General features: G+C 45.9%; 1 protein-coding gene and 2 pseudogenes across 3 annotated transcripts; all 3 read left to right on the top strand.

Annotated features, from left to right (window-relative positions):
- Positions 1–5,902: 5,902 nt before the first annotated feature.
- LOC311216485 (ubiquitin carboxyl-terminal hydrolase 42-like) lies at positions 5,903–12,950 on the top strand (annotated as a pseudogene). The gene is made up of 12 exons: positions 5,903–6,131; positions 6,873–7,072; positions 7,657–7,767; positions 7,927–8,029; positions 8,234–8,301; positions 8,458–8,528; positions 9,051–9,133; positions 10,030–10,141; positions 10,519–10,659; positions 10,854–10,954; positions 11,418–11,559; positions 12,240–12,950. The product of its transcript is annotated as a ubiquitin carboxyl-terminal hydrolase 42-like (transcript).
- A 30-nt stretch (positions 12,951–12,980) lies between these two features.
- LOC311216484 (uncharacterized protein) lies at positions 12,981–15,109 on the top strand (the record flags this gene model as incomplete). The annotated part of the gene is given in 4 exon segments (XM_084298016.1): positions 12,981–13,016; positions 13,321–13,409; positions 14,394–14,973; positions 14,975–15,109. Coding segments are annotated over 4 exon segments (780 nt in total). The 3' UTR covers positions 15,050–15,109.
- Positions 15,110–29,430: 14,321 nt separating this feature from the next.
- On the top strand, positions 29,431–51,214 carry LOC311216483 (ATPase family AAA domain-containing protein 2-like; annotated as a pseudogene). The gene is made up of 10 exons: positions 29,431–29,562; positions 30,949–31,032; positions 33,325–33,384; positions 35,911–36,040; positions 36,192–36,388; positions 37,535–37,694; positions 38,050–38,163; positions 38,260–38,349; positions 50,838–50,948; positions 51,108–51,214. The product of its transcript is annotated as an ATPase family AAA domain-containing protein 2-like (transcript).
- Positions 51,215–71,029: the final 19,815 nt, after the last annotated feature.

Raw genomic sequence — 71,029 nt, 5'->3', positions numbered from 1 at the left:
CCCTTTAAAAACGTTAAATGCACGTGAAATTATTTGGGGGTGTTTTCACATGCAAAGCCGAATGCAGTGCATGCAAGCCCTGTCATCTTCTTCCTCTAGTAGTGTCGCGTTAAGGGGTGTAGCCGATTGACCGTCATGGGTCCCGTCGGATTCAGGGTGCTGAACTATCACGGTCACGGATTCACCAACAACGCAGTACGGCCTCGCTCTAGTCGCATTCAAGGAGAACTCTCACAGCTAGGAAGAATGCAATTAAGTGCAATTTCTTACGGCGACAGGTACACAGGTTCTTTGGATTGTCAGTGATAAATTCACCGTCTGCAAAAGCAAGCTAGCATGCATGAAATGCACAGGTACACAGCCTAGGTATTAAGACATTAAAAAGCATCAAAACTCTAGAGATTTCTAAGATTCCACAGAGACGCCTGGTATAAGCAAGCGTTCAGATCTTACCCCACGGCGTCCCAATGGAGTGGGGGTGGGGGAGTGAGAGGCTCAGCCTGTCGAGTGATGTCAGAAGGAATCCTTCCTGATAGTATCTTCCCTAACATCCCCTTTCTCTTAAAGCAAGTGATATTATTTTCTATCTTTAAGGTGGAGCTTGAGTGACTCTAGTCATGCATATCTTGGTTGTGCTTGGTAGAAATGATCTCACTTGCGTTTAAAGGTACAGGCTCTGAGAAATTCCGAGGGCGTGCTCAGTGAGGGGTGGTTGCACCTTGGAGGCGGGTAGCTTTTGGGATGGAGGTGTGCTTATGATGCCTAGTCGCTTAAGGCAATTACTCCACAAGTAGTAACTTAGTGTTGATTTAACTACAGCATATCTAAAACACAAGAAGGATGTTAGTATGGAAGAAGCCGATGAAACCAGTCCTTAAATCTTACTACTTATTGTGCGTGAGCAGACTGGCGTGAGTTTTAGCTATACTGGCAAATATCAAACCACACCTGTGTCGTCCCAAAGCTGGGAAAAAAAACAAAAACAAAAACAAAAACAAAAACAAAAACAAAAACAAAAACAAGGAAATGTTGAAGCAAATAGGGAGGCCTGTAGCTTGTGCAGTCTTTTAGCTGAGAAAATAAAGAAGGAGAGAGACAGGTAGCCTTGAGCTAGCAGAAGCAAGGAAGAGAAGGGCTAAAAGGGAAAAAACAGGAAGGAGAACACCAGCTCCAGACTGACCTATAGTAACCTTTTTCTCATTAAGTGTCATTAGCACATTAAAAATCACACCTGTCAAAATGCTAATCTATGCTAATGTGGGATTCGGTGTGTGTCCCCCCTCTCCTGTTCCCCCTCCCCCCCGGTATTCCTCTGTAATGCACAAGCTCAGTGGAGATAAGTTAGGTGAGCTGTAATAACCAATCCAAAGGAGCCAAAGAGAGAGTTTTCACAAGTTTCCTGTGTATAAATGACGGTGATTCGAGTCAGAGGTGTGCTTGCTTTGCGAAAGATGGCCAAGTACCTGACTCTGCAGAGTTCTATAAGTAATTATACAATTAAAAGACCTTCGTGTGCATTCCGACTCTGGGTGCTTATTGGCGCGGTGCACTCTGCACGAACCTGCGGACAACATCTGTACTCAGTGTCATGCCTACAGACAACCCTCTGCTGTTTATTTGTTCCTGCATATTTTTCTGTGCATTCAACACAACCCCTTTGGCACAACTAGTTAACCACGTAGCTGCCAGTCCACCACTCAGTTGCACTTGTGAAGAGGAAAAGCTATTTCCGTCTACTGTAGGAGCACATCCTCTAAATGCAAGCTTCACTCAGCTGGTCATTTACTGCAGGACAAGATTTGAAAACTGTTGTTGAGTTCTGGGTTTCCTGCTTACAGGAAAAATTAAGTGCTAGATCGCCCTCTACTCCGCTTTGTCTGCTGCATTTAATGGAGATTAAACTGATTTCGTTTGCTCCTCCGTTTATGGACAATGAGCTGAAGGAACAGGTACAGCACATTAGCCTGGAATGCCTTCCCTCCCAACCAAAGTAAACTGGAGCTGTAACTAACACAAGCAAAAGCAAGGCTTCTGTGTTTTCAGCTGAATAAAGTTCCAAAAAAATCATCCTCTGGGATTTGAAGCTTACTTCACATGACATGCCAACGACTCTTTTCCCTCCATTGTAAAGCGGATCCCTGCTGTTAGTTGCTCTAGAAGCAAAGGAATCGTCGGTTTGGTTAACAAATAGCCGCTTCTGCAAACGAGAAGTGTTGTGCTCTCTCTTCCCTTTGAATGACTCCACACTTCTCATCAGCTACTGGATTGCTGACCTAGAATCAGAGAACATCCCAAGGTGGAAAGGACTCCCAATAATCACCAAGTCCAACTCGTGGCTCCACACAGGACCACCCCAAACTGAGACCCGATGTCTGAGAGCATTGTTCAACACTTGTTGACCTCCGTCAGGCTCGGTGCCATGAGCAGTGCCCTGGGCAGCTGTCTCAGTAGCCAGCCACCCCCTCAGCGCAGCACCTGAGGCGCACGGGGCTCGGCGGGGCGGCCCGGGAGGGGAGGACGGCAGGGCGAAGTGGCAGCTCCCTCAGAGCCGTCTCCCCGCCGCCTCGGCCGCATGTCGGGGCTTTTTCGTGTCGGGGCTTTTTCATGTCGTGCCCTCGGTCTCTCGCCGTGGGTGAGATGCTGCTCCCCAGCGCGGACCCCTTGCGCGTGGGGCCTGCCCGCGGCGGCGGCGGGAGGGAAACCCCAACCCCAAAGCCCTCCCGGCAGGCCGATCCGGCACCGACAGTAAACACACGCCGGAGGAAACGCTCTGGTTTTAGCCGTGAGCAGCGCGGCCAGAAAAGGCGTCACGCTGGAGCTCCAAGTTCGGTGGTGTTCCGAGGCCGTTGTGGCGGTTGTGGAGACGGCCCCGGCTGAGGTGGCTGCTGCTGTCGCTGCTGTCCCCTCTGTCCCTGCTGTTGCCGCTGTTGCTGCTGTTCCCGGACCTTGGAGACCCCCGGCGGCTCCCTGTGCCAGGCCCTGTGGCCCCGGGGAGCTGCCCGCCGCCTCGTCGGCCAGCCCGGCAGCAATCCTGCCAGCACAGAATAGCCCACTGCGTTTCAGGGTAAAGTGACGATTAATTTCTATTTCCTGGCCTGGGTGCTGCTTTCTTCTTTAAGGAAGCTTCAAGGTTAAAGGTTCAACTCAGTTATGACAGGGTTCAACTCCGTTTCGTGAAGGGGCTCTTGTACGAAAGCTTAAGCTGGGATTGACTCTCTGCTAAGCGGAGGCCAAACGTGGACCTACTGAGAAGCAGGTCCTAAGTGATAACATTTTCTAAAGAGACTGCTAAACACATCTGAACGGTGCTGCTGCAGAACTCTGAATGGGGGGATAGCAACTGTCTTAACTGATCTGGAATCTTGAATTTACTTTTCAATGGACAAGAGGTGTGTCTCTCAAGGCAAACAAAGAGAGGAGTAACACCCTCTCTTGTCACTCATGTCAACATAAATTTATGCTCAGAGCGTAGGTGTAGGAACAGCATCGGTATGTATATGGAACATCGGGAGAGGAAGCTCTATCGGTATTTACAGTTTTTCTACTATCTTGCCAGAGAGACGTCATCTCCAAATGAGAAATGGATGTATTTTGAAACAGTGGTGGTGGATCGGATTTCTTCTTTCTAGTGTTAATAGTTGCTCTTGAATCGTACTTAATACCTGGTAACACCTCAATCAGTTGTCAAAAATAAACTTAAAAATGTGTAAGGCTTATCTCATTGGTCAGTATAAAGATCAAGGTCTTCCCTTCCCTTCCCTTCCCTTCCCTTCCCTTCCCTTCCCTTCCCTTCCCTTCCCTTCCCTTCCCTTCCCTTCCCTTCCCTTCCCTTCCCTTCCCTTCCCTTCCCTTCCCTTCCCTTCCCTTCCCTTCCCTTCCCTTCCCTTCCCTTCCCTTCCCTTCCCTTCCCTTCCCTTCCCTTTTTTCTTTTTTTCTTCTTTTCTCCTTTCCTTTCCTTTCCTTTCCTTTCCTTTCCTTTCCTTTCCTTTCCTTTCCTTTCCTTTCCTTTCCTTTCCTTTCCTTTCCTTTCCTTTCCTTTCCTTTCCTTTCCTTTCCTTTCCTTTCCTTTCCTTTCCTTTCCTTTCCCCCCAGTATTGTTTTTCTGTTCTCCTTCTCACTGCAGTCTTGATTTTGTTTCTTGTCCCTTAAGTATGTTTCCAATGTGTTGCTGAAACATTTTCCCTTTCAATCCTAAAAAAGGAGCTGTCACTGGTGAAGATCGGAGCTTATCCCTGAGCCCAGGAGCTGTCACCTTAGTCTTCCAATCGGACAAGGACGACTTCATTTCTCATGTAAATGCATTTGTCAGGTTTGCGTATTGTTTTTTCAGGAATGGAAAGTGTGTATAGAATGGATTTAAAATCAATTTTAAATGTAAAACGTCAGGGCAAAAAAGTTCTAATTACAACCTCTGCACACAATTTGCCAGCTGTGGGACTAGGAGTTTTCTTATTTACTGTGTTTTGTTTAACGTGTCTGAAGTTTAATGGACAGCAATCAAGGCGTGCTAGAAATCTGAAAGCACTTTATGCTTTGTTCTCTCCGTCATTTTGGTATAACAAACTAGCTTATGTTTTAAACCCTCCATGAGGTTAGTGGTTTCCCTGAAGGTAACAAGTCCCTGTGTGCTACAGTAAGACAGTAACAAAACATGAAGTATAGAAGTTCATCCTGTCATTATTCAGCTTCTGCCTATGGACACACAACTACGCTTATTTAAAGCGGTATCACCTTGAAACCTAATCAGCATTTTAAAAAGGACTTTGTAGCAGTTATTGGCTTTTGTCCTGGAGGGCTGAGGTTTGTTTTGTTTTGTTTTACATTCAGCATTTCCATTTCTAGCTTTCAATCCCCTGTTGTTTTGCATGAGGAAAACGTGCAACTTTAGAAAGGAGAACGGAAAGAGCTGCTTTTTAGTCTAACTTTTCAGTTTGTCGTAGGAGTTTTAAATGTGGTAGGAGTAAAACACCAGAAGTACTGCTGCCAAAGTTATATTCAAACTCGTCTTTCTTGGAGAAGCAGAAGAAGCCCAGGGAGAAATAAATTTGCAAACATGCTCTTCATGCTCTCCTTTCCCAAGATTTCTCTGAGATATAGCCCATCCTCTGTGGGTTTTGAGGTATATGGTTCCCAGGAGTGAAAAGGAGGGCCAAACATCTCTCCTCTTGGATCTCAACATGCCAGGGCTTTAGTGTACTGCCACTTACGGCTCCGCTTTTTCACCTGGAAAAAGCAACCGCATGATGTAGACTGAGGAGCCCTCACAAATTAACTTGCCATCACCAAGTGACGCCCAGAAAAGGTGTATTTAAAAGCTAGGCTCATTATAGAATCACAACAAACCCCTCATGACTGGTGCAGTAGACAGTGAGGTAGAGGGCGAGCCCTGGAAAGACAGAAGAAAAGTAGCAGTGAGTTCTGGGTACCTTTGTGCAGACGAAACAGAAAAACGCAGGCAGTGAAGTAATAGTGTTCCGTTACTAATGCCAGCAATAGATAATTGCAACAATTATCTATTAGATCATAGGTACTAATTAACAGATAATTGCGCAACTCCGGAAATCAATAAATAACTGATTCCCCTCAGAGAATGTCTTCTACATTTTTACATTAAAAAGACTCCAGAGTTGTAATGGATTAAAATCCTACGGAAGGGAAAGAAATGGCATCAGCCACTAGTTCTGCAGAAGCGAAAAGTAATACTGATAGAGTTTAGATGGAAATTTTCACTTTGTGTGTTTAGTTTGGGGATTCTTTTTAAATCATTCATACCAGCGATTTAGTTCTTAAGGCTGTTTCTTTGAGATTAAGTGACAGGACTTCTGTTACTCTTTTCTTCTTGGAATGCTTCTTGATATTCTTACGTCAACCAGAACTTCTGTCTCTGTTGCAGATGTGAACAATGACCGTAGCTAAGAAGCCCAAATCTTCAAAGCCTAAAAAGCCCTCTTCAAGGCGGTCTGGCAAATCCAAGAAACCAAGTACTAAAATACTGATGTCACGCACCGCCAACTGGGGCCGGATAGTGCCTGCAGAAGATTCAAGCCAAGTCTCTGTGGCCCAAGGACGTGGAGGTGCTATTTACTGTAGATCATCTGAAAAATCTAAGGCTTTTGCCCCAAGAGATCTAAGTAAGTGTGCGTTTTATCCTGCCTCCATTGTCTTCAAAGCAAAAGTAGAAAATGCAGTTCTTACTTGTTGCACTGATAGAGAAGGGGACTACTGTGAACAAAGACTTCAAAAGCGAATCCCCTAAGGCAACTGAAGTGACTGATGTTACAGAAATTAATTTTGATATATTTACAGTCAACAGAGAAATATGGGGAGCTTTTTGTAATGCACAGATTCCTCCATGTCTTTTCTGTTTTGCAAAGAAAAGTGTTTGATTGTTGCTATTCACAGCTTCCATTTTTCACAGGTTTTTTGAAGGATAACATTGCTCAGGAAAAGATCTGGTATCTGTAGGGGTACCGTCATTCCTAGTTCCTAGTTTTTACGTTTTTACCGTATAATTTCAAGTCTAAGTTTGTGGTTTAAGTTATAATAAGGAAAAAAACAGTAGTTGAGTTAATCAGGTTAAAGATTATAGATGGAGAGGAACTTGGCATTAGGTGCTACAAACAGAATGGCAGTTAGCCTTGCCTTAGGAAAATTAAAATGGTTGACTAAAGTTGGTTTTTTTTTTTTTTTTCCCAAAACATTGTGTTGACCAGCCAATTTGAATTTGGTGGTATTAAAGCTGTCTGCAATAAGTTTTTCTGGTTTGGATTGTAGCTAGCCCCTGTAGGTGCTCCTGCAGAATAGTATTTTTTTAAATACCTTTCTTAGAAACAAACAAACAAGATCTCTTTTTAAATTTAACTTTCTTGCAGTCGTTAATGATGGAATTGCTCCGCCACAGAGCCTTCTTTTTCCACCTGAGAAGATTTGTATGGATTGGCGAGAAACACAAAGTGTTGGGTTGGCCTGTACAATCTTGGCAACACATGTTTTCTTAATGCTACTCTACAGTGTTTGACCTACACACCCCCACTTGCCAATTACATGCTTTCTCTTGAGCACAGCCAGTCATGTGAGTACTTTCTAACAGTATTTTGAATCTGTTGGATAGCTCTGAAGGTGAAAGAACAGCAGTGATTCTGTGAGATAAGCTTATTTGCCTGATTTTACCTGTAGAAGCTGGCTTTGAGCACTGTATTAGCAGTGGGCTCCGAATAGCATATGGAGTGCAATTAATGCACCATGGTTTATTTATTTAGTTATTTGTTTGTTTGTTTGTTTATTAAAGGATCATTTATTGCTTCATGGGAATAATGAAGTGCATTGGACAGTAATGCATTTAGTAGTAATTTTAGAGAGTAATACATTTTGCAGGCTGTGGAGTTCACATTCCTGTCAGCCTTTACAACTGCGACTTTGCAGTAGTCTTTTAGATTTCTCATCACAACATGCATTTGAATACAGGCTTAGTGGATATTTTTATTCTGTAAAGTTGTGTGAAATGAAATGTTACAAGACTGTTGGGACATTGGCATCTTGGGAGAATAGAATGTAGCAAGGAGAGTGGATATTGTATCTATAGTTTAAATTGTACTTAGATGTTTGTAGTTATGGATATTTCGCTGGACTGGGATGCTTTGTTCTTTCACTCTTCAGGTCGTGAACAAGATTTTTGCATGATGTGCACGATGGAGACTCACATTAACCAGGCCCTGCGTTGCACTGTTGATGCCATCGAGCCCACGCATGTTATCAGTAATCTCAGTCGTAAGTGGCTTCAGATGTGTTTCTTTTCGATAGCTTGTAATCTTCAAATAATTATTTGATGTGTCTAAGTGGTTTTAACACTCAAATGAAGAGAGATTTTAGAAATACAAGAATGATTTCATTTTTAAATGAGGTCAATACTATCATCTTCTTGTTTAGGAATAGGACAACATTTCCGTTTTGGCAGTCAAGAAGACGCACACGAGTTCTTGCGCTATACTGTTGATGCTATGCAGGAAGCGTGCTTGAACGGAAGCACCGAGTAAGCATAAACAAGTTCACTTTCATACATTCTCTAGCACCTTCTAGTCCTTTATTTACTCTCAGAAATGATCTCTAGCACCTTTTAGTGCCTTATTTACTATCAGCAACGAAAGTCTACATCATCCTTGGTTTTCATCAAACTCTTTGAAGAGTTAACTCTGTGCCTTAAATCTTCTGAGGTCTGATTATAATTTATTTCCAGATTGGACAGATCTTCTCAAGCTACCACCATCATTCATCAAATATTTGGAGGATTTCTAAGATCGAGAGGTACTTGAAAAAATATTCCTGTCCTTAGAACTGATCTGTGTCTTTTGTCGGTAGTAAAGCAGTCTGTAGTTTGTCTAAAGTAGTATCTGTCAACAACTTGAATTTGGACAGTTAGTCTCCTTCACATAATGTTAAGCATTTATATTTTGTTTCCAGTGAAGTGCTTGAATTGCAAAGCAGTTTCGGATACGTATGAGGCATTTCTTGATATCACTTTGGATATAAAGGTAAGATGTTTTCTAAATATAATTCATGATGTTTAAGTACATGCATGACTTTCTAAATTAAACTTGTTTAACTTAAAAAAACAAACCACATATAATGTTAAAACATAAGAGCTTGGTGGTGCTAAGGAAGTGGATTGGACTTTGTCCTTCCGTGGAACCCATGTAAATAGTCTCCACATTTGCATTGGGTTTAAGGGGAAAGAATTCTCTTTCTGCAAAAATTATAATGCTGTCATACTTCTTTGTTGTTCTACCTGAATATACATCTAATTGTTAGACTGATGAATTTGTCCCCAGTATTGATGACAAAGCACATTATAGATGCTGTCTAGGCTACTGGAAAAGTATTTGTTCCAAAGTCAAATGCCTTCCAGGTGAGGTCAATGCTGAGCATGCTCTTTCTGCCTCCTTCTTCACAGTAGATCGCTTGAGTATGTTAGTAAGATTCTCTTATAAACTACTAGTATGTCTGTGGAATTCTGAATTACGGTGACTTTACGCTCTTCTTTCTCACTGCTCTAGGCGGTTTCATCTGTTAGCAGAGCTCTGGAACTCTTTGTGAAACCTGAAGAGCTGGATGGAGAGAATTGCTATAAATGTAGCGAGTAAGATTTTGACGTCAGTTTTCTATGTTGCATGACTCTGTTGGACTACCTCTAAACTTTGGATCTACTTACAAGTTTTGTGGAAGTTTATAAAAGACTTGGATTTTTGTTTCTTTGGAGGGGGGAAGTCTTGTTCATAGGCATTCCCTATGGGTTTGCAATTCTCTGGCTTGTATTTTGCCATCAGAATTCAAAAAGAGCTACTTTTGTTCTTTCTATTTATTAGCTCTCGACAGTACTTTTCTTGATGTAAACTGCCCAGTTTCCGTTGTTCTCTGGGCTAGTGGCTGATTTTTACTGCTTACACCGTAGGTCCTACCTTGGAGCGGGCAATGTGTCAAACTGAACTATTTTGTTTCAAAGGATGGCAGATGGTTTCAGTGTCTTTCCAGACAAGCTCAGTACATGAAGACTTCCTACTGTTAAATGTTTCCCTCCTGTAGAATGACCATGTGCTTCTGTTGTATTTTTGATGTTGATAGTCGACCTATGTTGGAGATTATTTGCAATTTCTAGTCCTGGGGACCAAGGCTCTCTCGTTCCGCTTTCAGTATTTGTATTTCCCTTGAAAGCTGAAAGAATGTATCCAGGACTGGAGTTCAAATAGCCACTTTTGTAGACCAAGAAATGGTACCTTGCCATCCAACCTGGTAATACCCTTTCGTGAGAGATTCCTGTTCCCCCTATGCTCTGAGTTGTTGGGAAAATTTACCTTCTTCTGTGTATTAACAAACCTGACACGCAGTGCGTGGGTTTATGAAAAGAAAAAAGACCAACCTATTATGCAAGTAAATATCATTCAAATAGCATAGGCATGCGTGAGACATTAAAAGGAGTTTGTTTGGGGGGCGAAAAAAGAAGATGCCTTCAAACACTTATCTCTGCTTGTTTTTAAGGTGTAAAAAGATGGTTCCTGCGTCCAAGAGATTTACCATACACCGTTCTTCCAAGGTTCTCACAATATCACTGAAAAGATTTGCAGATTTCACAGGTGGAAAGATCAACAAGGTATATTTACCACTGTAATGCAACTATATCATTGTGTAATGGGACATCCCCCAAAGCTGAAAGTTGTTAATATTTTCAGACAATAATTGTAGACTAACGACTATGGCTTATTCTTTCTCTTAATATCAATAAAGTTCCCGCTTGACAAGAAGCATATGCTTTCCTCTGAGAAGGCTGATTCATCAGGAAACAGTTCTCTGCAACTTCTAGTCTTAACCGTTGTTTATGGGAAGACTTATTTGTAGTGAATCAAGAAATATATTCTAGAAATATATTCTAGAAATAAATTCTAGTCTGTGTTTTTTGGAAGTGTTTTTCTCCGGCTAGTCCACGAAGTACTCTGGGATAATTTTTCTATCTTCTTGGTGTCTCTTTAGGAGGTGAAATATCCGGAGTATTTGGACCTGAGAGCCTACATGTCGCAGTCAATGGGAGAACCACTGCTCTATGCCTTATACGCGGTGCTGGTACATCACGGTGTCAGCTGTCACTCAGGACACTATATATGCTATGTAAAGGTAGAAGTCAACAGCATTTCTAACAGGGTAAAGGTTGTGCTGGCAAACCAATTAAAGCATGACTAGCAGCTACTGTTTCTAGGGAAAAAGATTTCATTATATTTTTATTTGACATGTGTGTATTTTGTTCCTATCCGTGATTTCAATTGGAAAACGTGCAATTCACCTAAAGAAATCGTTGTCTTTATTTGCAGGCTGGTAATGGACTTTGGTATCAGATGAATGATGCTAAAGTAGTGCGTACTGACATTAAAAGAGTTCTTGGTCAGCAAGCTTACGTACTTTTTTATATCAGGTAATAACAAATCTTAAAATGTGTTCAGAAGAGATTTACTTTCCTGTTATTGATATTTTTCTGTTTCGCAAGTGTTTTTCTTGCTATCCCAGGAGAAGATTATTATTTGTCTAATTCAGTTCTGTCTAACCTGAAATTCTCTGTGTCGTTTATTATCTTTTGTTGCTTGGCCTTAAACTGCAGCACTTGTGTAAATTGCTATCTATGTGTTATCTGTAGCTGGCTAATTTAGAGAAGGAGAGAAATGAAGGTCATCTGTGGTGTAAGAATGAATTCTTGCTGTGCAAGTGATAGTCTTAGTAGGAAGACTGTTCTCTACTTTTCAGTCTGTACTCTTGGCGAAACCTTCTGTAGAGAAGGCTTCCATATCGTATGAGCTGTTCCTCTAAAATGATAGGATGGGATTTAATCCAAGAGTAGGCTGAAAGAAAAACTAAACTACGATCACTGCTCTTTTCTGAAGGCGCTATGATTTGACACTTGGAGAACGTGCGTTTTACTTGCCAGCACCATCTTATCCCTGTTCATTCCCTCCGGGTCAGCAGGGGGCTAATAGTAAGCAGGCTGGATTTATGGGACCACGACTTCTTCCTCATATGATTAAGGTAATTCAGGGAAGCGGGAGGGCAGATAACGGCACCAAACTGCTAGTGGGTTTGGGGTTTGGTGTGGGGTTTTTTGTTTGGTTTTCGGCATCTTAGTTTTGTTTTCCTTCCCACGCCGCAGCTTTCTTCACAGCCCTCATGCTACAGCCAGAGTCATTCAAACAGTGGTTACTGCTAAATTGTGCAGCCATGCGACTCCATTACTTTATAGCTCCAAGACAGCTTTCTAAAGCACAGAGAGCTACGCTCTTTGACTATTTAAGCAGAGTGTACTAATCCTCAAATCATTTAAAAGAGGACTTGTTTTTCCTATCATCGTCACTTTAGCTAAGACAGGGAAAACTCATTGTCTTATTCCTGAGCACCAGAACGATTACTTCAGGCTTTTCAGGGTATGTTCAAAGGGGAAAATAAATATATTTGGGAATAGCAGCAGGTAATGTTAAGTTGCTTGGCTGGTTTTCAAAGATGATGTTAATTTGATACCAATCTGCAGTAAACCAAAAGCAGGAATTGAATACGCTTATTGGACTTGCATTTATCCTTAAAGGGCAGTGTGTTTTTCTTTTTAGGTGTTAAGACCATTTGTAGAAACACTCAGTAGGAGAGTTTTGTGTTTCAAAATGTTACATGCAGTGTTTGCGTTAATCCATCTTGCAATTTCTTCTTTTTAAATACAGAATTCAAGCCGTTTAAATGGAAATGGATCCATAAAAGAGGACGCAAAGACCACTGGTATCACCCTAAAAAGGCCATCTTCAGCACCACCAATGGCCTGTGTTCAAAACCAGGCAATTACCAGGCCTTCAATGACTGATACGTCAAGAAAACAGAAGATCACCATCAGTATTCACAATAAATTGCCTGCTCGTCAGACTGTGTCACAGCCTGACTTTCTTAGCAGTGCTGTGGAGGATGAAGATCTCTACCAGGCTGTTCCTTCATCCACAATTACAAATTCGGTAATGCAAATGAAGCAAATGCAAACAAACAAAAAAGTTTCTGATGAAATTTTTGTGGAGCCAACAGTGAATGAAAATCCTAAACTCAGCTCTGATAACACAGTCCCTTATGGTGCAGAATCTTCAGGAAAATCTGAGGAGGAGTCAAAGGGCTTATGTCAAAGGAATTGCAATGCAATGTCCTCTAATGGAATTTTGGTTGGAAAGGTAGTCCGTACATTGCAGCATTCCAATTCTTCCTGTCAGAATGCTGACAAAGGAAGATCCCAGCATGAGCTGCCAAAAACAGATTCACTAAATGGTGCTATTAGGTTAGTTAATGAATCTAAAGAAAACGGACTGAAACTTGATGATTCCACTTGCCGCGTTGAACCTGTTAAACCTTCTGAGATGTTCTTTTCTAAAACAAATGGATTGCTTGAAACATAGATTTGCTCCATCGAGAATTTCTCACCTACGATGTATTCGGGAGTGTTTATTGTGTTCCTAATTCAGGTGAAATACTGAGAAAACACAGCACACATGTGATCGTAAGACTTTGTGGTATTATCCCCTTAGAATTTGCAGACCTGAGCTTATATTAGAACTTGTCAACGTAAGCTCAGCTGAGATACAAATTCCTAAGTTTCATAAAGTAGATTTTGGGGGGTGAGTCGGGGTTATCTTTGAAGTGTAGATAATGCATACAACTCACAGCGGTCTTGCTTACCATTTAATGGAGAAATTCTGACAAGACTAGTCCTCAGTACTACTACAAATAGTATTTTTTTGTCTGCTGACTTGTGCGTTTTAATTGCAGATGCCTGGAGCTATGCCTTCAGTCAATCGAGAAGTCATCACGGAGTCCTTCACAGCCAGCCAGCTGAACAGCTTGTCAGAGGAAATGAGGTAAAATGAGCACAGTCTGATTAAGACAAGACTTTATGGGAGTTCGTTACAGTTTTATCTGTCTACTAATAGTATTTAATGGAAGGATTTAAATTAGTACAATTCCATACTGTGTGTCCAGTGTCACGAACAGAACTAATGATCAGCACTGAGCATATCACTCTGATGCAGGTTGGTGCCTCAAGGAGAACTTGTGTTCCTTTATAGAATGTTTTTCCATTTTTCTCCACTGTCTGGAGAAACACTGGCTGTTCCCCGCTCGCCCCTATGCCTTTTTTCTCAGAGCATCAGGTGGAAGGAGACAGATGCGTTTGCTTTTTTAGTGCAATGGCTTCAGAAGCAAGAGGGGAAAAAGCACTTTCTCTGGGAGCTGAAGAAGGTGTCCTAATCACAGGAGAGGTTTCTAAATGGCATATCTTTGCGAGCGTTCCTGTAGTCCGGAGGTTTTTGTTTGTTTGTTTGCCTTTGGAAGGTTTTACTCTTAATATTCACGTCCTTCAGCAGAAGTGAGAAATGGGTTTTTATTTTATGCAGTGTTGCGGAACCTCCGAAATCTCCTGGGAATGATGAATATCTCGCCCAGTACCAATGTGATGACCGTGGAGACAAGGAGAAACCAAGAAGATCAAAAGAATGTGACCTCATTTCAAAAGAAAATGTTTTGTATGGCAAAGACTCTTCTGAGCCTGGTGAGAAATTGCGGCAAACTTCCTCTCTCAAGTCTGACACTGAATGTAGCTCTAACAATCTTTCTTCCTTAGCTATTGCAGATAGACGCCAAGATACAAAGGACAAGACTAAAACCACTGACAAAGAGCATTACCGAAGAAAGAGGGAACATGCTCCTAGTGAAGAGAAGGAGAGTCAAAAAGCAGGTCCTTCCAGCAAGAGGAGGTGTTCTCAGAGCGTGGAATTTGTTGAGCAAAAGAGTCACAAGCAGGAGTACTGGGAGGGAAGCAGGTACAGATCTTTCCCTCGTGAAAGAAACAGCCCTGAGAATGGCAGAAGAGCAGTCAAATATTCAAAGTACAGATCTGGCAGCGGAGGAAGATCAGAACAAGGTAGCAATAGGTACTACCGATCCAAAGGGGAAAGAAGTTGGAGCAGAGAAAGATACTATCGAGACGAAGCACGGAGATGGGAAAGATGTAGCTATTACAAGGATTACTATTCACCTCATGCGACAGGAGACAGTAGAGAGAGAAAGTTCTCTCATGGCGATGCAGCCTTTGACAGATTGACTGCAACTTACTACAGCAGGTCACATAAGCATTATCATTACAAAAGCGGATGGCCTCACGGTTCCCTCTTGAGAGAGGAAGATGTACGTCGCTTTAGCACACCCCGAGCAGACTTGCATCGTTGCTCGGTACCTCAGCAACATTCCAGAAGACATTCTCGTGAAAGACATGCGCTTCCACCTGTGTCAGCTCATTTGGAGAACTGTCGCCAGAAAAATGAAACAGAAGGAAACAGAAAAAGAAAATATACCCGTGCAGAAGGTAGTGAAAGTGAAATAGAAAGGAAAGACAGAAAGATAGAAAAGGAGCTTTTAGGTGGTGAAAAAAATGCAAAAATATCACAAGTTCTGGAAGAAAAAGAAGTCTAAGGATAAACATGGAGAGAAGGATTCCAAGTAAGCAAGGATTCCAGCATACTCCGCATTTTTTATCCTAAGTCTTTTCTGGGTGCTTCTCATGTCTTCCTTTTTTTTTTTTTTTTTTTTTTTTTTTTTTTCTGGTAGTTTCTAAGTTATTTAGATAGCATCAGCTGGCTGGGGATCATGTTGTTAGGTTGATCAGTGAAGACAGGAAAGCTCTTGCTGAATTGTGTCAGAGCACTAGCTTTGGACCACATAGTTTGAATCACATCCGTACACCATTCCAGATTAGGTTAAAAGATTTTTTCTGCTTGCACATATTCCAGAGCTAGCCGTTGTTAATGATCTGTGTACAAACCAGGACCTATGGTCCTTCAATCTGACGGCTTAAGTTTGCTGCATCTAAAGTAAGTTGCGTGTGCACAAAGCACCACAAAATAGCTGACATGCTGCAAATCATCACCTGTGGTAAAATAAATCAAGTTTCACATAGGCAACAAGTGCCACATCTTTTTTTCCCTTTTTAACTTGCATGTTTCTTTCAGACTTCATGATTTGTGTTTCTGTGCGCTCCACTTTGACAATGCCAATCGCAAGCGTAAGAAAAAGAAGAAAAAGGAGAAGAAAAAGAAGAAAAAGGAGAAACACCAGGAAAACGAAAGGCTCCTTGGAACACTTAGATCCTCGTTTCCAGAAGATAACGCGGGAGAAGAAGGAAGAATCCCATCCTCCAGATGGCTCTTCATGTCAGTAATGCAGAAGTGAGAGCAGTAAACAACCTTACAAGGAAGGGAAGACTTCCAGTGCAGGCGAAAGCAAGAAATACAGCTCCATCACATCCAACGACTATACTAAAGGTAAGCGGCCGCAGCATGTGTGAGGAATTCCTTTTATATTAATCTCGAGATTATTTCAAACAGTCTTGAAGTGCTTGATGACTTAACAGTCTGCAGATTTATTATCAAATCAAAAAAAAACCCCACTTGGTAGACTATTTTTTTCCCAGTTTTGAATGGCCACTAGGAAAGAAGGCCTGAAATAAAGAGGTTAAAGGCAAATGGTTTTCATTTGGTTTGATGATGAAGTGGCAAACAAGAGGAAGAGTTGCAAGCTCCTTTCTTAAATTCAGTCCAGCCAAGTAGGAAAAGTAAATGTGGACAGCTGTATCTTGGCAAAGAAGATAGTAGGGAGCAAGGAGGTTTAGCAGTCAAGATGGAAGGTGATGCCATGAGGCTTAGAGGCTAGTAATGTTCTAATGAACATGGCCAAGTCTTGCGCTGGGCAGCCTGCTTGGGTCCAAAGCCTGCAGTCCTCCCCAAGATGTCGGCGAGGGGCTGGTGAGCCATTGGGACGGAACCCCCGTTGCCCGGGTTCCCCAAGCAACCGCCCCACTCTCCAGCCACCATGGCAGGTCCAGCAGCCGGCTCCCGCTCCTCCCGGGGCTGCGGCCCTGCTGGCGAGCCCAGCGCCCCAGAGCTCAGCCCAGCGGCCTTTTTCCCACAGAGGGTTTCCCCAGACGGCTTCCGCGGCTTGCGCAGACGCAAAACTCCCCCTTCGTCGTCCCAGCCGTGCCGCCAACGGTGGCTGCCTGGCTGCTGCCCTCCCTCCCCGGAGCGACGGCGCTGCCCTTGCAGCCCCCGCAGGTACCCACCCTCCCCTCCGCGCTGCCCCAGGCCACCGTCTGGCACGTGGTGCCAGGGGTCCAGGGGCAGGTGCTGCAGCTCCCCGCCGGGGTGCAGCTGCCACCTGGGGGGCACCTCCCAGCCCAGGGGCACCACCTGCAGCTTGGGCAGCTCCCCGCCGGGGGGCAGCTCCCTGCTGTGGGGCAGCTCCCCGCCGTGGGGCACCAGCTGCAGCTGGTGCAGCTCCCCGCTGTGGGGCAAAATCTGCAGCTGGTGCAGCTCCCCGCTGTGGGGCAAAACCTGCAGCTGGTGCAGCTCCCCGCTGTGGAGCAAAACCTGCAGCTGGTGCAGCTCCCAACCATGGGGCACCAGCTGCAGCTGGTGCAGCTCCCCGCCGGGGGGCAGCTCCCCCACACCGCTCCTCCCTGTGCCCCCGTCCATCAGTGGGGACAGCCCATGGTGACGGGGACACTGGTACCCCACCATGCGCTGGGGCTGGGGCCCAGGGCCGTGCTCCATGGGGAGCTCCTGCACCCTGCAGGCACCTGCCTGTTGCAGGCCCCCGCCCAGCGCAACCCCCCGCCACCCCTCGTCCCGGGGCCTCCGCTGTGGGGACAGGCGCTCCCCACGCCCCACACCCTGAGCAGCAGCCAGGGGCAGCTGCCGGAGCCCTGCTTGCACGCCGTGGGGCTCAGCAAGGACCAGGGGACCCTGCTGCCCGGCCCCACTGCCCCCAAGCCTGCCCAGGCTCCAAGGACCGCCAGCACCCAGACGGCGACGCCTGACGGTGAGTTTGGGGCTGGCACAGCCGGCCACTGGGTGCCCCACACCCAGGGGCCATGGGAAAGCTGACATCGCCCGTCTTGGGGGATTTTCTTGCTTCGTCCTCAGCGGCGACAGCCCCGCAGGTGCCTGAGGAGCCCCCGCAGCTGCCCGAGCTGGGCCCTGATGCCTTTGCCGAGGCCTTTCCAGAGCTGGCAGGGGACAGCCAGCAGCTGCAGCACATGCAGGACGAGCTCCTGGCTGACCTGGACATCCCCATCCCCGGCATGGAGGAGCTGCTCAGCTGGCTCGATGCCGTGGAGCCCCAGGATGCCTTCCCCGATTTGCCCAGCAGTCCTGCCCTTGGCCGCTTCCTCTCGCAGCTGCCCGACCTCTGCGAGGACATCGAGGAGCCGAGCACGCAGGGACTGGAAGCCACAGGAGCCCTCGGTGAGGTCCCCTCAACCCCTGGGCTGCGCCCCGAGAAGCTTGAGGGTGGGCTGTCGCTGCAGTCCCCCGTCATGCCAGCAGTGAGCCCCCCGCTCAGCCCTGCAGCCAGTCCCCTGCCCAGTGCGCTTAGGAGCCCCCTACCCAGTCCACCCCTGAGTCCCCCCAGGAGCCTCCCTGACACCCAGCTCCTCAGTGCCCTTAGTAGACCCCAGCCCCAACCCCCCCAGCGTTCCCTCAAGACCCGCTCCAACCCCAAGGTCCCCAGTGCCCTTAGTAGACCCCAGCCCAAATCCCCCCTGAGTTCCCCCAAGAAACGCCCCAACCCCAAGGGCCGCAGTGCCTTTAGTAGACCCCAGCCCAAATCCCCCCCGAGTTCCCCCAAGAAACGCCCCAACCCCAAGGGCCGCAGTGACCATAGGAGACCCCTGCCCAAACGCCCCCTGGGTCCCCTCAAGAGCCCCCCGCCTGCCCCTGCGTCCACCGGCACCAAGCGGGGGGCCAAGCGCCCTGCGCCCAGCAGCACCCCCGGGACAGCGCAGAGCTGCCAGCACAGGAGGCCGACGACAGAGAACCCCCCCGGCAAGGAGAGGAAGACGCTGCTGGGCCAGGCTGGCCAAGGCCGCAAGAGACCGTGCCAGGGGAAGACGGGTGGCAGCAGCACGGTGGCTGGCAGCAGCAGGGAAGCAGGCAGCAGCGGGCAGCAGCTGGCGATCAACAGCACCACGTCACCCAGCAAGAGAGCGCGAAGCCCGGGGGCTGCAGGGGGGCAAGGAGCAGCGGCACCACCTCCCCGCAGAGCGCGGCTGCTGCCGGAGACTCCGAGTGGGGAGCCCCGTGCCGTGCGGCCCCAGGACAGGCTCTGTCCCCAGGCCAGCGGGGCCAAGACGCTGCAGCGCCAGCAGCCGGGGACAAAGACCCCCAGCGAGACTTTGCAGCCGCTGGGGGCCAGGGCCAAGGCGCTGGGGCCAGCGTGCCAGCTGGCCTGTGTGCAGCCGCAGCCCACCTCCAGCAGCCCCAGCAGCATGCCCAGCGCCCCGCCGACAGTGCCAGGCTCCAGCGCTGTGCCCGCTGCCCCCTGGCCCCCAGCTGGCGGCAAGGAAAAGGAGGTGCCAGCACCACCAGGCAGCACAGCATGAACAGGGGATGCTGCCATAGAGCTGGCGCCCAGAGAGCTGGGCCTGCCAGCCACGGGGGGCCAAGCGCAGCGTCCAGCTCTGCCCATGCAGCCGCGCACGCTGCAGCGTCCGGCGCAGCCCCGCGTGGACTACGTGCCCTGCGTGGGGCCTTGGGCGGGCCGCGACGCAGCGCCCACGCCGCTGGAGGAGCAGGAGGAGTCGGTGCCCATCACGCCGCAGCAGCGTCCCGAGCGGGAGCGCCTGAAGAAGCTGGCCCAGGAGGAGCGGCAGCGGGCAGCCCACCAGACCAAGATCGGCCCCGTGCAATTCTTCGTGCAGCGGCAGAAGGACCACGCCATAGCCTACTATTACGGCTACCCGTGACCGACTGTTATAAATTAGACCACACAATTTACTGGTCTATTGAAATTATTTTATTAATCAAGTAAGCAGACACAAGCAAAACAGCGCTGGGCGGCTGGGGAGTCTCCGCTCCGCAACAGCACGCAACTTCCCCTTTCCAGTGTCGCTGTTTTATAGCATTGAAGTTCCGGCTTGTCGAGACTTGTCGAGACCTGTCGAGACCTGTCGAGACCTGTTGACTTGTCGACTTGTCGAGACCTGTCCTGAGACTGCGCAGTCTGTTGTTGGGGGTCGTTATTCTTCCTCCAGTGATCATGCGTTGTGCTTGTGTTCAGGTGGGGGCAAAACAGGATGTCTTGCTTTGTCCCCTTGTTACAATGCCGTGAGTTGTGAAACCTTATCTCCTCAGTAGATTCTTTAAATTCTCAAGGACAATGAACAAACCCCTACTAATTTATCACACCGACCTCGGGCTTCTCCTCGACGGCCCCTGCAGCACCCAGGCAGGCACAGAGACCTCTGCAGGCACCTGCTCCAGCTTCAGCCACGCTCCTCAGCCCTTGCCCCTCTCGCTTGCCCTCTCCCCTCTCTCGTGCTGGAGCTAGGGGATGGGCTTGCCACTCTCAGGGATGGGCAACAGCGCCAATGGCAAATGCGCGTGCGCCTCACCCAGGAAGGTGGCAATGGCAAGCTGGGGAGATGCTGGCAGCAGCTGGGCTGGGAAAGCTTGGCCATGGCAACTGCTGCTTGGGACACCAAAGGGCTGAGAGACAAGACTTGGTTCTTCTTTCGGGGCATTGCTCTTCTTTCCTGCCTTCTGGATTAAATTCCTCTCCTTAGGTGGTCACTCAGCAAGGCCTCTGCCTGCAGCTCTTCTTGCACTGGCATGCCAAGGGGATAAGAACTGGGAGGTCTTTGGGATAGCAAATGATCAGTGGGATGGGAAGTGATGATGGGGATAGCAATTCACTGGAATGGGAAAAATGGGTTTTATTTGTATTAAATTTAAATTTTTAAATTTTCATTTAATTTATTGGTTTTCTTATTTAATTAAATCCACTTTATTGACTGTGTTGTACAGTATGGCATTGTTTTATTTTTATAAAATTATAAGTATTTAATAGTATTAAATATTTTTATATATTAATATAAATTATAAATATCTTTATTTATTATTTTGTTGGTTTTTATTCCTTTTCTACCCTATTAAACTCTCTTTATCACAACGCACTGGTTTGGACTTTATTTTTCCTTCCGAGTCATTCTGGATTCACTCCGGATGGGGGGACACTAGCGAACGCCTGTGTGCTTCAGATCCAAGGTCACCTTTGCCCTCAACTCAAGATACATATTTGCATCTCTTGTTGTGAAACAAAATTAACAACGGGAACAATAAAGTTACCTACTTGCTAGCAGCAGCTCTACATTTGCTGGGGTCTGCTCTGTGCATTTTGAAGACCATTCCATGCTCTTCAGCCCCTCCAGGAGGAAATGTATGGTTCTAGGAAAATGCGTCTTGACCTAATGCAAAGCTGTGACGCAGCCTGCAGCCCCTGCAAGCCCTGGCATTTTACCTGCAGCCCCTCCAACAACTCTGATGTTCCCTGCATCGACTTCAACCACTGCGGCAGGACCTGAGGCCCCTCAAAGCATTGTCACTCACCCTGCAGCCCCTCGAGCCCCTGGCATGTTCCCTGCAGCCCCTCCAGCCCCTGGCATGTTCCCTGCAGCCACTCCAAGCCTGGCACAGGCCCTGAGAGCTGGCTCCGGGGACGACCCTGTTGCTGTCTCAGGCGCCAATACACACAAGGGGAAGGAATGCATGCAGAAGTCATCTCGTTTCGGCAGGGCAGAAAGTCCTCCCAAGAAGGGGAAGGAGCAAGAGGAAGGCGAGGCAGCCTACCCCAAGGTAGGGCCATCCCAGGGCACAGGAGGCTGTTGGAAAGGAGAGCAGAGAGAAAAGCAGCAGGAAGCAGGTGATCCCCATCCCTGGGCGACCTGCGAGCCATGGGACAAGATTGCAGCTGTCCTCCGGGCGAGCACATTGTCAGCTGGCTGCTGCGCTGCTGGGATAGCAGCTGCAGGAGCCTGGCAGCAGAGGGCAGGGAAGCCAAGCAGCTGGGATCCTTCTCTGGGGAAGGGGGCACTGAGAAAGCGCTTGCAAACGGGGCACAAGCCCTCAGCCTCTGGAGGCGGCGCCTGTCAGGAGTGAAGGAAAGGGATCCCTTCTGGGAAGATGCTGTGGGCTTGCTGAGGCTCGAAGAACAGACGGTGCTGGCTGCTACCAGCGTGCTGCAGCAGCGGCAAGACAGAGCCGTGGTGGTTTTCCTCAGCTGGGCAGCTGAGCTCCAGCACAAGCGCTCTCTCCCTGCCCCTCCTCCAATGCCAAGGGGAGAAAAGAGGCTGGCAAGGGCTCAAGGGCTGCCAGAAGGACAGGGAGATCACTCCACAAGGAGCGTCACGGGCAAAGCAGGCTCAGCACAGCCTGTTCCAGTCCAGCCCGGGGCCTGCTCCTGCGGGGGCTCTCCACAGGCCGCGGCCTCCTCCAGGCCACAGCCACCTGCTCCACCGGGGGCTCCTCCAGCCACAGGGGGGCTGCAGCGTGGAGATCTGCTCCACGGGGGACCCATGGGCTGCAGGGGGACAGCCTGCTCCGCCAGGGGCACAGCCTGCTCCACCAGGGGCCTCTCCCTGCACAGGCCGCAGGGGAACTGCTGCTGTGAGCCTGGAGCACCTCCTGCCTCCTGCTGCACGGACCTTGGGGGCTGCACAGAGCTTTCTCACTCCTCCCTGAGCCAGACGCTGCTGGGCAGCAGCTTTTGTTCCCTTTCTTAGATGGGCTCTCCCCCAGGCGCAAACATCATCCTTTTGCTCTGCGTTCTGGGCAGCAGCGGGTGGGTCCCTCCTGGAAGGAGCCTCCTGGCAGCGGCCCTGAGCTCCCATGGGGCAGCTGCTGCATTCTCCTCACAGAGGACACCCCTGCAGCCCCCCACTCCCACAGCCTGGCCACGCAAACCCAAGCCAAGACACCGAGCGAGCCTCCCTGATTGCCAGCCAGCAGCTGGCTCAGCCTGGGACCCCAGGCCAGTGCCCACAAGACTCTCCTGGGCCTTGAAAAGCAAGCCTTGTGGGGACGGAGCACCCACAAAGAACAGACTCACACAACAGGACTCCTTGCCAACACTGCCTCACAGACACCTGGGCCTTGAGCGGGTAGCTCACCTTGAGCGAGCTCATTTCCTTCCCAGTAGCTGAAATGTGCCCTTTCGGGGGCATTTGGGGGCTACAGCGTGCTGCTGAGAGGGATGTTGGAGCTCCTGCAGGGCAGTGCTTCCACTAAGGCAAGGCCTTTTCTGCATCTTCTACTGCCCTGCAAGCGAGGATGCTTGGGGCACACAAGAAGCTGGCAGGGGACACAGCTGCAGGGATTGCAGGGATTCCTAAAGTCATAGCCAAATACAAGAAAGACAGGAGGACGTGATGCTTTTGATAGAAAGGAGCTGGGTTTTGGGTCAAAATCCATCCCTTTTTCTATCCCGGAGACCCCCAAGGGCGTAGGACAGCAGCACTGCAGGGCAGCAAGAGATGCTGTGCATTTCTCTCATCCCCCTGAGACAGCCACTGGGTGACGATGGTACCAAGTGTCTGGAAAGAGACCTTGCTTTCTCAGGCCCAGGTGTCCAGCTGCACACCAAGGCCGTCCCTGGCTTCCAGGCGCAGTTGCCAGGCCCAAGGCCGAGCTCCCCTGCGAACCCCCAGCCCAGCAGACCTTGCTCCTGGCATTGTGGAGCAGCCATTTCACGGCAGCCTTTTCTCCTGGCAGTCAGCTTAGCGCCGAAAGCTCTGTCACTGGGACAGCCGAGAGCCGTGGTAGCTCAGCAGAGAGTCACTGTCAGCCTTGGAGCTCACAAAGGTGGGTGGCCACAAGTGCCCTGAGCGTCCAGCTCGCAATGAGGACTGCTGTGGCACTCAAATTGTCACCTGTTTGCTGCGATGCTGGGATACCTGCTCCGGTAGCCTGGCATCAGAGGCCAGGGAAGCCAAGCAGCTGGGATCCTTCTCTGAGGCAGGGGACACTGAGAGTGGAAATGGAAATGGGGCACAAGCCCTCCGCCTCTCAAAGGAACCCCTCAGATGTTTAGGTATAGTAAACTTATGTATATCTGTGTGACTCTAGACCACAACATGTTAGTGTTCTGGTTTGTCCACTGCTTTGTTGTGGGGGCTTTGAGTTGGCCTCTACTCTTTAGGTGAATGCTGACTTCATATCTATGGTGCACTTTATTCTTAAAATGGGAAGTTTCTACCAATTTCCTGTCCAAAGTTCCTCATAAGCCAACTGCAATCGTCATTTCAGAGGTATCTCCCAACTTACACATTTCCTAATTCTCCTTGATATTTACTCAAGAAATGCATTTTCACAGAGACATCATATTTTTCTCTCAGCTGGCATCTGGCTGAGCAGAATGATGTCCTTTAATTCCCTTCCACACAATAGGCAACTTGTTCCTTCTGTCTTGTGAACACTTCCTCCTAAGTTCAATGTGAATACAAGTGGCAGAATTTTGCCTCATGTCTTAAATGTGTGGCAGGGCTGCCCTGTCAGGTATATTTATACTGGAGAAAAAAAAAAAAAAAAAAAAGAATAGCCATACATACCATATAACCACTTAACTTCTTCAGTTCTTCCGTTAACAGTGCATGAACATGGGGTTTTGTTGTTTTATTGTTTGTTTTAAACTCCTGACTGCCATATAGCAAACATGACAAAAAAAAACAAACAAAAAAAAAAAAAAAACACCCTTTGTTGAGAATCTCTGAGCCTGGCTCTGCTTTGTATTATCAAATGTCACTTCACCTGAACCATTTCAATCACAAGGGATATCCTTCTGTCAGGCTCAGTAGTACTTCCCAACTTTATGTCACCTGGAAATCTCAAAGCTCATATGTAATTTTTAGTCTTCGGCCACCATGTCCATACTGAACATACCTAAATTTGAAGTCATCTCTGCTCTGAATAGGAGGTTGGGTTTCCAGAGCTCCCTTCCAGCCTACATTTCTCCATGAGTCTTTGCCTCCTTAGCAGCTGCAGTTTCAGAACTGTCTCTGAGAATCACTACAGGTAACCTCTCCTTTGCTGCTAATTCCCTCTTTGAACAGTGTGAACAATTGCAAACTCCCTTGATTCACTTGCAGCCCCAAAGCCCAAATCCATAGCTAAGGTATCAGAAGCTCACAGAAAGTGAAATAGATGTAGTTCATCCCCTGTGTAGGGGAGCACTGGTCCTACAAAGGCAAGCTACTAAATTCTCTGGAAACAAATTAGCTTTAATAAATTATCTTGTAAATTCCACATTACCCGCTACTTCCCTAGTCTTATCTCTTCTTGCTACAAAACTTTGCCCAGCGTTGATGTCAAACTAACAGGCCTGCACTTGTCTGGATCACTCTTTACATTCTCCTGGACAGAAGTATATTTGTTACTCTCCCATTCTGGGGACTAGCCCTGATTTGCACAATTGTGATGTATTTTTCCTACTTGAGTTGTTGTTCTGTGTGCCAATGCTGTTAATAGGCTAGGTAGATATCAGCTTGTCATTTTTCACTTGAATCACTGTAGATTTTTATTTCACCTCAGATGATGTTGTGCCTAGTGCCCTACCCTCATTTGCAATGGGAATCCTGTCACTGCCCTTAATATCACATTGTTGTTGCTGTTAGATGCAGGAAATAAGATTTGCAGCATTTGAGACATCATTAACTTTTGATCTATTTTTGCCTCGAGTATGCAACTGTCCTAATTTGTTCTCTTTGTTCCCCCTGGTTTCTGTGGCTTAAGTATCATTTACTATTATTGTTTAATTTCCTATGTGAAGGAGGTTTTGGGTCATTCGTACTTTATTTCTGCAGTTTTTAACCTCTGAAATGTACCTTTTCTCATTGCTTTTTTCCCATCTGAATTTTGAATTTTAACTCTGCCTTCTCTGCACTCCAGTCCCAGAGATGCTTAGTCAGACTCAATTATTCATTTCCTTAGATTTCAAAGTTTGCATTTGTAAGCCTCAAAAATTTCATTCTAAGCCTGGTTTTGTTTTATGTTTTGTTTTATCAGTTTTATGGTATGATAAGCTTTTGCTTCCACTGAAGGGTAGAAGTCATTATGAATAGTGCCAACAAAACAGAAACATAACAATGAAAATGATATTTGAATTCAGAATAGGTATTTAAAAAGTTCACCTTCTCCAGCACAAATGGGGAAAGTAAAATAAATAAATAAATAGAGCAGTCCTAAATCATCAAAACTGGCCAAAGAATTAGAAGAAGCACTATTTTTCCAAGGCTGCAATGTTTTCCATTCATCTCACTGGGCCAGCAGAGCACTAGAGAGCTGGATGCACTGAACTCCTGGCTGATACCCTAAATGACCTGCAGGAAGATCTTCTTATCTCTGTCCCCCCGTTTCTCCTTTCAATCTCTGTTTTGTCTGTTTGTATCACTAGCTATCAAAGCGCTACTGAGATATGCACGTGCAGCACCCAGCACAACCTTGTTTCAGGCTCCAGTGGGACCTTTAGGCATTACCATCCTATAAACAAGTCACAGTGATAGTGAGTGTAATTACAGTCGTCAAACTATTCCAGCTCCACATCATTAGCCATGCCCTGAGCTAAATAACATTTTAATCAGTTTGATATGTCATCTGTGGCTTTCTTCACTGTCACTTGCAATCCAGCAAACTCCTTCCTTCATGTTGCTAGATTAGACAGAGGGTTCTTAACTGCAGACATCCACTTCCCTGTTCAGGAAGCAGTGAGACCTTTCATCTTCACCCAGAATTAAGATGATATCCAAGCATCATGAGACACAGCGCGTATGTCTCCCAGGCCCATCCCATAAGAGCAGGACATTTACCTCACATGAGAAGAAGACTTAATGCAGAGGCAAAGCAAGATACTCGGTGTCAAAGCCATGTCTGGATGATCATTAAAGACAGACCAAAATTACCCAGTACAGGAGGAAAATCTATCATTCGAAGAAGATTATGGTCTCTGATTATTAGTTTCAAAATTATTTTTTTCTTTGGATTTCCTCTGAACTTAAACTTAGTTTGGAATGCCTTTGGTTTTGAATAGTTCTGAAATTGTATTACTTCTCCTAAGTAAGTTGATAGTCTGTTCTATTTAGGTGAAATTCAAATAATATAGTGAAGGATCTGCCATCAGTTTTACTGTGTGCCAGGCTGAGAGCCTTCCTGTACTTAAAGGCAACCTATAGGAAAGCTGGGGAGGGGGTCTTTATGAGGGCCTGGAGTGACAGGACATGGACTAATAGCTTTACACTGAAAAGTTAGATTTCTGATATATGTTAGGAAGAAATTCTTTACTGATTTCGGCAGGGCAGAAAGTCCTCCCAAGAAGGGGAAGGAGCAAGAGGAAGGCGAGGCAGCCTACCCCAAGGTAGGGCCATCCCAGGGCACAGGAGGCTGTTGGAAAGGAGAGCAGAGAGAAAAGCAGCTGGAAGCAGGTGATCCCCATCCCTGGGCGACCTGCGAGCCATGGGACAAGATTGCAGCTGTCCTCCAGGCGAGCACATTGTCAGCTGGCTGCTGCGCTGCTGGGATAGCAGCTGCGGGAGCCTGGCAGCAGAGGGCAGGGAAGCCAAGCAGCTGGGATCCTTCTCTGGGGAAGGGGGCACTGAGAAAGCGCTTGCAAACGGGGCACAAGCCCTCAGCCTCTAGAGGCGGCGCCTGTCAGGCGTGAAGGAAAGGGATCCCTTCTGGGAAGATGCTGTGGGCTTGCTGAGGCTCGAAGAACAGACGGTGCTGGCTGCTACCAGCGTGCTGCAGCAGCGGCAAGACAGAGCCGTGGTGGTTTTCCTCAGCTGGGCAGCTGAGCTCCAGCACAAGCGCTCTCTCCCTGCCCCTCCTCCAACGCCAAGGGGAGAAAAGAGGCTGGCAAGGGCTCAAGGGCTGCCAGAAGGACAGGGAGATCACTCCACAAGGAGCGTCACGGGCAAAGCAGGCTCAGCACAGCCTGTTCCAGTCCAGCCCGGGGCCTGCTCCTGCGGGGGCTCTCCACAGGCCGCGGCCTCCTCCAGGCCACAGCCACCTGCTCCACCGGGGGCTCCTCCAGCCACAGGGGGGCTGCAGCGTGGAGATCTGCTCCACGGGGGACCCATGGGCTGCAGGGGGACAGCCTGCTCCACCAGGGGCCTCTCCCTGCACAGGCCGCAGGGGAACTGCTGCTGTGAGCCTGGAGCACCTCCTGCCTCCTGCTGCACGGACCTTGGGGGCTGCACAGAGCTTTCTCACTCCTCCCTGAGCCAGACGCTGCTGGGCAGCAGCTTTTGTTCCCTTTCTTAGATGCAAGACACCTTCTTAAATTCAGTCCAGCCAAGTAGGAAAAGTAAATGTGGACAGCTGTATCTTGGCAAAGAAGATAGTAGGGAGCAAGGAGGTTCAGCAGTCAAGATGGAAGGTGATGCCATGAGGCTTACAGGCTAGTAATGTTCTAGTGAAACCCAGCCTGAAGAAGAAGAAACCTGCCTGACTACTTGATGTGAATAACAGACTCTGTTCAGCTCTTTCCTAACATAGAAACGGTGCTGACTGCTTCTTCAGAGTAACAGAAGTTCGTGATACTACTGAAATAGTTGTGGTTCAGATGTAGATCTGATTTCTCCTAAGCACACTGAATTCACAACTGTTGATCCTCCAGAGGAGGCTTTGCAATTGAACACCTGGAGAATAGGTAAATTTCCCGCTGTTGTTCTCCTCTCCTCTTGTTTTGTTTTGTTTTGTTTTGTTTTGTTCCTAGTAGCATAGGCTTAAGACTCTGAAGAAACAGGCTGCTTTTTTTCATTTCCAGCACTGGCTGTTCCTCCTGAGCCCCGCCTTCTATTTTTGCAGTCATAGGATATGTGAATGTAAATTCGTGGAGAGAGGTAGAAAACTCTTTCAACTGGTGTTTTTTCGGCTATGTGGGGAGAACAAATAGAGTGGCTTTGAATATTCTGGCTCTTATTCAGAGCAGCAGGTGGAGGGAGACAGATGCGTTTGCTTTTTTAGTGCAATGGCTTCAGAAGCAAGAGGGGAAAAAGCACTTTCTCTGGGAGCTGAAGAAGGTGTCCTAATCACAGGAGAGGTTTCTAAATGGCATATCTTTGCGAGGGTTCCTGTAGTCCAGAGGTTTTTGTTTGTTTGTTTGACGTTGGAAGGTTTTACTCTTAATATTCACGTCCTTCAGCAGAAGTGAGAAATGTGATTTTATTTTGTGCAGTGTCGTGGACCCTCCGAAATCTCCTGGGAATGATGAATACCTCGCATCGTACCAATGTGATGACGGTGGAGACAAGGAGAAAGCAAGAAGATCAAAAGAACGTGACCTCATTTCAAAAGAAACCGTTTTGTACGGCAAAGAGTCTTGTGAGCCTGGTGAGAAATTGCGGCATACTTCCTCTCTCAAGTCTGACACTGAATGTAGCTCTAAAAACCTTTCCTCCTCAGCTGTTACAGAGAGATGCCAAGATACAAAGGACAAGACTAAAACCACTGAGAAAGAGCATTACCAAAGCAAGAGGGAACATGCTCCTAGTGAAGAGAAGGAGACTCAAAAAGCAGGTCCTTCCAGCAAGAGAAGGATAAAGTTGAATACAAAGAATACAAACGTGAGCTCCTGATTGGCTTCATGCTGAACTCTGTGCTGTTCTTGTCCTAATCTTGGTCTCTCCATAGATAATATGGTTTAAATCCAAATAGAATCGTGCGATGAGGAAGATCTCACTGCAACAAATTCAACATCTAAAATCAAAGTTGACATTTTCCGTGATTTTCTTCCTGAGCAGAAGATTGCAGTACTCCTTTTATATTAACGTAGAGATTATTTCAAACTGTCTTGAAGTGCTTGATGACTTAACAGTCTGCAGATTTATTATCAAATCAAAAAAACCCCGACTTGGTAGACTATTTTTTTCCCAGTTTTGAATGACCACTAGGAAGAAGGTTATTCCGGCATCAAGAAAGTCATGTGGAATGTAACAAAATTTACTGAACCAGTAAGTAAAACTTATATTTTTCTATTAGTTCCATTGTTTCAACTCTTCAGACACTTATGGATGGCATAGATAACAGAGGGGAGATCGTGGTAATCGGAGCTACCAACAGACTGGATTCTATAGATCCTGCTTTACGAAGACCAGGACGCTTTGGCAGACAGTTCCTCTTCAACTTGCCAAATAAAGAGGTGAGAACTTAAATTCAACGTTAGTGCTACCATGGCAAAGTCCAACTTTATAGGAAAAAAAAATAATTGACAACTTGAACAAAAGAGTGATACGTGGAGACACTGCGTTGTTCCATGGAGGGCAAATCTGGTACTGGATATATATGGTCAGGATGATACCACCAAGTAGTTAGTTCTATAATCAAACCTTTCATTCCCAAAGTTGTACCTGTTTGCTTAATTATTTAGTCCACTTGGGTGTTTTCATCATGAAGTTGTATTTTTGGTCTCAATCCTTCACTTATGAATGGATACGGGACGTGTTTGCATTTGATTGTGCCCCTGCTCAGTGGTAGTAGTTTGAGTCATAATTCTTTTCTTCTTTATAGTAATTGTAGCAATTGGAAGCATTGTGCCAGAAGTGCTTTCTGTGAATTTACTGACTGGAAAGCAAATGTGATGAAGTAATGAGACTGTCCCAATGAAAGCTTGCTAAGCTTTAGAGAAGTTTTTTGGACAGCAAAGAAATGTTTCTGGATAAATTTTTCATTGCAGTATTTTCCTCTGGGTCCTTAGGTCTCGTAGTTTGGAAACTTGTTATTGAAGCTATAAATGCCTTTTCTTTCATTGTAGGTTCCTAGAAAAAGTTCAGTATAACAAATAAGAAATATTCAATTTCCTGGTTGACAATGCAGAGTGTATATTAAATAACTGTAAAATACTTGAAAGTTGAGCAAGTAAGAAAAGTGTATTAGTAGATGAGGGGTTTTGAGGGAGGACTGTTTTGTTTTTTTGTTGTTTGTTTGTTTGCCTTTTGGTTTGTTTGTTTCTTGTTGGTATTTTTAAGGAAAACTTGGGACAAGCTAAAATGCAATGATTTTGCCTCCAGGCTAGAAAAGAAATTTTCAAGATTCATACTCGTGACTGGACCCCTCAGCCACCGGACATGTTGCTTGATGAACTAGCTGAGAAATGCATTGGTAAGACTGAAACAGAAACGGATTCTTGCTTGTGACCAAGTTGTAAAGAACCTTAGCTTGTACCAGGCAGTACCCATGCTCTTGTGCCTTGTTGCACAACTAGTCAACGAGGCAGCTGGCACGCCTTCATAGCAATCTGAATGAGATGCTTTCATCTATTTACTCTTTGTTGTCGTTCCTCTTGTTGTCTGAGAACATTAAATGGTTCTGGGGCATCTTCCTCAAGAGTATAGTTTTTGATGAGGAGTCTGCTTCAGCTGCATAAGCGCAGGATATCAGGCAGTGAGCAACATGAAACATCCTTGCAGAGCGGTAGCACTTTGAATTCCCTGTTAAGCTGTTTGGTTTTGGCATTACAAATTCCTTAAATGTTGCATGTTGTAAACCTGGGCCTTGACTGATGTAACGTTTGATTTTTGTTTGTTAGGATACTGTGGTGCAGATATCAAATCCCTCTGTACTGAAGCTGCGCTGTGCTCTCTACGCCGATGCTATCCTCAGATTTATGCAAGTAGGGAGAAGTTGCTACTAGACGTTAATTCTATTAAAATAAAAGCAAAGGACTTTTTCATGGCTATGAAGAAGGTTGTTCCATCTTCAAACCGGATCAAGGCTTCACCCGTACAAGCACTATCACCCATTTTCAAGCCACATTTTCAAAGATCAGTAGAGAATACTTTACAAGTTGTGCAGAAGATCTTCCCGCATGCACAGCTTGCACTAAAGGAGGACCGACAGCAAGGTATAACCACAGCATCCACTTCTTTATAATTCTGCTAAAGCAAAAACTTGTGGTTTGTGCAATCAACTTAAACCTTTCAGACATAATGGTGGTAGAATTTTATTATTTGCATGTGCATGTCTTTCTTTTGGGCAAGTCTGGAATACAACACATAGGTTTTATTGTGGATTCGAAACTGAAATGCCAAATGGAAGCTCTGAATGACACAATACACAGTAAAGGACGATGCGTTGTCTACTGAAGCATCCTGCTTCTGACGGCAGCTAAGATAATTAGCATTTGTAGAGGTTGACTTGAGGTTTGAAGTACAAGGCACCTATTTTTCTTTAAAAAATCAAAACTGAGATCTTTGGAGGGGAAGCATTTCTAGGTCAATGTTTCTAATTCCTTTCTGAAGAATGTCAGGACCAGGATACAAGTATACCTGGTCTAAGCTAAATATTGTTTTAGCTATCGTCATTTTTAACCAGTCTCCTAATTTAAATGTTTGTGGATCGTACTATACACGTGAGATCAATTAGCATTGATACTTACTAGATGAATGGAATTCTGTGGCCATCACATCCTTTATCCCCGTGCTTTCATTGTGGGAACCTCCTCCAGAAAGAAATGGTCTTGTTTGTTTGTTTGTTTTGTTTTGTTTTTTTATCTATTTAGCAACTGCAGAAATTGTTCGTAATCTCCTTTATTCTAAGGGGGAGAAAAAAATCACCAAGAGTAGCGTACCTTATACGTACACATCAGTGGGACTTAGTACAGCTTTGTAGGGCCTTGTGCCATCTCCTTAGATCTGTGGTGGGCTGAACTCTAGGAAATAGCTTTCAGTGTGTGCTCTCAAATGAAGAAAGGGTTTTGGCACTGATTTAGAAGCTGTATTAATGGAAGAGAAAGAGACAAAGGCTATTCAGGAAAGTTAACAAACCTCTTTTGCCTTTCAGAGCATTTCAATCCTATTTTACAAGGTGATATGTTCAACGGTGATGACGATGTATCCTTGGTTTCTGGAGATGAATTAAAAGATGGAATGCCTAACGGACCAGAGAAAAAATGCCTCTGTTTCAGCAGGTAAAGAAAGATAGATCCCTGTTACGTTTAAATTCTCAGGTCTGCTGAGTCTTTGTAAACAGTTCCAGCTGTTGAAAGTGCGAGGGGTGGTAGACGAAGGGGCAACATCAAGTTTGTGTGTTGAAGGGGTGCTTGGTATTCACAAGAAGAAAGGGTGGAGGGACTAAAGTTGTAATGAAGTTGCTCTGAATGACCAAATTGAAAAGCCCAGGCTTCTCTTCGTAAGCCAAAGTGATCCGTAGACTACCAGAACACGTTGACTTAATCCATGGCATTCTTTGAAAGACTCAAGACCACATAAATGTGCTGTCTGTCCTTTTAGCTAAAAATACCCCAACTTTATGGGTTTGTGTTGCCACCTTTTGCCCTTCTGTTTTCCAGGATTGTTAAACCAGTAGTGAATTATGTAGCAGAAAGAAAACTGAGAAAGGGCTTGTTAAAACACCTTGAGAAAAAATTGAATGGTGTCTTTATTTGTTAAGCCACCAAGTTGTGTTAATCTTGTGATATTTTAGTATGGAAGTCATGCAAGCCCACAGTTGGAAAGTTAGATCATGTTGTCACAGCTGGATCAGTTATTTTTCTCCGTTTCTATTGCTGTGCTGTCCAGAAGATTTTCTGTCCTCTAGAGCAAGGCTAAGTCTCTAGCATCTTTGATTTAAGCCAGCAGAGGTACAGCCTGATTGTAGTGGGGAAACAAATGCTCCTCACCAATTTATTTCCTAGTAGTAAAGCAAGATTGCAGGGATATTAATTTGCAGTCTTGGTTTAGTAAGGAATAGGAAACACAAGGGAAGAAGATGAAACAAAGGGAAGACGGTGAAACAGTTGGAATGACTGAATAACTTAACTGGAAATCTTACATGTATTTAATGTACCGCTGCCATTTGGAGTATTTGGGGAGGGAAATGAAAGTCTATAGGAAAATTACTTGGAACATCTGTGTGTCTATTCAGCACCTCATTTATAAGCTTGTTTTCTTAACTCTTGTTCTAGGAGTGCTTTCTGCGAACCAACATCATGCCAGCCCCGTCTGCTAATAGTAGGAAAAGAAGGGTACGGCCAGGTTTCTTACGTGGCACCCGTGGTGTTGCATGCTTTGGAGAAGTTTCCTGTTCACACCCTGGACCTTTCTGTTCTGCTTACAAACGTTGCACCGCCAGAAGAAATCTGTGGACAGGTACCTTTTTTCTTTTTCTTCTCATCGGATTCACTGACTGTATGTAAAGGATCAATTGAGTTGCAAGTAAGGTGAGCAAAATTAATTGGTAATGGAGGTGGCCTTGTTTTAATGTGCCCGGATGTTTGCTTCTGTCTGAAAATCCCCTTTCCTTTTAGACAGCACCACAAACAATCTGGATGTTGTACATGTCGACATTTTCCATACCCAGTTTTACAGTGAGGCTGTTGCTAGCAGCTCAGGAAGCTGGGCGGTGTTGCTAATAAACATCTCTTTGTGGAAAGAAATGCTGCTCATGTCACTGGGATCCAGAAAGTAGTTCTCATTGCCTCCTAAGACTGTGTGCTCCCAGTAGATGGCTCTGTATCAGACTGCATGTCGGCTACTTTTTGTAGCCTTCTTCTAAATTATATTAGTAAGGCAACCAAGGTTTGGGGCTTCTGTTTGTTTTGTTTTCACATGGACATACACAACTTGTGCTGTTGCAGTATGTGCAATAAAAGCATTAACATTCAGAAAACACTTCATTTGCACGGTGATGTGGTTTTAACTAGAAAAAATGAACAGATTTGGTGTTTTTACTTTTAGGCAGGAAATCCATTTTCTTGTTTGGCATCACTACCTTAAAATATTTTTACCTTTAGTGGAAACGTTTGAGAGCCATACAAGTAAGGACAGACATGTTACACGACTGAATACTGATGTGTCCCTTAAGAGGGACTTTTCCTTTCTTTGTTATGCGATGATTGTGGCTGTGGCCATATAGCTACGGTGTCTAGCCACTGCCTGAATATATCCTTCCCATCTTCTGACTAGAGTTCTCCGAATACTGATAATCTGAAAGGGTGCACAGAGAAATTCCTTATGTGAAAGGATGCTTGCCACTCTGTTCACGCAGTTTCATTTCATGGGGCAGTCAGATGGCTATGTAGCTATGTATTAAGAGGTTATTGTACGTGTTTTAGTTTTCTTACCCAAGCTTTCCTTTTCACTAGCTGATCCGAAATGCTCAGAAGACAGCACCAAGCACAATTTATGTCCCAGATATCCATTTATGGTGGGACAACGCTGGACCTGCCTTGAAACTTACTTTTCTAACTCTACTACGTAACATTCCAGCATTTTCGCCAGTTTTGCTGCTTGCTCCATCTGATGTACGTCACTCAGATCTCCCAGAAGAGGTATTTGTCAATACTTTCCTTACTATTTCTTCAGTGTCTTGTAATTTATGAATGCTTTCAGCATCAAAATGCTGGGCTTTCTTAAATGCATGCTGTTATTACTCAGGCACCCTAACAAATCACTTAAAATTTGCTTAGAGAAAAAGATACTGTGAAAGCATCTGCTTAAGGTTTTTTCTGAGTCAAGCAAGTGACTTTCACCCCCCTTCTCACACATGCAAATAATAAATTAATACAATAATTCTGGTGGCTACAAAGTGGTTCAGTCAAGAATATGCAGTGCTTGAAATGACAAGAGGATGTTTTTACTGAAGAGATTTCTTCTGACAGTCTGCCATTCCATGCTATGTTGGGTAAACTGCTAATAATGCAATTTAGTAGAGAATTGAAACACTTTGATTAAAAAAAAATAAGTAAATCAGTTTCTTTCTTCATATAGGCCAAAGCTTTCCAAGCTGGAAAGCTGAGTTCCAATTTCTGCTAAAGTAACTTTGGAATCAAATTCTAGTTGTATTCCTAAATAAACTGTAGTAAAAGTAGGTGCAGAACTTCATTGACTTCTGAGAGTTTACATTAAGGGAAGGTGCCCAAAACAGGACCATGCTGTTCTCATTCTGATGATTTGGTCTCAGTCACTGGGGGAAGAGAACGGGTCTTACCTAGACGTGTTTATTATCAACTGCTTTGAAAGTGCTTGAGTTCCCACAGAAGTTTCTGTACAGGCTGTAAATTCCTTCTAAAATAAGTAGTGAAATTCCTCACCTACCTTTTATTACTAGAACTTGAAAATGGAGGAAGACGTAGAGGTACTAGCTACTTCAGACACCTTTTGGTAGAGAAATAAAAACTCAGCAAAAAGCCCTCACTTGTCTGCTGAAGCCTTTCTCTTCCCTCGATAGCCATAAAGGTTCTAAGTAAAGGATGCAGCAAGGCAAGTAAATACAAAGGAGGCGCTGTTGGATGTGGTGAAAGCCATTACTTTATCAGTGTAGCGTACAATCCCTTCAGCGAGCTTTAATTCTACAGGTGATTCTTAAAGGTGATATTTGAATTTGCCGTGCCAGCCTGTGAAAATGTAGCCTTTTAAGGCCAGGAAGATAACTTTTTTCAGTTTGTGTTCTTCAGGTTATTCTTAATTTGAAAAGGTACTCGTCTTTTTGGAATAGAAGATGAGTTTTTTGTGGCCTTATATCTGAAATGTCTCTCCTCCTTCTGCTTTAGATCCAAAAATTATTTAATACGGAATTTGGAGAAGTGTGCAATATTGAGTTGCCTGGTAGGGCAGAGAGAGCATCTTTTTTTGAGGACCTAATTCTAAATGAAGTGGCTAAGCCTCCTGTAAAGAAAAGAGGTGAGGAGGATAGGAGAAGTACATCTAAAACTTTCCTATCGAAGTTACTAGCTCTTTGGGCTTTGCTTTGGTGGTCATTTTCTGTCAGTAATTTGTCGTATGCTTGTATTTGAGTACTGTAAATTGGCTAATTCTTCCTGATGAATTGAAGTTGATTGGACATTGGAAGTCGTGCCTGTAGCACCACCAGCTGAGCCTCAGAAGCCACAAGAGGAAGAAGTAGGGATGCTGGAGGAGGAAGAGGAGGATACCTTGCGTGACCTTAGAATTTTCTTGAGGGACGTTACTCACAGACTTGCCACTGACAGACGTTTCAGGGAATTTGCAAAGCCTGTTGACCCACAGAAGGTAAAGTAGTGCTGATCTGTGTGTGTCTGTAACTTCTCAGTGTTCGTACTTCTCAGCGTTTTGGGGAAGGTTCAACTTTGTTTTTAGGGCTGCACTGTTAGGATTTTGCAAGAAGCAGAGGCAGTGCTTTTACTTCTGCTGACTCTCAAATGTGTCTTATGGGATTATTCGCTGAAAGCCCTGGTTTCATTCTAAAAAGCCAGTCCAAATGCCAACACAGTTTGCTCGTGAAAAAGCTTTGATATGTAGGCGTGTCACAGCACTGAAAAGCACAGAGATCTTTCCTTATAATTACAAACAGTATTTACAGGACTACTTGAGTGAAGTCTGAAGCCCTTTCTTGGACTGTCAGTTCCTGTGGGAACAGGAATGGGAGCAGCAGTTTGTAAAAATAAGTTTTGAGATCCTGTTCTCTGTTTCATCTGGAACTCCTCAATAGGAATCAACCATAAGTGCAGTGTGTTTTCTTTTTCCTCCAATTGGCTGCTTAGATGCCTTTTTCTCCTTAATTGATGAGATAAGCCTAAACTAGGGGCGTATATTTCAAAGACAGATGTAACTTGAATATACCTGCGGATCAGCAAAGTCGTCTTCATGTGGGCCTCCACTGGCTTTTCTTCCCCTTTTTTCCTAGGTTCTTGAGCTGTGAAAAATCTAGACAGATACATATGTCCTCATCTGAACTGGTCATTAGTCTCCTCTTCTGGTCTGAGGGAAGAAATGAGCACCTCAGGGCCCAGTTATCTCATTCTAAAGTAGATGCCTGCAATAGGTACTTCACAGGTGCAATTCATGTACCTTTTCCTCAATGTCGACAACAAAGAGAATGCCAGATGGCTTGCTCAGCTTTCACTGTTGTGATTTTCTGAAGCAAAGTGAAATGAATCTCCCACCCTCAGTGTTTCTTCTCTACCATGCACGTGCTTCTGACCTCCCTACTTCTTGTTGTCCTCTCGTGGCCGCGCTAATGAAAAATGAAAAAGCCCTTCCATTTTTGAGAAGCAAACTGGTAAATTTCAGCATCTTCTGATGCATCGCAAATGTTCAGAGTTTTTAGGAAGTCGTTTATTTAAAGTCTTCAGAATAATTTTGGTAGACAGTGTGCAAGGTTAAGAAAACCTCTGAATGCTTGTATTTGATCTGCAGGTACCTGACTATGCCACAAGGATTAAAGAGCCGATGGATCTTTCAACAGTTCTGACTCAAATTGACTCGCGCCAGTACCTCGCTGCCGGAGACTAGCTGAAGGACATCGATCTAATCTGTAACAATGCCTTAGAGTACTACCCGGATCAAAGATCTACAGGTGAGGATGTGCTTTTTAGCCCTAGTTTAAAAAATCTGTCGAACGTATAGATGGATAAATGCTGTGTGCGGACAATAGACTTCGGATGGATTAGATGATTTTGGACGTCCACAGAGTACATCTCTTACCACATTGTAAATATTTTATCATTTTGCTACTTGGGCATGGAATTGTGATATAAGTGTTCCCCAGGAACTTGTGTTTTTGTTTTAATTAACTTCGATGTTGTTATGCTGAAAATATTCACTGAGAGAACCTTTTGGAACCAAGCTATGAAGAAAGCAATTTTCTTCTGTGATCAAAACAGTTTCATTGGTTGGTAGACAACATTCAGTTAAAGTGTGTAAAATTTCAGATCGTCACAGCGCCTATGTTTTGCAAGACACTGCATATTCAATGGTGAGGAACGAAATGGATACAGAGTTTAGACGACTTTGTGAACAAATTAAAGAATCTCGTGAGAAAAGAGGTACGTGCTTTAACGCTAAGGATTTGAAGACTTGTCTCTGCATTTGTAACTGAAAATGCACGACGAAGATCTTTGGTATCTATTCTTTCTTGCAAGGTCGCACCTCTGCAGCGTGTGCTCCATGCGACAACTCCAAGTCACCACAGCAGAACCCTGCTACTGAAGACGAGAAACCAGATGAAGAGAGTAATGAAAATGAGGAGATGCCAGCGGCACCTGTAGATGCCAGTACACCCATTTCTAATGGCAAGTTGCATTTTATTCAGCTGCTCTTGTCATTCATACCTTCTCCGTTCTTGAGGCGCAACAGGTGTCTCTGATGCCTGGCTCTTTATGGCAGAGGTAGTTTGTTTTCAAATCGACTTCCAAATGGGAGAGAGAAATCCAGAGGTCATTCATTCAATATAGTGATGAATTAAAGTTCAAAGAAAGTTGGTTCATTTGATGTACTCTTACTGGAACTTCATTTTGTAAACAGAACGACCCCCCACTCAAGGATATCACAGCTTCCCACCCATACTAAAAATGATAGTACTCACCCTTGTAGGAGCAGCAATGTGAAGAAGGTCAAGGGCAGTAAGAAGGGTTCGAAACTTTGATATAACAAGCCTTTCACTTTTTTTGACAGAGCTCCTAATAAGCATCTTTAGCAAGGTCTGGAGATGGGAGAAAAACTCAAACTAGATTTTAATTCTAGGATGTATAATGTCAAGCTTGACTGTTCCTCTGAACAGTCAATTGAATTTAATTTTTTTTAATTTAAATTAATTAGTTTATTTTTTTTAATTTAAATTCAACTGAATTTAAAGTTTTGAATTTAAATTCCAATTGAATTTATTGAAAAAATTCCAATTGAATTTAATGTTTTGTTGTTGTAGTTTTTCACGAAACACTAAGTTTATGTGAAAGGTTTTGCTGCAATATCTTTTTGCCAAGGATATTAAGCTTAAGTTATCCACAAGAAAACGGTGGGGAGAGGGAAGCTTTAGTTTTGAAAGCTTTTTTTTTTTTTTTTTTTTTTTTTTCTCTCCAGGTTTTTCTTGAGCACAGCAGCGTTTCAGTGTCTGCCTGCCATTAGTTGCCCCACTACCAAGTCAGGAGGGTCAATTAAACTTGCGTGAGGCAGAATTTCTTTATCTGAATCTACGTGGTTCACATAAATATATTCTTGTTTCCTTCTTTCCCTAGGATTATTCTTCTCCCAGTATTGAATGTTTCAACGGACACTGTTTAAGATCAATGAGCAAAAGCATCCTGCGGTGTTCAGTCTCCAGCTTTGAAGAAAGTATGGCGATACTGAGGGGAAATGTCAAGAGAAGACGCTTTTCAAGGTACTGTATTTCTATATGTTCAATCTCTGTTCGATTTGTAGATTGAAAAGCAAGAGAGAAAGCGTGTGCAGTGAGTTGTGGCCTGATAAACCTCCGGCTAAAATCAGCAGAGGCCTAAGAGCATGCTGATGGCGTACCAGTACCTTAAAACTAGAATCCCTCTTCTCAGTGAAAGTCTTCTGCTTTTCTAAAAAAAACATGTTTTTTTCCCCAACCCCTTTGAGGTGTTGTTGTGGTTTAACCCGGCCGGCAGCTAAACACCACACAGCCCTTCTGCAACCCTCCCACCTCCCTCTCTGGGATGGAGGAGAGAAACGGGACAGTGAAGCCTGCGAGTTGAGATAAAGACAGTTCATTAAGACAGGAAAATAATAATGATGATGATGATGATGATAGTACTGCTACTAGTAATGTGTACAAAACAAGTGATGTACAATGCAGTTGCTCACTACCCGCTGACCAGTGCCCAGCGTAACCCCTAGCAGCCCGGCTGCCCCGCCCTATTCATGGTGCAGCGTGTTGCCATAAGGCATAGAATTCTTTGGCCAGTTGGGGTCGGCCATCCTGAGTCTGTCCCCTCGCAGCTGTTGCTGTGCGCCGATTCTGATCGCTAGTAGGACAGTGAGACACCGAAAGGTCCTTGGCTTGTTGTAAGTACTGCTCTGCAGCAATTGAAACATCGGGGTGGTATCAGCACTCTTCTAAACATCCTTTCACACATTCTAAGCCAAAACATAGCAACCTACCCGCTACTAGGAGGAGAACTAACTCTGTCCTAACTGAAACCAGGACATGTATCTTTTCCACTTGGGTGCTATTGCTCATAATTTTGAGAATTCAACATGAGCAAGCTAGGAAATGTGGGTACATACAGAACCGCGTGTATATGGTACGCAACAGACTTGGGATGTGGATTCTGCGTGAGGCCTACAGGCTTCTCTTTGTATACCATGGAGCATTGGCTTGTAAACATGGTGAAATTTCCCATCCTTGATGGGTCTAATACAACAAGTCTTTTCTCCCTTCTCTGCCCGGTCCTCTTTCTTAATGTAGGCAGTTGAGAAAGCCAAAATTGGAACGAAAAAAAGAATATAACACAGGTAAGTGGCTGTAAGTCCCCGGGATACCTATTTGCGCTGGTTACTGAAGAGGATGGCACTTGGTCACTCCATGGCTTTCATTTGGCCCCAAAGCCTTCTGTAGTCAGCTGAATTCACTCCTCAGTGACTTTTCTGTGAAGAGAGGTAGGTGCAAATAGGAGATTTTATGAATTCCTTGGGGAGGGAGCAGTGTGAATTGCAGCTTGGTAGGCACAAAGCAAACTGTTCTAATTGTGCAAAGGAAATCGATACTTGATAAGTTCAAACTTAGTTTTATAGCTGGCAAGCACAAAAGTAAACCTTAGCTGTGATCCTAGCAGCACAGTGGTGTAGCTCTTCCCTTCCCCTTGTCCTCTTGGCTCTTTTAATGACAGTGCAAGCAACAAACCTGTGCCAAAGGGTGCTGTATGGCAAACAATGGGCAGGCTTTTTTCTAAAAAGCACGAGTTTGAGTTATCTGGTGTTTGGGTGTTTCTCTTGAAACGATTCTTCCCTCCTTGAGCTGTTAGATCCTAATGCAGGAAATGGAAGTGCTGCATGCATAAACAGAGTAATCAAACATACACCTCTTAGGAAGAGGCTTGCAATGTCATAGTGTTTGTTTTGAGCACTGTTAGATACAGTTTGACATGACTGGAGTGAAAACACCTTAGAGAAAGGTGTTGATTGTTCTCACTTTTCCAAGACAGAAATAACTGGAGTAGATTTCCCTCCTGCATGGAACAAAAGTTGCACGTTTGTTTTTGTCTGGCTAGCTTTCAGTCTCTTTAAAAATTTCCCTACAGGTCCCAGTTTTAAGTAGACAGTTTAAACGTGCAGAGCGATGAAGAAGTGGAATGCAGTGGTTGTGACACCAACTTCTGATCTGAAATGTAAAGAAAACTCAATCCACTTCAGGGTGCCTTTTTTGTTTGTCTGTTTCCATTTTACAAGAGCAACGGTGAAATAAGGAGAATCCCATCTTCACTGTTTCAAAATGCTTTGTTTCTGCGTTTCAGTCACCAGAACATTGAGGAGTAGAGCTGGTGCAAAAACTGTGAGACGAGTCCACGGAGAAAACAGGGACTTGGAGCTGCGCCGCAGCTGTAGAGTCGGACACAGTCGGTACTCGACTACTAACTCGTCCATTCTATTTGACAAACTTATGACAAAGGAAGTCATCTTTTCTTGCAGACCTCTTAGAATGATCTTTCTTAGCAAGCCTTTGCACTATGGCATGATGTTGGCCTCGACTTGCTCTTTATTTTGACAGCAAAGAGGTATGGCTGCTCCTGGCATTTCCTTCATGTTTACAGGGAGACACCGTTACCTGGCTAGATAAACAGATTTTCTTGAAGGTGCTATTTCAGCATATAAGAATTGATTTAAAAAACAACAACAAAAGTGCTTCATGGCTTGCTAGTTTTGTAATCTCACATTTCTCCAGGAATACTTGATTTGCTGCATTTCACCATTACACTCGTCAGCGCCGCTGATTCTGGTTTATCACTATTTGCATTGCAAATCTCCTTGTCCAAAGCTTAAACTGATGTATGCACTGCTTGAAAACAAAACCTGAAGTTGCAGAGCAGTAGACTCAAGTCATTATGTTAGCCGCTGTGTAACCATACTGCTTTCCAAACATAAGATGTCCAGCTTATTTTGTTTCTATGAAGAGTTTAAACGGCTCCCGTTAAGCAAAGATGTCCCCACACTGATACTATTAAGCAAGGATTCCACCTCCTTTGGCTGAGGTCTGCTCCCTTACTCACATTCGAACATTCATCCAAGTAGCCTGCAATTCCACACTCTCGGGGGAAAGTCCATAGAATAGAAAAGGTTCCTCCAGTCTCTTCCTCAGCCTTTTTTTGAAGCATGCAATAAAGCAAAACATTCACAGGCTGCCCTTCCATGCAAAACAAGGCAAATTAGTAAGACAGGAGCCACAAAACTGATTGTCCTTTAAAGTTAAAATGAGATTTGAAATAGATCGAGTTAGCAAGTGTTGTAAGTCTGTAGCTAAGTCTGGTTTTGCCAATGCAGCACAATTCCCTATCACGTCGCCAGAGCTGCTTCTGTAGCTCCAAGAAGCAAAACTGCTTTGAAAAAATACAGTGTCATCAAAGCATTCGTTGGCTCAGTAGGCACGGCTCAGGTTCAACAAGTTTGTGAAAAAATGAGTACTAACAGAAGCAGCAGGGTCCAAAGAAACACTTTATGTCCCCACTGCAAAATGAGGGCTTTACCTTGAGTGTTATGCACACTGTCAATAGAAAAGCACTGTAACAGAATCTGCCACGGCAGTTTGCATGTTACTGAAAGACCATCAGAGTGGGACTGCAGCAAGATCATTGCGAAGTTGCAAAAAAAACATGTGGGGGTGGGAGTTTAGTTGCGTTAGATAACACAATCTTAGATAAAGATTTTGGTCTTAACGTAAAAGTAAGGATGTCTACTGATCTCTTCAACTCCAGCAACTGAAGCCCAAGTCTGAAAAATCGCCTTTAAGAATGCAAAGAAAATATTTAACTCTTCTGTATGTTCATACTTTGCTATCAAGCAAAGGAATGAATGCTGATGCCTTAACTATGTAGGGCTGTAGCTTACAGAGAGACTACACCTTCCTGTTTTTTTCCCTTTAAAAACGTTAAATGCACGTGAAATTATTTGGGGGTGTTTTCACATGCAAAGCCTAATGCAGTGCATGCAAGCCCTGTCATCTTCTTCCTCTAGTAGTGTCGCGTTAAGGGGTGTAGCCGATTGACCGTCATGGGTCCCGTCGGATTCAGGGTGCTGAACTATCACGGTCACGGATTCACCAACAACGCAGTACGGCCTCGCTCTAGTCGCATTCAAGGAGAACTCTCACAGCTAGGAAGAATGCAATTAAGTGCAATTTCTTACGGCGACAGGTACACAGGTTCTTTGGATTGTCAGTGATAAATTCACCGTCTGCAAAAGCAAGCTAGCATGCATGAAATGCACAGGTACACAGCCTAGGTATTAAGACATTAAAAAGCATCAAAACTCTAGAGATTTCTAAGATTCCACAGAGACGCCTGGTATAAGCAAGCGTTCAGATCTTACCCCACGGCGTCCCAATGGAGTGGGGGTGGGGGAGTGAGAGGCTCAGCCTGTCGAGTGATGTCAGAAGGAATCCTTCCTGATAGTATCTTCCCTAACATCCCCTTTCTCTTAAAGCAAGTGATATTATTTTCTATCTTTAAGGTGGAGCTTGAGTGACTCTAGTCATGCATATCTTGGTTGTGCTTGGTAGAAATGATCTCACTTGCGTTTAAAGGTACAGGCTCTGAGAAATTCCGAGGGCGTGCTCAGTGAGGGGTGGTTGCACCTTGGAGGCGGGTAGCTTTTGGGATGGAGGTGTGCTTATGATGCCTAGTCGCTTAAGGCAATTACTCCACAAGTAGTAACTTAGTGTTGATTTAACTACAGCATATCTAAAACACAAGAAGGATGTTAGTATGGAAGAAGCCGATGAAACCAGTCCTTAAATCTTACTACTTATTGTGCGTGAGCAGACTGGCGTGAGTTTTAGCTATACTGGCAAATATCAAACCACACCTGTGTCGTCCCAAAGCTGGGAAAAAAAACAAAAACAAAAACAAAAACAAAAACAAGGAAATGTTGAAGCAAATAGGGAGGCCTGTAGCTTGTGCAGTCTTTTAGCTGAGAAAATAAAGAAGGAGAGAGACAGGTAGCCTTGAGCTAGCAGAAGCAAGGAAGAGAAGGGCTAAAAGGGAAAAAACAGGAAGGAGAACACCAGCTCCAGACTGACCTATAGTAACCTTTTTCTCATTAAGGGTCATTAGCACATTAAAAATCACACCTGTCAAAATGCTAATCTATGCTAATGTGGGATTCGGTGTGTGTCCCCCCTCTCCTGTTCCCCCTCCCCCCCGGTATTCCTCTGTAATGCACAAGCTCAGTGGAGATAAGTTAGGTGAGCTGTAATAACCAATCCAAAGGAGCCAAAGAGAGAGTTTTCACAAGTTTCCTGTGTATAAATGACGGTGATTCGAGTCAGAGGTGTGCTTGCTTTGCGAAAGATGGCCAAGTACCTGACTCTGCAGAGTTCTATAAGTAATTATACAATTAAAAGACCTTCGTGTGCATTCCGACTCTGGGTGCTTATTGGCGCGGTGCACTCTGCACGAACCTGCGGACAACATCTGTACTCAGTGTCATGCCTACAGACAACCCTTTACTGTTTATTTATTCCTGCATATTTTTCTGTGCATTCAACACAACCCCTTTGGCACAACTAGTTAACCACGTAGCTGCCAGTCCACCACTCAGTTGCACTTGTGAAGAGGAAAAGCTATTTCCGTCTACTGTAGGAGCACATCCTCTAAATGCAAGCTTCACTCAGCTGGTCATTTACTGCAGGACAAGATTTGAAAACTGTTGTTGAGTTCTGGGTTTCCTGCTTACAGGAAAAATTAAGTGCTAGATCGCCCTCTACTCCGCTTTGTCTGCTGCATTTAATGGAGATTAAACTGATTTCGTTTGCTCCTCCGTTTATGGACAATGAGCTGAAGGAACAGGTACAGCACATTAGCCTGGAATGCCTTCCCTCCCAACCAAAGTAAACTGGAGCTGTAACTAAAACAAGCAGAAGCAAGGCTTCTGTGTTTTCAGCTGAATAAAGTTCAAAAAAAATCATCCTCTGGGATTTGAAGCTTACTTCACATGACATGCCAACGACTCTTTTCCCTCCATTGTAAAGCGGATCCCTGCTGTTAGTTGCTCTAGAAGCAAAGGAATCGTCGGTTTGGTTAACAAATAGCCGCTTCTGCAAACGAGAAGTGTTGTGCTCTCTCTTCCCTTTGAATGACTCCACACTTCTCATCAGCTACTGGATTGCTGACCTAGAATCAGAGAACATCCCAAGGTGGAAAGGACTCCCAATAATCACCAAGTCCAACTCGTGGCTCCACACAGGACCACCCCAAACTGAGACCCGATGTCTGAGAGCATTGTTCAACACTTGTTGACCTCCGTCAGGCTCGGTGCCATGAGCAGTGCCCTGGGCAGCTGTCTCAGTAGCCAGCCACCCCCTCAGCGCAGCACCTGAGGCGCACGGGGCTCGGCGGGGCGGCCCGGGAGGGGAGGACGGCGGGGTGAAGTGGCAGCTCCCTCAGAGCCGTCTCCCCGCCGCCTCGGCCGCATGTCGGGGCTTTTTCGTGTCGGGGCTTTTTCATGTCGTGCCCTCGGGCTCTCGCCGTGGGTGAGATGCTGCTCCCCAGCGCGGACCCCTTGCGCGTGGGGCCTGCCCACGGCGGCGGCGGGAGGGAAACCCCAACCCCAAAGCCCTCCCGGCAGGCCGATCCGGCACCGACAGTAAACACACGCCGGAGGAAACGCTCTGGTTTTAGCCATGAGCAGCGCGGCCAGGTTCAAAAGGCGTCACGCTGGAGCTCCGAGTTCGGCGGCGTTCCAAGGCCGTTGTGGCGGTTGTGGAGACGGCCCCGGCTGAGGTGGCTGCTGCTGTCGCCGCTGTCCCCTCTGTCCCTGCTGTTGCTGCTGTTCCCGGACCTTGGAGACCCCCGGCGGCTCCCTGTGCCAGGCCCTGTGGCCCCGGGGAGCTGCCCGCCGCCTCGTCGGCCAGCCCGGCAGCAATCCTGCCAGCACAGAATAGCCCACTGCGTTTCAGGGTAAAGTGACGATTAATTTCTATTTCCTGGCCTGGGTGCTGCTTTCTTCTTTAAGGAAGCTTCAAGGTTAAAGGTTCAACTCAGTTATGTCAGGGTTCAACTCCGTTTCGTGAAGGGGCTCTTGTACGAAAGCTTAAGCTGGGATTGACTCTCTGCTAAGCGGAGGCCAAACGTGGACCTACTGAGAAGCAGGTCCTAAGTGATAACATTTTCTAAAGAGACTGCTAAACACATCTGAACAGTGCTGCTGCAGAACTCTGAATGGGGGGATAGCAACTGTCTTAACTGATCTGGAATCTTGAATTTACTTTTCAATGGACAAGAGGTGTGTCTCTCAAGGCAAACAAAGAGAGGAGTAACACCCTCTCTTGTCACTCATGTCAACATAAATTTATGCTCAGAGCGTAGGTGTAGGAACAGCATCGGTATGTATATGGAACATCGGGAGAGGAAGCTCTATCGGTATTTACAGTTTTTCTACTATCTTGCCAGAGAGACGTCATCTCCAAATGAGAAATGGATGTATTTTGAAACAGTGGTGGTGGATCGGATTTCTTCTTTCTAGTGTTAATATTTGCTCTTGAATCGTACTTAATACCTGGTAACACCTCAATCAGTTGTCAAAAATAAACTTAAAAATGTGTAAGGCTTATCTCATTGGTCAGTATAAAGATCAAGGTCTTCCCTTCCCTTCCCTTCCCTTCCCTTCCCTTCCCTTCCCTTCCCTTCCCTTCCCTTCCCTTCCCTTCCCTTCCCTTCCCTTCCCTTCCCTTCCCTTCCCTTCCCTTCCCTTCCCTTCCCTTCCCTTCCCTTCCCTTCCCTTCCCTTCCCTTCCCTTTTTTCTTTTTTTCTTCTTTCCTTTCCTTTCCTTTCCTTTCCTTTCCTTTCCTTTCCTTTCCTTTCCTTTCCTTTCCTTTCCTTTCCTTTCCTTTCCTTTCCTTTCCTTTCCTTTCCTTTCCTTTCCTTTCCTTTCCTTTCCTTTCCTTTCCTTTCCTTTCCTTTCCTTTCCTTTCCTTTCCCCCCAGTATTGTTTTTCTGTTCTCCTTCTCACTGCAGTCTTGATTTTGTTTCTTGTCCCTTAAGTATGTTTCCAATGTGTTGCTGAAACATTTTCCCTTTCAATCCTAAAAAAGGAGCTGTCACTGGTGAAGATCGGAGCTTATCCCTGAGCCCAGGAGCTGTCACCTTAGTCTTCCAATCGGACAAGGACGACTTCATTTCTCATGTAAATGCATTTGTCAGGTTTGCGTATTGTTTTTTCAGGAATGGAAAGTGTGTATAGAATGGATTTAAAATCAATTTTAAATGTAAAACGTCAGGGCAAAAAAGTTCTAATTACAACCTCTGCACACAATTTGCCAGCTGTGGGACTAGGAGTTTTCTTATTTACTGTGTTTTGTTTAACGTGTCTGAAGTTTAATGGACAGCAATCAAGGCGTGCTAGAAATCTGAAAGCACTTTATGCTTTGTTCTCTCCGTCATTTTGGTATAACAAACTAGCTTATGTTTTAAACCCTCCATGAGGTTAGTGGTTTCCCTGAAGGTAACAAGTCCCTGTGTGCTACAGTAAGACAGTAACAAAACATGAAGTATAGAAGTTCATCCTGTCATTATTCAGCTTCTGCCTATGGACACACAACTACACTTATTTAAAGCGGTATCACCTTGAAACCTAATCAGCATTTTAAAAAGGACTTTGTAGCAGTTACTGGCTTTTGTCCTGGAGGGCTGAGGTTTGTTTTGTTTTGTTTTACATTCAGCATTTCCATTTCTAGCTTACATTCCCCTGTTGTTTTGCATGAGGAAAACGTGCAACTTTAGAAAGGAGAACGGAAAGAGCTGCTTTTTGGTCTAACTTTTCAGTTTGTCGTAGGAGTTTTAAATGTGGTAGGAGTAAAACACCAGAAGTACTGCTGCCAAAGTTATATTCAAACTCGTCTTTCTTGGAGAAGCAGAAGAAGCCCAGGGAGAAATAAATTTGCAAACATGCTCTTCATGCTCTCCTTTCCCAAGATTTCTCTGAGATATAGCCCATCCTCTGTGGGTTTTGAGGTATATGGTTCCCAGGAGTGAAAAGGAGGGCCAAACATCTCTCCTCTTGGATCTCAACATGCCAGGGCTTTAGTGTACTGCCACTTACGGCTCCGCTTTTTCACCTGGAAAAAGCAACCGCATGATGTAGACTGAGGAGCCCTCACAAATTAACTTGCCATCACCAAGTGACGCCCAGAAAAGGTGTATTTAAAAGCTAGGCTCATTATAGAATCACAACAAACCCCTCATGACTGGTGCAGTAGACAGTGAGGTAGAGGGCGAGCCCTGGAAAGACAGAAGAAAAGTAGCAGTGAGTTCTGGGTACCTTTGTGCAGACGAAACAGAAAAACGCAGGCAGTGAAGTAATAGTGTTCCGTTACTAATGCCAGCAATAGATAATTGCAACAATTATCTATTAGATCATAGGTACTAATTAACAGATAATTGCGAAACTCCGGAAATCAATAAATAACTGATTCCCCTCAGAGAATGTCTTCTACATTTTTACATTAAAAAGACTCCAGAGTTGTAATGGATTAAAATCCTACGGAAGTGAAAGAAATGGCATCGGCCACTAGTTCTGCAGAAGCGAAAAGTAATACTGATAGAGTTTAGATGGAAATTTTCACTTTGTGTGTTTAGTTTGGGGATTCTTTTTAAATCATTCATACCAGCGATTTAGTTCTTAAGGCTGTTTCTTTGAGATTAAGTGACAGGACTTCTGTTACTCTTTTCTTCTTGGAATGCTTCCTGATATTCTTACGTCAACCAGAACTTCTGTCTCTGTTGCAGATGTGAACAATGACCGTAGCTAAGAAGCCCAAATCTTCAAAGCCTAAAAAGCCCTCTTCAAGGCGGTCTGGCAAATCCAAGAAACCAAGTACTAAAATACTGATGTCACGCACCGCCAACTGGGGCCGGATAGTGCCTGCAGAAGATTCAAGCCAAGTCTCTGTGGCCCAAGGACGTGGAGGTGCTATTTACTGTAGATCATCTGAAAAATCTAAGGCTTTTGCCCCAAGAGATCTAAGTAAGTGTGCGTTTTATCCTGCCTCCATTGTCTTCAAAGCAAAAGTAGAAAATGCAGTTCTTACTTGTTGCACTGATAGAGAAGGGGACTACTGTGAACAAAGACTTCAAAAGCGAATCCCCTAAGGCAACTGAAGTGACTGATGTTACAGAAATTAATTTTGATATATTTACAGTCAACAGAGAAATATGGGGAGCTTTTTGTAATGCACAGATTCCTCCATGTCTTTTCTGTTTTGCAAAGAAAAGTGTTTGATTGTTGCTATTCACAGCTTCCATTTTTCACAGGTTTTTTGAAGGATAACATTGCTCAGGAAAAGATCTGGTATCTGTAGGGGTACCGTCATTCCTAGTTCCTAGTTTTTACGTTTTTACCGTATAATTTCAAGTCTAAGTTTGTGGTTTAAGTTATAATAAGGAAAAAAACAGTAGTTGAGTTAATCAGGTTAAAGATTATAGATGGAGAGGAACTTGGCATTAGGTGCTACAAACAGAATGGCAGTTAGCCTTGCCTTAGGAAAATTAAAATGGTTGACTAAAGTTGTTTTTTTTTTTTTTTTCCCAAAACATTGTGTTGACCAGCCAATTTGAATTTGGTGGTATTAAAGCTGTCTGCAATAAGTTTTTCTGGTTTGGATTGTAGCTAGCCCCTGTAGGTGCTCCTGCAGAATAGTATTTTTTTAAATACCTTTCTTAGAAACAAACAAACAAGATCTCTTTTTAAATTTAACTTTCTTGCAGTCGTTAATGATGGAATTGCTCCGCCACAGAGCATTCTTTTTCCACCTGAGAAGATGTGTATGGATTGGCGAGAAACACAAAGTGTTGGAGTTGGCCTGTACAATCTTGGCAACACATGTTTTCTTAATGCTACTCTACAGTGTTTGACCTACACACCCCCACTTGCCAATTACATGCTTTCTCTTGAGCACAGCCAGTCATGTGAGTACTTTCTAACAGTATTTTGAATCTGTTGGATAGCTCTGAAGGTGAAAGAACAGCAGTGATTCTGTGAGATAAGCTTATTTGCCTGATTTTACCTGTAGAAGCTGGCTTTGAGCACTGTATTAGCTGTGGGCTCCGAATAGCATATGGAGTGCAATTAATGCACCATGGTTTATTTATTTAGTTATTTGTTTGTTTGTTTGTTTATTAAAGGATCATTTATTGCTTCATGGGAATAATGAAGTGCATTGGACAGTAATGCATTTAGTAGTAATTTTAGAGAGTAATACATTTTGCAGGCTGTGGAGTTCACATTCCTGTCAGCCTTTACAACTGCGACTTTGCAGTAGTCTTTTAGATTTCTCATCACAAAATGCATTTGAATACAGGCTTAGTGGATATTTTTATTCTGTAAAGTTGTGTGAAATGAAATGTTACAAGACTGTTGGGACATTGGCATCTTGGGAGAATAGAATGTAGCAAGGAGAGTGGATATTGTATCTATAGTTTAAATTGTACTTAGATGTTTGTAGTTGTGGATATTTCGCTGGACTGGGATGCTTTGTTCTTTCACTCTTCAGGTCGTGAACAAGATTTTTGCATGATGTGCACGATGGAGACTCACATTAACCAGGCCCTGCGTTGCACTGTTGATGCCATCGAGCCTACGCATGTTATCAGTAATCTCAGTCGTAAGTGGCTTCAGATGTGTTTCTTTTCGATAGCTTGTAATCTTCAAATAATTATTTGATGTGTCTAAGTGGTTTTAACACTCAAATGAAGAGAGATTTTAGAAATACAAGAATGATTTCATTTTTAAATGAGGTCAATACTATCATCTTCTTATTTAGGAATAGGACAACATTTCCGTTTTGGCAGTCAAGAAGACGCACACGAGTTCTTGCGCTATACTGTTGATGCTATGCAGGAAGCGTGCTTGAACGGAAGCACCGAGTAAGCATAAACAAGTTCACTTTCATACATTCTCTAGCACCTTCTAGTCCTTTATTTACTCTCAAAAATGATCTCTAGCACCTTTTAGTGCCTTATTTACTATCAGCAACGAAAGTCTACATCATCCTTGGTTTTCATCAAACTCTTTGAAGAGTTAACTCTGTGCCTTAAATCTTCTGAGGTCTGATTATAATTTATTTCCAGATTGGACAGATCTTCTCAAGCTACCACCATCATTCATCAAATATTTGGAGGATTTCTAAGATCGAGAGGTACTTGAAAAAATACTCCTGTCCTTAGAACTGATCTGTGTCTTTTGTCGGTAGTAAAGCAGTCTGTAGTTTGTCTAAAGTAGTATCTGTCAACAACTTGAATTTGGACAGTTAGTCTCCTTCACATAATGTTAAGCATTTATATTTTGCTTCCAGTGAAGTGCTTGAATTGCAAAGCAGTTTCAGATACGTATGAGGCATTTCTTGATATCACTTTGGATATAAAGGTAAGATGTTTTCTAAATATAATTCATGATGTTTAAGTACATGCATAACTTTCTAAATTAAACTTGTTTAACTTAAAAAAACAAACCACATATAATGTTAAAACGTAAGAGCTTGGTGGTGCTAAGGAAGTGGATTGGACTTTGTCCTTCCGTGGAACCCATGTAAATAGTCTCCACATTTGCATTGGGTTTAAGGGGAAAGAATTCTCTTTCTGCAAAAATTATAATGCTGTCATACTTCTTTGCTGTTCTACCTCAATATACATCTAATTGTTAGACTGATGAATTTGTCCCCAGTATTGATGACAAAGCACACTATAGATGCTGTCTAGGCAACTGGAAAAGTATTTGTTCCAAAGTCAAATGCCTTCCAGGTGAGGTCAATGCTGAGCATGCTCTTTCTGCCTCCTTCTTCACAGTGCTCCTAGTAGATCGCTTGAGTATGTGTCCTGGTTTCAGTTAGAACAGAATTAATTTTCTTCCTAGTAGCTGGTGGAATGCTGTGTTTTGGCTTAGGATGAGAAGAGTGCTGATAACACCCCGATGTTTTAATTGTTGCAGAGCAGTGCTTATACCAAGCCAAGGACACCTCAGACTTTTGCTCTGTCCTGCCAACAGGCAGGCTGGGGGTGCAGTAAGAGCTGGGAGGGGACAGACCCAGGACAGGTGACCCGAACTAGCCAAAGGGGTATTCCATACCATCTGACGTCATGCTAAACAATATATAGGGGTGGCTGGCCGGGGGGAGGGGGCCGGACTGCTCGGGGTTAAGCTGGGCATCGGTCAGCGGGTGGTGAGCAATTGCATTGTGCATCACTTGTTTGCACATATTATTATTAGTAGTACTATTATCATCATTGTATTATTATTATTATTATTATTATTATTATTATTATTATTATTATTATTATTATTATTATTATTTTCCTGTCTTATTAAACTGTCTTTATCTCAACTCACGGGCTTCACTTTCCATTTCTCTCCCCCGTCCCAGAGAGGGAGGGGGGAGGGTGAGCGAATGGCTGCGTGGTGTTTAGCTGCCAGCCGGGTTAAACCACGACAGTCTTTTTGGCGCCCAACGTGGGGCCCGAAAGGTTGAGATAACGGCAGATCTGACCAGAGGGTGTTAAACTAAAATTGGTATAAGTATTAGACCTGCTTAATAGTCACTTGTCATAATGCTGATTGCTTTAATCTCAACTCTGCTGTGCCTGTTTTCCAAATTGAGTATTATAGCACGTTATTTTCCGTATGTGCTCTCTGTCATGTTGTTTATCCTCTCTGGGCCCTGGTTTCAGACCATTATGGTACTGTGTGTTGTATCAGTGGCTTATGAGATGATGAAATATCTGGCCATGACTCTAACCTGGTATTTGTACTCAGTAACATCTTCGATTCTATACTTTGGAAACTGTATTTTGGAAACTATTAGCAATTATATCTGTTGCCTTTTTTCATTAGGGAGTCAATCTGTGGAGGGGAAAGGGGAAGATAATTTTTCTTGCTTGATCACTCTCCCTTTCTCCTTCACCACCCCTGTATCCTCCTTGATCACTCTCCCTTCCTCCTTCACCACCCTCTTATCCTCCAAGCTTATTACAATAGCTCTCCAAGATATTGAATAGCCTTGGGATACTCAGACCAGCATAGTCTTGTTGTTCTGCCTCCTGAATGCACTTCAGGTTCTGCTTAAAGTTAAACAACTACTTAGGAAGCTCATCCAGAGATCTGCCCGGAGGCAGTATAGTTGTGGGTGGCAGGGAGTATGGGAGGATATGGGCAGGCATCTAGAGCAGTTGGCACCCCCAGTGTTTTGGAAATTCACCCCTGAACAAGTGCAAAATCCTCAAAAACTGGCAGAATGCTTGAATAAAAGGTGTCGCGATTCGGGAAGTTCCAAAGTAACACAAATCATTGTAACATGCTGGGGCCTGGCTCATGCCTATCGAGCTGCCATGGATACTGCTATCAACTTAGTGACAGACCCTGCGGCCACTCCAAGTCCCGTGACAGATCCAACGGCCACTGTGACCCCTACGGTGGACTCTGCAGCCGCTCCAGTCCCAGCTTCTGCAGATGCTCCAATCCCAGCTCCTGCAGCCACTCCAGTCCCAGTTCCTGCAGCCGCTCCAGTCCCAGCTCCTGAAGCTGCTCCAGTCCCAGCTCCTGCAGCCGCTCTAGTCCCAACTCCTGAAGCCGCTCCAGTCCCAGCTCCTGCAGCCGCTCCAGTCCCAGCTCCTGCAGCCGCTTCAGTCCCAGTTCCTGCAGCCGCTCCAGTCCCAGCTCCTGAAGCCGCCCCAGTCCCAGCTCCTGAAGCCGCCCCAGTCCCAGCTCCTGCAGCCGCTCCAGCTCCGGTTCCTGCAGCCGCTCCAGCTCCAGTTCCTGCAGCTGCTCCAGTCCCAGCTCCTGCAGCTGCTCCAGTTCCAGCTCCTGCAGCCGCTCCAGCTCCGGTTCCTGCAACCGCTCCAGTTCAAGCTCCTGCAGCCGCACCAGTTCCAGCTCCTGCAGCTGCTCCAGCTCCGGTTCCTGCAGCTGCTTCAGCTCCTGCAGCCGCTCCAGCTCCTGTAGCTGGGTCAGAGAAACGAGCTGTAGCAGTGCAAGTTGACCCTGCAGAGGGTATTCCAACCTCTGTGGCAGACCCTACAACAAGGTCAGAGAAACGAGCAGTAGCAGTGCAAGCTGCCCCTGTAGAGAAGGTGAAAAAATGGTATAGAGATTCAGGTCGTTTAGAACGCAGAGAATCTTCTGCCAAATCTAGGTATAGAGACGACGGAGACGACGACGACGCTGGGCCATCAAGGGTTCAGGAGGAGGAAGACGAGGATGCCGAAAAATCAACAGTAACTACCCGAAGCCTAAACGAGCGTGAGTTACGAGATGTGCGAAAAGATTTTGGTCGCTGTATAGGTGAGCAGCTTGTCACCTGGCTGCTCCGATGCTGGGACACTGGAGCCAATTGTGTGGAATTAGATGGCAGGGAAGCCAAGCGACTGGGATCCCTTGCTAGAGATGCAGGCATTGACAAAGCAATTGCAGATGGAGCACAATCTCACAGCCTCTGGAGGCGTCTCCTCTCAGCTGTGAGGGAAAGGTATCCCTTCAAGGAAGAACTTTTATGTCTACCAGGCAAGTGGACCACTATGGAGAAGGGAATCCAGTACCTGAGGGAATTAGCCATACGGGAAGTGATTTATGAGGATCCAGACCTCAGACAAACATCCAAAGATCCAGATGAAGTCAGGTGTACGCGACCCATGTGGCGGAAGTTTGTACGGAGTGCACCATCATCATATGCCAGCTCATTGGCAATAATGGCCTGGAAAGAGGATGAGGAACCCACAGTGGATGAAGTGGCTAAACAACTCCGGCAGTACGAAGAAAGTCTCTCCTCTTCCTTACAGGCCTGCGTCTCAGCTGTGGAGAAACTTTCTGAAGAGTTCCACCAACTTAAAGAGAATCTATCTTCATCCCCACCTGAACCAACCAGTGTCCACCGACCAAAAGAGAACACTGTGGAGAAACTTTCTGAAAAGGTTCACCAACTTGAAGAGAGATTATTCTCCTCCGTACCTGTACAGAGCAGTGTCTCAGCTATCAGGGGGTAGTCGTTCATCCACACAAGGAAGACGATATGGTGGGTACTCACCCCGTGCTACCCTGTGGTTTTACTTACGAGACCATGGAGAGGACATGAGAAAATGGGATGGAAAATCTACCGCGACCCTAGAGGCACGGGTACGTGAGTTGCAAAAGAAAACAATCAGGAAGAAGGGATTCTCTGAAAAGTTTGCTGCTCCAACTTCCAGCAGACAGTCCTTCAAACACAGAAACGAAGAAGATTCCGACCAGGATTAGGGAGGCCCTGCCTCCAGCCAGGGGGAGGAAAGGGATAATCGAGTTTATTGGACTGTGTGGATTCGATGGCCTGGCACATCAGACGCACAGAAGTATAAGGCTTTAGTAGACACCGGTGCACAATGCACTATAATGCCATCGAGCTATAAAGGACCAGAGCCCATCTATATTTGTGGAGTGACAGGGGGATCCCAGTAGTTGACTGTATTGGAGGCTGAAGTGAGTCTGACTGGGAATGAGTGGGAAAAGCACCACATTGTGACTGGCCCGGATGCTCCATGTATCCTTGGCATAGACTATCTCAGAAGAGGATATTGCAAGGACCCAAAAGGGTTCCGGTGGGCTTTTGGTATAGCTGCCTTAGAGACAGAGGGCATTAAACAATTCTCTACCTTGCCTGGTCTCTCAGAGGACCCCTCTGTTGTGGGGTTGCTGAGGGTCGAAGAACAGCAAGTGCCAATCGCTACCACAACTGTGCACCGGCGGCAATATCGCACTAACCGGGACTCCCTGATTCCCATCCATAAGCTAATTCGTCAATTGGAGAGCCAAGGAGTGATCAGCAAGACTCATTCACCTTTCAGTAGTCCCATATGGCCAGTGCGGAAGTCTAATGGCGAGTGGAGACTAACAGTGGACTATCGTGGCCTGAACGAAGTGACGCCACCACTGAGTGCTGCAGTGCCGGACATGCTGGAACTTCAGTACGAACTTGAATCGAAGGCAGCCAAGTGGTACGCCACAATTGATATCGCTAATGCATTTTTCTCCATCCCTCTAGCAGCAGAGTGCAGGCCACAGTTTGCTTTCACTTGGAGGGGAGTCCAATATACTTGGAATCGACTGCCCCAGGGGTGGAAACACAGCCCTACCATTTGCCATGGGCTGATCCAGTCTGCACTGGAGCAGGGGGAAGCTCCTGAACACCTGCAGTACATCGATGACATTATTGTGTGGGGTGACACAGCAGAGGAAGTTTTCGAGAAAGGGAAGAAAATAGTCCAAATCCTTCTGAAAGCCGGTTTTGCCATAAAACAAAATAAAGTCAAAGGACCTGCACGAGAGATCCAGTTTTTAGGAATAAAATGGCAAGATGGACGTCGTCAAATCCCAATGGATGTGATCAACAAAATAACAGCTATGTCTCCACCAACTAGCAAAAAAGAAACACAGACTTTCCTAGGTGTTGTGGGGTTTTGGAGAATGCACATCCCAAATTACAGTCTGATTGTAAACCCGCTCTACCAAGTAACCCGTAAGAAGAATGAGTTTGAATGGGGCCCTGAACAACGACAAGCCTTTGAACAAATTAGGCAGGAAATAGTCCATGCAGTAGCCTTTGGGCCAGTTCGAACAGGACCAGATGTAAAGAATGTGCTCTACACTGCAGCCGGGGAGAACGGCCCCACCTGGAGCCTCTGGCAGAAAGAACCTGGGGAAACTCGAGGTCGGCCCCTGGGGTTTTGGAGCCGGGGATACAGAGGATCTGAGGCCCGCTATACTCCAACTGAAAAGGAGATATTGGCAGCATATGAAGGAGTTCGATCTGCTTCAGAGGTGGTCGGTACTGAAGCGCAGCTCCTCCTAGCACCCCGATTGCCGGTACTAGGCTGGATGTTCAAGGGAAGGGTCTCTTCTACGCATCATGCAACTGATGCTACATGGAGCAAGTGGATTGCACTAATTACTCAGCGGGCTCGAATAGGAAACCCCAGTCGCCCAGGAATCTTGGAAGTGATTATGGACTGGCCAGAAGGTAAATACTTTGGGATATCATCAGAGGAGGAGGTGGGTCATGCTGAAGAAGCCCCACTGTACAACCAGTTACCAGAAAATGAAAAGAAATATGCCCTGTTCACTGATGGGTCCTGTCGTATTGTGGGGAAGCATCGAAGATGGAAGGCTGCTGTATGGAGTCCTACACGACGAGTTGCAGAAGCTGCTGAGGGAGAAGGTGAATCGAGTCAGTTTGCAGAAGTGAAGGCCATTCAGCTGGCTTTAGACATTGCTGAACGAGAAAAATGGCCAGTTCTCTATCTACACCGATTCATGGATGGTAGCAAATGCCCTGTGGGGATGGTTACAGCAATGGAAGCAAAACAACTGGCAGCGTAGGGGCAAACCCATCTGGGCTGCTGCATTGTGGCAAGATATTGCTGCTCGGGTAGAGAACCTGGCTGTGAAAGTACGTCACGTAGATGCTCATGTGCCCAAGAATCGGGCTACTGAAGAACATCAGAACAACCAGCAGGTGGATCAGGCTGCTAAGATTGAAGTAGCTCAGGTGGATCTGGATTGGCAGCATAAAGGTGAATTATTTATAGCCCGATGGGCCCATGACACCTCAGGCCATCAAGATAGAGATGCAACATACAGTTGGGCTCGTGATCGAGGGGTGGACCTGACCATGGACACTATAGCACAGGTTATTCATGACTGTGAAACATGTGCTGCAATCAAGCAAGCCAAACAGTCAAAGCCTCTTTGGTATGGAGGACGATGGCTGAAATAGAAATATGGAGAGGCCTGGCAGATTGATTACATCACACTCCCTCAAACTCGCAATGGCAAGCGCCACGTACTTACAATGGTGGAAGCAACCACCGGATGGCTGGAAACATATCCTGTGCCTCATGCCACCGCCCGGAACACTATCCTGGGCCTTGAAAAGCAAGTCCTATGGCGACATGGTACCCCAGAAAGAATAGAGTCAGACAATGGAACTCATTTCCGAAACAACCTTATAGACACTTGGGCCAAAGAACATGGTATTGAGTGGGTGTATCACATCCCCTATCATGCACCAGCCTCCGGGAAAGTTGAACGATACAATGGACTGTTAAAGACTACATTGAAAGCAATGGGCGCTGGGACATTCAAAAACTGGGATACGCATTTGGCAAAGGCCACCTGGCTAGTCAATACTAGGGGATCTGCCAACCGAGCTGGACCTGCCCAATCAAACCTGTTACGTACTGTAGATGGGGATAAAGTTCCTGTAGTGCATGTAAAAAATATGCTGGGTAAAACAGTCTGGGCTACTCCTGCCTCAGGAAAAGGCAAACCCATTCGTGGAATTGTTTTCGCTCAGGGACCTGGATACACTTGGTGGGTGATGCAAAAGAACGGAGAGGTCCGGTGTGTACCTCAAGGAGATTTAATACTGGGTGAGAATAGCCCATGAACTGAATTGTACCATGTTAATTGCTATATAATACTGTATCTTACCACTACCATGACTACTATAGGTGACTAATTAGAATGTATGGAAAAGAGTGTAACCTGAGCATGACATAAATGGTATGGAATAAGGGGTGGATAGATGTCCTGGTTTCAGTTAGAACAGAATTAATTTTCTTCCTAGTAGCTGGTGGAATGCTGTGTTTTGGCTTAGGATGAGAAGAGTGCTGATAACACCCCGATGTTTTAATTGTTGCAGAGCAGTGCTTATACCAAGCCCAGGACATCTCAGCCTTTTGCTCTGTCCTGCCAACAGGCAGGCTGGGGGTGCAGTAAGAGCTGGGAGGGGACAGACCCAGGACAGGTGACCCGAACTAGCCAAAGGGGTATTCCATACCATCTGACGTCATGCTAAACAATATATAGGGGTGGCTAGCCGGGGGGAGGGGGCCGGACTGCTCGGGGTTAAGCTGGGCATCGGTCAGCGGGTGGTGAGCAATTGCATTGTGCATCACTTGTTTGTACATATTATTAGTAGTAGTACTACTATCATCATTGTATTATTATTATTATTATTATTATTATTTTCCTGTCTTATTAAACTGTCTTTATCTCAACTCACGGGCTTCACTTTCCATTTCTCTCCCCCATCCCAGAGAGGGAGGGGGGAGGGTGAGCGAACGGCTACGTGGTGTTTAGCTGCGGGCCGGGTTAAACCACAACAGTCTTTTTGGCGCCCAACATGGGGCCCGAAAGGCTGAGATAACAGCAGATCTGACCAGAGGGTGTTAAACTAAAATTGGTATAAGTGTTAGACCTGCTTAATAGTCACTTGTCATAATGCTGATTGCTTTAATCTCAACTCTGCTGCGCCTGTTTTCCAAATTGAGTATTGTAGCACGTTATTTTCCGTATGTGCTCTCTGTCATGTTGTTTATCCTCTCTGGGCCCTGGTTTCAGACCATTATGGTACTGTGTGTTGTATCAGTGGCTTATGAGATGATGAAATATCTGGCCATGACTCTAACCTGGTATTTGTACTCAGTGACATCTTTGATTCTATACTTTGGAAACTGTATTTTGGAAACTATTAGGAATTACATCTGTTGCCTTTTTTCATTAGGGAGTCAATCTGTGGAGGGGAAAGGGGAAGATATTTTTTCTTACTTGATCACTCTCCCTTTCTCCTTCACCACCCCTGTATCCTCCTTGATCACTCTCCCTTCCTCCTTCACCACCCTCTTATCCTCCGAGCTTATTACAATAGCTCTCCAAGATATTGAATAGCCTTGGGATACTCAGACCAGCATAGTCTTGTTGTTCTGCCTCCTGAATGCACTTCAGATTCTGCTTAAAGTTAAACAACTACTTAGGAAGCTTATCCAGAGATCTGCCCGGAGGCAGTATAGTTGTGGGTGGCAGGGAGTGTGGGAGGATATGGGCAGGCATCTAGAGCAGTTGGCACCCCCAGTGTTTTGGAAATTCACCCCTGTACAACTGCAAAATCCTCAAAAACTGGCAGAATGCTTGAAAAAAATGTGTCACGATTCTGGCAGTTCCAAAGTAACACAAATCATTGTAACATGCTGGGGCCTGGCTGGGTGAGCGAACGGCTACGTGGTGTTTAGCTGCCGGCCGGGTTAAACCACGACAGGTCTGCATCTAGAGATGTCTTTTATATTTATCATGCTGTTGTGGAGATGGGTCCTCTGGCTTTGGTCATGGTTTTTCATGTTCTGCAATTCTCTCCCAAGAAGAAGCCCTTGTTGGGCGGAGAGGTAGAGGTGTGCTCCAGAAACACAGTGATGGCAAGGAGTCCTCCACTTCATTCTTCCAATTTTTTCCAGCTGGAAGCATTCATAGTTGTCAACTGAATTGGTTATGAGGAGTAGGAAACACAGCATTGCTGGATTTCTGCTTTCTCCTAGATCTTAGCAGACCACATGATGATAGTTGTTCTTGTTTTATGTTCTTATGGTACGTTATGTTATTATACATTTTTTCTCTGTTATGTTATTTTATGTTCTTATGTTATGTTAAGTTCTTATGTTCACAACAGAACTCATTTCCAATACTGCCTCAGAGACACCTGGGCCAAAGAGCAGGGCCTTGAGTGGGTAGCTCACCTTGAGCGAGCTCATTTCCTTCCCAGTAGCTGAAATGTGCCCTTTCGGGGGCATTTGGGGGCTACAGCGTGCTGCTGAGAGGGATGTTGGAGCTCCTGCAGGGCAGTGCTTCCACTAAGGCAAGGCCTTTTCTGCATCTTCTACTGCCCTGCAAGCGAGGATGCTTGGGGCACACAAGAAGCTGGCAGGGGACACAGCTGCAGGGATTGCAGGGATTCCTAAAGTCATAGCCAAATACAAGAAAGACAGGAGGACGTGATGCTTCCGAGAGAAAGGAGCTCGCTTTGGGGTCAAAATCCATCCATTTTTCAAATAAAATATTTTCATATTTTTTGGGGGGGGCCTCCTCCTCCACCATCACTTCCTGCAACACATCCTCCTCCTCCTCATTTTCTAGGATTTTTGTGTTTTTTATTTTTTGGCCTCCTCCTCTCCCACCTCCTTCTCCTCGCCCACTTTTTTTTGTATTTGTGATTTTTTTGGCCTCCTTCTCCACAACCTCCTCCTCCGCCACGTCCTCCTCCTCCTCTTTTTTGTCTTTTACATTTTGGCCTCCTCCTCCTTTTCAACTCCTCCTCCACCACTTCCTCCTCCTCCTCCACCACATACTACTATATATATATATATATTTTTTTTTATTATTATTTTGGACTCCTCCTCCACAACCTTCTCCTCTGCCACCTCCTCCTCCTATGCTTCTTTTGTTTGGATTTTTTTTTTTGGCCTCCACCTCAAACGCCTTTCCTTCCGCAACGTCCTCCTCCTAGTATTATTTTGGTTTTTTTTTCGATATTTTTCCCCTCCTCCTCCTCCACCACCGCCTCCTCCTCCTCCACCGCCTCCTCCTCCTCCACCGCCTCCTCCTCCTCCACCGCCTCCTCCTCCTCCACCGCCTCCTCCTCCTCCCCCACCTCCTCCTCTTCCACCTCCTCCTCCTTCTCCACCACCACCTCCTCCTCCTCCACCACCACCTCCTCCTCCTCCTCCACCACCATTTCCTCCTCTTCCACCTCCTCCTTCTCCTCCACCTCCTCCTCCTCCTCCTCCTCCACCTCCTCCTCCTCCTGCTCGTCCACCTCCTCCTCCTCCTCCACCTCCTCCTCCACGTCCTCCTCCGCCTCCTCCTCCTCCTCTACCACTGCCTCCTCCTCCACCACCACCTCCTCCTCCTCCTCCACCTCCTCCTCCTCCTCCTCCTCCTCCACCTCCTCCTCCTCCTCCACCTCCTCCACCACCTCCTCCTCCTTCACCACCTCCTCCTCCTCCTCCACCTCCTCCACCACCACCACCACCACCACCTCCTCCTCCTCCTCCTCCTCCACCTCCACCTTTTCCTCCACCGCCTCCTCCTCCTCCTCCACCGCCTCCTCCTCCTCATTTATAGGGAGGAGCAGCCACACCCCCGCTTGATGACAAGCTATTTGCATAATAGCTAACAATCGCTAACCAGGCATCCAGGCCACAAGCAATGCATCACAGAGCGTCATCAAGTTGCTAGGAGCAGCCAGCTGCTACCTTACAGGGCTACGGTGCCATGGTCCTGTGGGATGACAAACGGAACTAGAACTAGGAGCAGTGGTCAACGCTCAGCACCAGAGAGGGTGTTTTGTTTTGGAGTCCTCCGCCTCCTCCTCCTCAACCACCTCCTCCTCCACCTCCTTCTCCTCCTCCACCTTCTACTCCTTCTCTTTTGTTTTTTGTTTTTTTTTGGCCTCCTCCTCCACCACCTCCTACTCCTCCTCCACCTCCTCCTTTTTGTTTTTCTGTTTTGCCGCTACTTCCTTCTCTCATATTCTACTATTTCTCCACCACCTTCTTCTCTCCTCTTCCACCTCCATCGTGTCCCTCTGCCTAGCCCTTGCTCACCTCCTCTTTTGTCACCGCTTCCTACTCATCCGTCTCCTTTTCCAGAAATGCCGCCACCTCCTCAATCTTCTCCGCCACCTCCTCAATCTTCTCCGCCACCTCCTCCTCCGCCACCTCCTCCACTGCCCCCTTCCCCTCTTACCCCCCCCCTTTTCCACCTATGCCTCTTCCTCATCCTCCTCCTTTTCTGTTTCCATCTTCTCCCATCTCCCCTCTCCAGCACTCTGGCTCCCACTGCCCCCCTTTGGCCCTTTTATAGGGAGGAGCAGCCACACCCCTGATTGATGACAAGCCATTTGCATAATAGCTAACAATCGCTACCCAGGCCACAAGCAACGCATCACAGAGCGTCATCAAGATGATAGGAGCCGCCAGCTGCTACCTTACAGGGCCACGGTGCCATGGTCCTGTGGGGTGACAAATGGAACTAGAATTAGGAGCGGTGGGCAGCGCTCGCAACCATAGCCTCCCAGAGAAGCCGCCTTGGCACACCTGGTTCGTGGCAACTCCTCCTGACATCTCTGGGCTCACCATCATTGCTAGCAGCATGCCTTAGCAAGGAGCATGCAGAGGAAGTTGGCCAGGAAGTTTCTGCCGAGGTGGAGGAGGCTGTGGAGGAGGAATAGTCGGTGGGGCTGGAGAAGGAGAAGGAGGAAGAGGCAGTGGAGGTGGAGGAGGTGTTGGAGGTGCAAGAGGCAGGGAAGGAGGAGAAGGAGGAGGAAAATGAGTAATAGGATTAGCAGGCGGGGGACGAGGAGGATGCGGTAGACAAGGAGGAGGCAGTGAACGAGGAGGAGGCAGTGGACAAGAAAAAGGCCGTGGACGATGAGGAGGAAGTGGTGGAGAAGGACGTGCTGGAGGTATCATAGAATCACAATTGTTAGAGGAGACCTTCACATTTGTCCGGTCTAGTCATCACTGTACTACCAATGTCACATAATAAACCATGTTCCTAAGCACCAGCTCCAACCTGTCCTTGAACACCCTGCTCCTCTGGGGCGTCCTCCACAGGTCACAGCCTCCTCTAAGGCAGATCCACCTGTTCCACCGGGGGCTCCTCCAGCCACAGGGGGGCTGCAGTGTGGAGATCTGCTCCACGGGGGACCCATGGGCTGCAGGGGGACAGCCTGCTCCACCAGGGGCCTCTCCCCGCACAGGCCGCAGGGGAACTGCTGCTGTGAGCCTGGAGCACCTCCTGCCTCCTGCTGCACGGACCTTGGGGGCTGCACAGAGCTTTCTCACTCCTCCCTGAGCCAGACGCTGCTGGGCAGCAGCTTTTGTTCCCTTTCTTAGATGGGCTCTCCCCCAGGCGCAAACATCATCCTTTTGCTCTGCGTTCTGGGCAGCAGCGGGTGGGTCCCTCCTGGAAGGAGCCTCCTGGCAGCGGCCCTGAGCTCCCATGGGGCAGCTGCTGCATTCTCCTCACAGAGGACACCCCTGCAGCCCCCCGCTCCCACAGCCTGGCCACGCAAACCCAAGCCAAGACACTGAGCGAGCCTCCCTGATTGCCAGCCAGCAGCTGGCTCAGCCTGGGACCCCAGGCCAGTGCCCACAAGACTCTCCTGGGCCTTGAAAAGCAAGCCTTGTGGGGACGGAGCACCCACAAAGAACAGACTCACACAACAGGACTCCTTGCCAACACTGCCTCACAGACACCTGGGCCTTGAGCGGGTAGCTCACCTTGAGCGAGCTCATTTCCTTCCCAGCAGCTGAAATGTGCCGTTCCGGGCGCATTTGGGGGCTACAGCGTGCTGCTGAGAGGGATGTTGGAGCTCCTGCAGGGCAGTGCTTCCACTAAGGCAAGGCCTTTTCTGCATCTTCTACTGCCCTGCAAGAGAGGATGCTTGGGGCACACAAGAAGCTGGCAGGGGACACAGCTGCAGGGATTGCAGGGATTCCTAAAGTCATAGCCAAATACAAGAAAGACAGGAGGACGTGATGCTTCCGAGAGAAAGGAGCTCACTTTGGGGTCAAAATCCGTCCATTTTTCAGAGAAGCAAGAGATGCTGCGCATTTCTCTCGTCCCCCTGAGACAGCCACTGGGTGACGATGGTGCCAAGTGTCTTGAAAGAGACCTTGCTTTCTCAGGCCCAGGTGTCCAGCTGCACACCAAGGCCGTCCCTGGCTTCCAGGCGCAGTTGCCAGGCCCAAGGCCGAGCTCCCCTGCAAACCTCCAGCCCAGCAGACCTTGCTCCTGGCATTGTGGAGCAGCCATTTCACGGCAGCCTTTTCTCCTGGCAGTCTGCTTAGCGCCGAGAGCTCTGCCACCGGGATGCCTGAGAGCACAGGAAACACACACACAAAGAAAACAACAACAACAACAAAAAAAAAACACCATTGGGTGACTTCTTGTGAACGCAGCGATCATTTAATCCCTTTGTTTTCCCAGGTGGTGTGGATGATACTGGCTGCACTGTTGGAGTTTGGATTTGGAGAGGAACACGTGAGCACAATCGTATGTTGCATCAGAAGTAGTCGGCATTGTGGAGAAGGTGGGCGTCATTGCCGGCGTCCTAGTGAATGCTGATACTCTTTTTGCAGCTGATGATGAGCCTGGCACTTGACTAAGATGACAATCAGTGCCTGTGCGTTTCTTGAGGCGGAGGGACTTTACCATCCAGCAACCTGAGAGCTAAGTTGGGGGGCACCTGGTATTTGCATATCTGGGGTGGCTAATGGGAGCTGGGAGTCAGAGCAGCGTGGAGCCAGCTGGCTGAATAGACTTGGTGCCACGGTGAGGGTGGTTCAGGCTGGGTCATGTTCAGGCTGCTTGTGGCTGGGTCACCAGCCTAATAGAAGCAGCGGGATTATTTTGTAGCTTGAGTGCGCGTGCCAGGCATGACAGTTTCCTTCTGTTCGTCTGTCCTGTAGTGTTGCTTCTGCAATGTCTGTTCTGTGCTTCTCAGGTCTTGATATCCTCCTAGCTTTTTACACTGGACTGACTAGACATGCGACTTGATAGCGGTGCTGAAGGGCCTCAATGCTTGTTTTGTCATCATGACTCTGATCTGAGCACTTCTTGTCTTGCAGTCACTGCTTGAAGTACAGATCTGTTTCAGGTCTTGTGCATCGTATTCAGTTTGAGATCACATCTGTTTCCATCCTCACTCTTGAAGAAGTCAACTGGGCTGCATCAGGAGCTCTTGCTTGGGAATTGATTTCCTAAGCGTCTTCCTATGGAGTTTTCACTCCCCATCCTTCTGGTCTCTTGTCTTGAAGGCAGGCTTTTTATGCATCCATCTTCCCAGTTCTGGCAGTTGCTTCCAGTCACATGTCGTGACATTTGAGTCTCTCCTTGGGTCTGCTGCAGAGCACCTGTTCTGACTTGCTGTTGCCACAGGGCTTCCCTCTGGGGGTCGCTTTTTCTTGTGCCTTGTGTTGTGTGTTTTGTTTGTAGTGTTTGTGGTGTGCCTGTGTGTATGTGTTTGGTCTGGAACTGTCCTGCCTGGCAGTTAGTGATGGTAGCTAATGTCCATGGGTGTACTAATACATTGTCCGGACTGTTTTGGCAAAGACATCCGGTCTGCCTCTGGGCACGTACTGAAGGGCAGCTGGCACAGTCATCTCTGTGGTGTTTGGCAAATGTGGAGGTGGGAGACTATATCTTGTTGCGAGCAGCTGCTCGCATAGCGCTTGAACGGTGTGCTTGAGGACGTCTTTTGAATCTTGAAAGCTTACAGATACGGGGTTTTGAAATTCTTATTTTTATTTCTTTCCTGTCCCCAGTAGAGTGTAAAGCTTTGGAGGAACCTGTCACAGGGAAGAGCTCCTTCTGGAACTGTCCAGCACTCGGTAGGCAACTCGGTGACTGGCCTGATCCCCTTTCCAGGTGCTGAGGCAATGGGGCTGCTGTTTTGAAATGATAATATTGTAAATGGGGTTCCTTTGTGTTGTTGAGGGATGGGTGCTAATGCTGGCAGCTGAATGATTATCTTGTGACTGTGTTTTCCTTTGTTCAGGCTGAAAGGCAGTGTGTAGTCCATGACATCATGACCCGAGGTGCCTCTGGAGTGAGTGGTGTGTGATGAGCAGAGGTAGCTGTTATTTTTGGGGTGCAGTTGTCACTGCAGTTATTTTTTTTACATCCAATCGAGTAAAATACACATGTTAATTCAAAAGAACCTTTTTGCTGGGAAGAAAGCGATTATGCAGGATTATGGATCAGGAGGACTTCATGTCCTTTTCCAGCCTCAATATTTACACTAAAAGCAGATAAGAAATTTGAAGAAGAACAGGAAAAAGAAAAAGAAAATAAATGGGAGCCGTTGGATAACCTACCATCTCCATATCCTACCAATCCACCTCCGGTGGCTGTGGTATCTCTAGCAGTACCACCTTTGCCCCTGCTTCCACCACCATCAGCACCAGAATGAGACCGACCTCCAGCTGCATGCAGGAGAAGTAGAACTGCCATATCTGAGAGAGCTTCTCTATATCCCTTAAGGGAGGTAACTGGTGTATAACTGGGTTGGAGTTTTAACAGTTAGGGTTTTAAGGGTTTCAGGGTTATTGTGTAAGGGTTTTAGAATTTTGGGGGTTGTAGTGTTGATAGGTTGTTTTAGTGTTAGGGTCCTAGGGTTTTATTTTTGGTCAGTTACTTAGGGTTAGTGTTTTAAGATCCTTTTTTTTTTTTTTTTTTTTTTTTTTCAGGTTAGGTGGGGTTCTCCAGGGTTTGGGTTTTGAGCGTCCTACTGTTTTGGGTTAGGGCTTTGCACATCCTACTGCTTTGGGTTGGCTTTGGGTTTTAAGCATCTTAGGTTTTGGGTTATGGTGTTGAGCGTCCTAATGTTTTGGGTTAGGGCTTTGGGTTTTAAGCATCTTAATTTTTGGGGCAGAGTTTTGTGTGTCTTAATGTTTTCAGTTTGTGTTTAGAGCGTCCTAAAGTTTAGGGTTTTGGTCTGTGTTTTGAGCGTCCTAATGTTTAGAGTTAGGGTTTTGAGCATCCTACTGTTTTGGGTTGGCTTTGGGTTTAGAGCATCTTAATTTTGGGGTTAGGGCTTCAAGTGTTCTAATTTTGTTGTTTAGGGCTTTGAGAATCCTAATGTTTTGGGTATGGGTTTTGAGCGTCTTAAGTGTTTGGGTTAGGGCTTTTAGGCATAGGACTTCAGGGGTTTAGTGTGGTAAATAGTTTGGGTTCGGCCTGTAGGGGTTTCGAAGTTTTTTAGTGTTAGGGCTTGAGGCTTTTTTGAAAGGGCAGTAAGTGCTTGGGTTACAGTGAGTGCTGGTAAATGTGTTTCTCGAACACTCGGCCTGTGATTGGTCAAGCCAGCTGCCTGGGGAATGCTGGTAGGCGTAGTTTTCCGGCTCCGGGCTTCTGGTTGGCCATGTTTGGTGCCCAGAGCATGCGGGGAGATGTAGTTCTCGGGAACTAGGGTTAGTGGTTAGGGTTAGGGTTAGAGGTTGGGGTAGGGGTTAGGGGTTGGGGTTAGGGTGTGGGGTTGGGGGTATGGGTGAGGGTTAGTGTTAGGGTTTGGGGTTAAAGGGTTAAAGTTAAGGTTGGTGTTAGGGTTTGGGGTTAGGGGGTTAGGGTTAAGGGTTAGGGTTTAGGGTTAGGGTTAGGGTTAGGGTTAGGGTTAGGGTTAGGGTTAGGGGTTAGGATTAGGGTTAGGGTCATTAGGGTTAGGTTTAGGGATAGGGTAAGGTTTAGGGTTAGGGTTACGGTTAGGGTTTAGGGTTAGGGTGTTAGGGGGTTAGGGTTAGGGTTAGGGTTAGGGTTAGGGTTAGGGTTAGGGTTAGGGTTAGGGTTAGGGTTAGGGTTAGATCCGTCATTAGGGTTACGGTTAGGGTTAGGGTTATAAAATATATAAATAAATAAATAAAGCAGTCCTAAATCATCATAAATGGCCAAAGAATTAGAAGAAGCACTTTTTTTCCAAAGCTGCAATGTTTTCCATTCATCTCACTGGGCCAGCAGAGCACTAGAGAGCTGGATGCACTGAAGGCCTGGCTGATACCCTAAATGACCTGCAGGAAGATCTTCTTATCTCTGTCCCCCAGTTTCTCCTTTCAATCTCTGTTTTGTCTGTTTGTATCACTAGCTATCAAAGCGCTACTGAGATATGCACGTGCAGCACCCAGCACAACCTTGTTTCAGGCTCCAGTGAAACCTTTAGGCATTACCATCCTATAAACAAGTCACAGTGATAGTGAGTGTAATTACAGTCGTCAAACTATTCCAGCTCCACATCATTAGCCATGCCCTGAGCTAAATAACATTTTAATCAGTTTGATATGTCATCTGTGGCTTTCTTCACTGCCACTTGCAATCCAGCAAACTCCTTCCTTCATGTTTCTAGATTAGACAGAGGATTCTTAACTGCAAACATCCACTTCCCTGTTCAGGAAGCAGTGAGACCTTTCATCTTCACCCAGAATTAAGATGATATCCAAGCATCATGAGACACAGCGCGTATGTCTCCTAGGCCCATCCCATAAGGGCAGGACATTTACCTCACATGAGAAGAAGACTTAATGCAGAGGCAAAGCAAGATATTCGGTGTCAAAGCCATGTCTGGATGATCATTAAAGACAGACCAAAATCACCCAGTACAGGAGGAAAATCTATCATTTGTAGAAGATTATGGTCTCTGATTATTAGTTTCAAAATTAGTTTTTTCTTTGGATTTCCTCTGAACTTAAACTTAGTTTGGAATGCCTTTGGTTTTGAATAGTTCTGAAATTGTATTACTTCTCCTAAGTAAGTTGATAGTCTGTTCTATTTCCGTGAAATTCAAATAATATTGTGAAGGATCTGCCATCACTTTTACTGTGTGCCAGGCTGAGAGCCTTCCTGTACTTAAAGGCAACCTATAGGAAAGCTGGGGAGGGGGTCTTTATCAGGGCCTGGAGTGACAGGACATGGAGTAATAGCTTTACACTGAAAAGTTAGATTTCTGATATATGTTTGGAAGAAATTCTTTACTGATAGTACTTCACATCCTGTGCGTCTGCCAACTTCTGCATCTTCTGGTTGCCTCCCCTACTTAAGAGAGGATGCTGGAGTGCTGTGTGAAACACTCAGATCTTCCATAAACAAAGCAATACCTTACCTTTTGCATTCAAAGATGTGCCCAGTATGTTCAGCTAAAACAACTTCTACCCTACAGCGTTTTGTTGAAAGTTCCAATTTCTGTCTCAGTTTCATGTACACCAAATTTTCAAGCAGGATTTCCGGGCCAGTGTTGTCTGTCTGCGATAGACTGCTTTGCTAGATCATCGTTCACTGCTCCCTCTGCCAGGCACAGGCCTTTTTGTCTTAATCCCTTGTAAGAAAACTTGCAGAGGTATATGGGGTAGCAGTCAGCAGTGTAAAAGAAGAAGAGACATCCTGCCTTCGTACATATATATACAACACAACATCAAAGAGCTCAGCAAGGTCCACCAAGGAAAGGAAGCAATGCAGGAGAAAGACAGGACAACAGGGATAATGGGGAGCATAAGGGAGGAGGCAGCCAGCGGCCTTAAAAACAAAGCATAAAAAATAGCTTCCAATAGTGGGACATAGTGAATTGGAGCTCTGGGGTCTGCATCTAGAGATGTCTTTTATATTTATCGTGCTGTTGTGGAGATGGGTCCTCTGGCTTTGGTCATGGTTTTTCATGTTCTGCAATTCTCTCCCAAGAAGAAGCCCTTGTTGGGCGGAGAGGTAGAGGTGTGCTCCAGAAACACAGTGATGGCAAGGAGTCCTCCACTTCATTCTTCCAATTTTTTCCAGCTGGAAGCATTCATAGTTGTCAGCTGAATTGGTTGTGAGGAGTAGGAAAGACAGCATTGCTGGATTTCTGCTTTCTCCTAGATCTTAGCAGACCACATGATGATAGTTGTTCTTGTTTTATGTTCTTATGGTACGTTATGTTATTATACATTTTTTCTCTGTTATGTTATTTTATGTTCTTATGTTATGTTCTTATGTTCACAACAGAACTCATTTCCAATACTGCCTCAGAGACACCTGGGCCAAAGAGCAGGGCCTTGAGTGGGTAGCTCACCTTGAGCAAGCTCATTTCCTTCCCAGTAGCTGAAATGTGCCGTTCTGGGGGCATTTGGGGGCTACAGCGTGCTGCTGAGAGGGATGTTGGAGCTCCTGCAGGGCAGTGCTTCCACTAAAGCAAGGCCTTTTCTGCATCTTCTACTGCCCTTCAAGCAAGGATGCTTGGGGCACACAAGAAGCTGCCAGGGGACACAGCTGCAGGGATTGCAGGGATTCCTAAAGTCATAGCCAAATACAAGAAAGACAGGAGGACATGATGCTTCCGAGAGAAAGGAGCTCGCTTTTGGGTCAAAATCCATCCAT

Source organism: Netta rufina (genome assembly GCF_964035555.1).
Source record: "Netta rufina genome assembly, chromosome: 18".
Taxonomy (NCBI): domain Eukaryota; kingdom Metazoa; phylum Chordata; class Aves; order Anseriformes; family Anatidae; genus Netta; species Netta rufina.
Note: the sequence above shows the minus strand (reverse complement) of the source record. Positions and strands in the feature narration are given on the sequence as shown.